Source organism: Coenobita brevimanus, chromosome 8 (assembly GCF_032717465.1).
Source record: "Coenobita brevimanus isolate Jiangsu-jjx chromosome 8, ASM3271746v2, whole genome shotgun sequence".
Taxonomy (NCBI): domain Eukaryota; kingdom Metazoa; phylum Arthropoda; class Malacostraca; order Decapoda; family Coenobitidae; genus Coenobita; species Coenobita brevimanus.
This window is the reverse complement of record NC_136961.1, coordinates 14,589,308-14,661,396: the sequence shown is the minus strand read 5'-3', so window position 1 is coordinate 14,661,396 and position 72,089 is coordinate 14,589,308. Positions and strand designations below refer to the sequence as shown.

General features: G+C 40.8%; 1 protein-coding gene across 1 annotated transcript; it reads right to left on the bottom strand.

Moving 5' to 3' along the window:
- Positions 1–53,509: 53,509 nt before the first annotated feature.
- LOC145406691 (organic cation transporter protein-like) lies at positions 53,510–64,533 on the bottom strand. Its single transcript, XM_080277795.1, has 6 exons — positions 64,411–64,533; positions 59,232–59,333; positions 58,430–58,581; positions 56,086–56,345; positions 55,189–55,373; positions 53,510–53,677 (listed from the first exon to the last, which is right to left on the bottom strand). Exons 1-6 carry the CDS (start codon positions 64,531–64,533, stop codon positions 53,510–53,512), a joined length of 990 nt encoding a protein of 329 aa, XP_080133921.1.
- Between the last annotated feature and the right edge of the window lie 7,556 nt (positions 64,534–72,089).

Below are 72,089 nucleotides of genomic sequence, written 5' to 3'. Positions count from 1 at the left end.
GTCATGATAGTCCTTTAACTTTTGGATAAGATCCAGATCATTCTTCGGGGCTTGTGGCGGAATAGGAAATGTGATCCAGCTTTTTAAGTAGATTAGGACTCCAAAAAGGGTATGGGTCTTCAGGTCCTTTTTCTCACGAGGAGTCAGAATAATTGGATTTCGATAAAGCCACATTTTGATGGGACAGATAACTTTGGCCATCCACCTTGCATGATGCCTGCCTGCAGGGCGTTTGAATGTACAACTTCAAATTTTTTGACCAAGAAAGATCAAAGAAACTTTTAAAAACTCTCTATTATCAGCTCGAAAATTTCCAGAGGACAGATGTTCTTTGGCAAAGGCAATTAGTTCTTTTCTGAAAGGTTCAACTTGCTCCTTCATCTCATCATCATCCTGTGATGTAGAGAATGGTTGGATCAATGTATTGTAGTCCCACATAGAGTGGAGCCTCTTGAACAAGAGTGGCTCAGGTGCAGAAGATGAGCCAGGGACTGCTGCAAACACTCCTTCATACACGACTTCAATACAATGATGCCTATAGGCAAAGTAGACGAGTGGTCGACCAAGTTTCTGTTCTAGAAGAACACATGCTCCCACGTTTGTTCCTTTATTTCATGCTGTAGCATCCGATGACATTCTGATGATTAACTTATATATGTTCCATTATGAAAGAAGATTATACACTGCAGCTGATTGAGCTTCCCCTATTCCACTTGGTTGTTTAAGAACACCAAGCAGTTTAGAAACACCTGATTCAATTGAAGAGAGACGGACAGGGAGTCTGTCTACCTTTTCATTCTTGTAAAATAGTTCAAGGATCAACTTCCCTGATCTAGCACAACTTTCTGTGATGCAGCATATTCTTCTTCAGCTTCCGTTTCCTGTTTTCCAATTATATTTGCATCTCAGGAGCTCTTTTTTCTGCCTTGTCAGTCACCATATCTACAAAGACCATTGATCCCGGTTTCCTTTGTTAGATCAAGAACTGCCGGTCTTCATTTTTTATTAAGGTCAAAGCATCAGCATGGGCAATATCAAAGAGGTTCTCCATTTCCTCCTGAAAGGTTTTCTCTTTCTATAACTGAAAATTGCTTTTCTTCCCAGCATTCTTCTTAATCGCTTTCCACTTCAAATGTAGAGCTTGAATTCTGTGAAGAATGTGGTCTTTTCACTGAATAGGGATTCTGGCTCTCTTCCAGAAGAGACGCAATTCTTCAAAAACAGCTTCTGACCTAGGTTTGATCTCCTTCTTCAAGACTCAATGATGGTGGAGGAACACGTGGAAGACCTGGCCACGGGAAGGCAGCTTGGCTCCAGTGATCGTTTCCTCTGACTTTTTCATTAAGAAAAATAAGCGTTTATTTGACACTGTGGCAATTTTTAAGCAATCTGAAAGAAAAATAATCATTAGTCATTAAATAACTGATAAATAATGTTTCTTGTAATTATACACTATCAATCTATCTATCTATCTATCTATATACCTAGGCTGCTTCCCCCAAGGAAAGGGAGGTAGCCGAGACAGGACGCACACTCCCCATTTACTCATCCATTCAAACACATTCATTCGCATCTTAACCCCAAAGGGGAGAAGGGACAGAACCTCACCGCACCACACCGCCAAAGGTCAGCTGCGCAGTGCAATCAGTGACATCCGCAGCAGGGCCCGACAGCAGAGCTGGTTTACTCCTGCCACATCATGATAAACCCATCCCCTTACCCGCACCTGACCTGACTAGCTGATCAGACCAAATGCGGGAGAATATCCCCTAAGGGCTGCGTCATCATTAATTCATTCACAATTTCTCTCCATTTATTTCTGTCACGCACAGCCACTCTTCCATGCCCAACTGACATCCCTCTCACATCCAGCACTTTCTTCACACTGTCCATCCATCCTATTTGTGATCTCCATCTCAGCCTTACACCTCTCACATCAGATCTAGTTATCTTTTTCACCAATCGCTCCTTACCCATTCTCTCCATATGCTCAAACCATCGCAACGCCCTCTGCTCAACTCTACGAGCCATCTCCCGAACAACTCCAGTTCTCCTTCGCACTTCATCATTTCGCACTCGATCCATACGCGTCGCTCCACACGTACTCCTCAGACATCTCATCTCCATTACATTCAAACTTTTCCTCTCTGCTACACCCATATTCCATGTTTCAGCCCCATATAATGCAGTCGGTACCATAACACCCTCATACAACCTTCTCTTTACATCCATTCTAAGCGAACGACATTTAACACTTTTTTCATTCCTCCCAGCACCTTACCTACTTCATTCATTCTAAACTTCACTTCTGCATCTATTCTTCCATCCACAGCAACATGTAACCCGAAATATTTGAAACACTCTCCCTCCTCACGCAACTCACCATTCAAAACTATATTCATCCCCCTGTCATCTACCAACCTCGTACACTTCATCACTTTACTCTTATTCTCATTTACTTTCAATTTCCTCCTTTCACACACCCTTCCAAACTCCTCTACCAACTGTCTTAATCTCTCCTCTGAATCAGCCACCAGTGCAGTATCATCTGCAAACAGCTGCTGCTTCAGATTCCACTCTCCACCATCAACATTCACCAGACTCAGACCTCCACCTAAAACTCTTGCATTCACCTCCCTTACAACACCATCCATATAAATATTAAACAACCAAGGCGACATCACACATCCCTGTCGCAGCCCCACTCTCACGGGAAACCAATCACTCACAGCATTTCCCACTCTTACACACGCTCTACTATTTACATAAAAACTTTTCAAACCTTTTAGTAACCTACCATCAAGTCCATACAATCTTAAAACAGTCCACAAAGCCTCCCTATCAATTCTATCATACTGTCTATCTATCTATTGCCAGACGCCTCAATCCCGTTTGGGGTGGCCACAAACAAATCGCCTTCACGTCGCCCTGTCCCCCGCCATTTCACTGCCCTGCTCCGAACTCACACACCCCTCTCCCATATACCTCTCCACTCCTTCCTCTCATCTTTCCCTTCTTCTATTCCTTCATCTTACTTGGATCCTAATTCTGGCCACTACCAAGTAGTAGTCAGAAATTCCACTCCCCCAACTTCTATCAGCTCTTGCATCCATTACACATCTTCGCATCCTTTCATCCACACACACATAATCAATCATTGCCTTCCTTTCATTCAGTTCACCACCTACCCTTCTCATCACTCGCCATGCATACCTGTGGATCAATATATGCCTGAAGAGGGTATTGGCCATCACCAACCCCCTCCCAGCACAAATGTCCACTAACGCAGTGCCATTCTCTTCTATCTCAGCAGGCACACCCCACTCACCAACTATTCCATCCACCTTCACATTCCCTACTTTACCATTCATATCACCAATCAAAAACACTCTCTCATTCGTTCCAAACTTTTCCATGCACACCTCCACATTTGTCCAGAACTCTTCTCTCACTCTGCTAGCACGACCTTGCTTTGGCGCATACACCCCCACAATCGCCCACATTAAAGTAGTCCAACATTCAACTTTACCCACACAATCCTTGACCCAACTGATCCATACTGTCTTATGCTCTTCCATCTTTTACTCACAACTATACATATTCCTTCCTTTGCCGTCTCATTCTCACCTACTCCTGCACATATACCCCATCCATATTCCCATTCTCTCACACTTTCTCCTCTCCATTTTGTTTCAGTTATTCTCACTCTCAAGCACCTGGACAATCTCTCTCTCTTTCACCTCATCATTCACTCCTCTTACATTCCATGTAGCCATTACCAAGTCCTTTGTCCGGTCTTGGGTATCATCGTTTGGTCAGTCCTTGTCCGAGGCTTCTTGTTTGTTTTTTTAGTTAGTTGTTTTCCAGGGAGGGGCACTAACCCTCCGCCAACCCTTTTAGTCGTCTTTTACGACAAGCAGGGATACTAGGGGAGTATTCTTGAAAAACCCTCCTACCCCCAGGGGTAAAAAGATAGCAACACATTATCAAGCTCGACGCTGAATGTTGAGCCAATGGGGGATTTCATACACTTTCTCTAAATCCATGAATGCCCAAAACACATTCTTGCCTTTCGCTAAATACTTTTCACACACTTGTCTCACAGCGAACACCTGATCCACACATCCCCTCCCTCTCCTAAAGGCACACTGCTCATCACCAATCACTCCCTCTGTACCTTCTCTAACTCTCATAATTAACTCTATACCATACACCTTACCTACAACACTCAACAGACTTATACCCCTAAAGCTAGTACATTCATAATTATCACCCTTACCTTTATGCAACTGGACCACACAAGCACTTGCCCAGTCAATTGGCACCATACCATTCACAAAGCACACATTCAACAATCTTACTAACCAGTCAACAATAGTTACTCCACCACCCTTCAGGCATTCCACAGCACACCCATCCATACCCGCAGCTTTCCCTGTTTTCATCTCCTTTACTGCCTTCTCCACTTCCTCCTTCGTGATCAAAGAATCATTCAACTCTCTCAACACATTTATTCCTTGCACCCTTCCATCTGCCACAATCTCAGCCACCCTTTCCTCCTCTACATTTAATAATCTTTCAAAATACTCTGCCCATATCTTCCTTACTGCATCCATCTCAATTAATATCCTTCCATCCTCTGCTTTTACTCGCTCTTCCTTCCCAGACTCTCCCTTTCGCACCCTTTTAACCTTCCAGAACATTTTCTTATTCCGTTGAAAATTCTCAGTCAGCCTCCTACCCCACCTCTCATCTGCTGCCACTTTAGCATCACGCACAGCCCTTCTCGCCCTATTCCTCTTTTCCTTATACCTCTCATATGACACCTCATCCTTCCTCTGCAGCCACACTTCATATGCACGTCTCTTCTCAGCCACAGCCGTACTTACTTCCTCACACCACCATTCACTTCCTTTTCTTACACCACCACCCACACGTCTCACACCACACTCCTCTTCTGCATGCCCCACCACAGCACTCTTAAACAACTGCCATTCCTCCTCCACACTGCATTTTCCTGACTTTTCACTGTGTTCCACTCAACTTTCAACTTCTTCTGATACTCAATCATTTTCTTTCATTTATCTAACTCATTCACTTTCAAAACCTCTCTGACAAACCTAACTCTCCTAGCTCTCACCCATTACCTACTCTCGACTTTCCCTCCACCAAGTAGTGGTCAGACATACCTCCACCCTGTCCTCTAAAAACTCTCACATCAAACAATCTTCCTATTAGATTCCTAGACACAACCACATAGTCCATCAATTCTCTATCAACAATTCTTCCATCCAAGATTATGGCTTTACTAAATCATACAAGACTTAACTATACCAACAAGTATATAGCTGCTCACCCTAACCCAAGAGGACAACAGACTTGATGGATGTAAGAAGGGGATCCGAGGCAGGGTGAGGCACCTAGGGTGTGCCTCCTGCACCACCCGCCATACCATCCGACACAGCACCTTCCTCACCAATCTTCTCACCAATACTTTCGACACTTTCACTAGCTAATGCACTTACTTCGTTCATAAACCCTTCAAAGTCTATTTCTGACACCTCAGACATCGCATCATCCTTTTGATTCTCCCCAGGAAATGGCTCTTCTGATATTGAAGAGAGTGATTCCTTACTTTCTTGAGGCTGTAGATAACGGCTGATGAGGGTTTGCTTCCTTCTGTTAACCTCCTCACTTCCTCCACTCGCAACTGACAGTGTTCGATGTCCTTGAATTCTTCCTTGAATTTATCTAGGGCACACAGTACCTGGCTGATCTCCATCATTGACAAGTTTCCACTCTCCATCACTGGTGGTGCTGGCTGTTCTCCTGCAGTCTTCTGCTCTCAGTCCTCCTGCTCTCAACCCCGGATCTCGGCCACTCTTTGTTGAAGTCTCACCTATCACGAGTTCAATTCGCGTACTATCAAAAAATACACTAAAATTCGATAAAAAATAGGTCCTCACGTACAATGAGATTCATGTACTGTGAACTCGTGTACTATGCATACCTACTGTGTGTGTGTATATATATATATATATGTGTGTGTGTGTGTGTGTGTGTGTGTGTGTATATGTATATTTATATGCATGAGGTGCTACCCAAAAATTCCAGTAATTTGAATGGAGGGAGCCAACCGTTTGCAGTTTTGCCTTTTGCCGTTAGGAGGAGTCAGCAGCACCTATTGTGCATCAGTGTGGCCCCGACCGTGTCTGTGAGCGGACGTGTTATTGAGCTATGCTTACTATTCTAACATGGTGTGTAGGTGGTTTGGCTGTTTTGCAATGACGAACCAATGGTGCAGCAATGTCAAGTCCATGTTGATCGTTTTCTTCGATATCCAAAAGATTGTTCACAAGGAATTCGACCCACCTGGTCAATCTGTCAGAGGAAAGTTTTACTGTGAAGCTTTGCAGAGTCCGAGGGAGAACATCTGCTGCAAATGTTCAGAACAGTGGAAGAACAAGGACTGGATCCTGCATCATGACACCCCTACCAACACATCAATTATTATCCGGCAGTTCCTGGCTTCCACTAAGACGGTATAATTCCCCACCCACCCTATTCTCCTGACCTTGTCCCCTATGCCTTTTTCCTGTTTTCGAAGCTGAAATTGCAACTGAAAGAGCGTCGATTTGACTCGATTGAGATCCAGACAGAATAGCAGGAGCTGACCATCACACCTGTAGCCTTCCAGGGATGCATGGACTTGTGGAAAAAACATTGGGACCAGTGTATACTGTACATGCCGAAGGGGACTACTTCGAAGACGACAGTGAAAACTAGGAGGTAAGGAAACTTATTTTCCTACAATATTCAAATTACTGGAACTTTTGGGAAGCACCTCGTGTGTATATTATATATATATATATATATATATATATATATATATATATATATCATCATCATCATCATCATCATCATCATCCGGACCTCCTTTCCCACCCAAGGGCAGGGTGAGGAGTAGCAATGTCCAGACAGCCCAAAATTGCCCATTGCAATGGGCCATGCTTCCAATCACTCATCATTCAAGCCCCCGGAATCCTAGCTCTATCGGATACGCCAAAAACATTCAGCACGTTTTGTAGCTTCACATATCGTATCCGACAGAGTCAATCCAGACGCTGCCACGTTAGAAAGGGGTGCCAAAAATCCCTGATCATGCATATCTCCTCACAAAATTCATCCAGCCAGCTCGACCTCCTGTCGGTTCCCTAGCCTCACTGACTTCCAAACCTCTCTTCCTCACACATTCATCCACCATATCTCTCCACCTTCTCCTTGGCCTACCTCGCCTCCTCCCTCCTTCAAATTAGCTCAGATATACCTTCTTCACCACTCTATTGTTATCCATTCTCTCCACATGACCATACCATCTCAGTACGCTCTCTTCAGTTCTGGTGTCCACCGACTTCCTCACTTCGCATCTTTCACGAATCACATTATTTCGTATCCTATCCACCCTCTGTACTCTACATACATTCCTCAGCTGTACCATCTCCACTGCTCTTACTCATGACTTTTCATTTTCACGCCACATCATAGTCTCACATCCATATGTTAAAGTAGGCACTTTATATATATATATATATATATATATATATATATATATATATATATAGATATATATATATATATATATATATATATATATATATATATATATATATATATATATATATATATATATATATATATATATACTGTATATATATTTATTCATATGAGGAAGAAGGAACCAAAGGAAACGAGCCCGCAAAACCGTTCCTTCCAAGAGAAAAACAAAATACAAGAGAGAGACAAATTCAAGATCAGATCATTTCGAGATGCCTGGACACATTGCGTTTGAAAGACTGGAGATCATAGGCAGCAGGAAATACAGACAAAGGGAGACAGTACCAGAGCTGACCTGTTGCATAAATGAAGAACTGGGAGTAACGGTTAACTCTTGCATTAGAGAGTTGGACAGAAAAGGGATGAGAGTTTGCTGCTACGCACCCGTCGTAAAGGTGGAGGAATGCATGAAGACAGTTCAGAGGAGCAGTGACCATTGAAGTAGCGATAGGAAAGAGATAAAGATGCAACAGTGCGGCGAAGAGACACAGGTTGAAGGGAGTCAGTAAGAGAAGGAGAGTTAATGAGATGAAAAGCCTTTGACTCCACCCTATTGAGAGGAGCTGTATGTAGGGAGCCTCCCCACACATGAGACTTGTACTCCACGCAGGGGCAAATAAAACCCCTGTATAGAGTCAACAATTATGCAGAGGTAAAGAAGGAACGGAGACGGCTTAGCACACCCAATCTCTTGGAAGCAGATTTTACAAGAGATGTAATATGATCTTTCCAAGATAAGTCCCGAGTAAATGAAACCCCAAGCATGTTCAAGGATGATGCAGGATTAAGCTGAATATTATTAAACATCAGTGTGTATACCTGTGGAAGATTTTGTCGGGTTGATAGGTGTAAGAACTGAGTCTTAGATACATTAAAAACAACCAGATTATTTTTACCCCAGTCAGAGATACGAGCCAAGTCAGTCATTAGGTGTGCCATAGCCTCATCAGTATTTGATGAAGTAACTGCTGAGATGGACGTTGCGGGAATCAAATGAAAAGGTGAAGGGTGGAGTCATCAGTGTCTGAGTGGATAGGGTTAGATGTACAGCTTAGAAGGACGTTGATGAATAAAAGGAAAAGAGTTTGTGATAGGACAGAGCCCTGAGGAACACCATTGTCAATAGATCTAGGAGAAGAACGATGACCGTCTACAACAGCGGGTATAGAACGTCCAGAAAGGAAACTAGAGATGAAGGCACAGATAGAAGGAGAGAAACCATAAGAGGACAGTTCGGAAATTAAAGATTTATGCCAGACTTGATCGAAAGCCTTTGAGATGTCAAATGCAATGGCAAAGCTTTCGCCAAAGTCCCGAAAGGAGGATGACCAGGAGTCTGAAATGTAGATGAGAAGATCGCCAGTGGAGCTTCCCTGACGGAACACGTACTGACGATCAGAAAGAGGGTTGTGATAGAAAAGATGCTTTAAAATCTTTCTATTAAGAATAGACTCGAAAACTATTGAGATACAGAATGTTAAGGCAATTGGACGATAGTTAGAGAGTTGGGAATGGTCACCCTTCTTTGGGACCGGCTGAATGAGAGCAAACTTCCAGCAACAAAGAAAGGTACAAGTTGATAGACAAAGGCGAAGGAGTTTGCCTAGGCAGGGTGTAAGCACAGAAGCACAGTTCTTGAGAACAACAGGAGGGACTCCATCAGGCCCATATGCCTTATTAGTACTGAGGCCAGCAATGGCAGAAAATACATCAGCTGAAGAAATTTTAATGTCAGCCATGAGGAAGTCAGAGGGGGGAAGTGATGGAGGAACAGCACCGGAATCGTCTAAAGTGGAATTGGAGGAGAAAGTCTGAGCGTAGAGATCTGCTTTATCAGTAGAAGAAATAGGTACAAAGCCATCAAAGTAGAAAAGAGGAGGGAAGGATGATCAGGTAAAGTTGTTAGAAAGGTTTTTGGCAAGGCGCCAGAAGGAGCGGATATGATTGTATATATATATATATATATATATATATATATATATATATATATATATATATATATATATATATATATATATATAATTTCATGTGGCACCCCACGGGATGCATAGGGCCTCGATGAACTCTCTCCTCCAATGTTTGTCTCTTGCCATCTCCTTCAGGTCCCACCAACACTCCTCTCCTACTTCTCTTTTCATTGTCCTCAACCAGGTTTCCCTCGGCCTACCTCTACCTCTTCTTCCTCTAGCAGTCCACTCTGGCACGTCCTGTATTAAACTGCCTTCTTTTCTGTATTTGTGCCCCAGCCACTTCCAGCGAGATAGTCTCACATATTCATTAACTGGTTCCACTCTCGTAATATCCCTTACTCTTTCATTTGTAACTCTGTCTTGCCACATTACCCCAAGAATCCTTCTTAGTATTTTATTCTCAAATCCTAATACTTTCTGATCTGTTGCAATTGTACTGTACCATGACTCATGCCCATAAATTAAAATTGGTGTAACCATGGACTTGTAAATTTTCGCTTTAGTATGTACTGTACCGAAAGCATATTATTATTCCAAACAGATTTCAACATTCCAACAGCTTGCCAAGCCTGTCTAATCCTCTCCTCAATTTCATTGTTTAATGATCCATTAGATGATACAATCGTTCCCAGATATTTAAAGTTTTCTACATTCTTCACCACATTATTTCCAATTACACAATCGATTTGGTTCTCCAGGTCCATATTAATAATTTCAGTCTTTCCACAATTTATTACGAATCCCACTTTTTCTCCTTCCTCCAGCAGACAATCAAGCACCCTCTGCATCTCGTAAATACTTCCGCAATTCAGTACAGTATCATCAGCATAGTCCAAATTCATTAGCTTCTTATTTTCTTTCCAGTTAATTCCTGCACATGTTCTCCTTACAACCTTTCTCATAACATAATCCATAACCAAAACAAACAGCAATAGCGAAAGAACTCCTCCTTGAATCACTCCTGACCTAACTTCAAATGGATCACTCAAAGAACCACCTACCGTTACCTTACAAAAAGTACCTTCATGCAGGCTTCTAATAATATTTACAAAATTTTCTGGTATACCATAGAATCTCATAATTTTCAACATTGCTCCACGTGAAACACTATCAAACGGCTTTTCAAAATCAACAAAACATATATTAAGTGGCATTTTCATCTCATTAGCTTGTTGCATTAGATGCCTTACAGTTAAAATCTGATCATTACAACCTTGACCCTTTCTAAATCCCACTTGTTCTTCTCTTAAAATTTTGTCAATTACTGGCTCTACTCTGTTCAACAAGATTTTGGAATAGACTTTTGCAACTTCAGGTGTCAAAGTTATCCCCCTCCAATTGCCACAGACACTTAAATCTTCCTTTTTTGGTATCTTTATAATAACTCCGTTTTTCCACTCTTCTGGAATTCCACCATTAACCCAAGCCACATTAAAAAGTTTCAAAAGCGCATTTATCAACTCATCATTTTCCACCTTAAGCATTTCAGGAAATATTCCATTCTCTCCTGGGGCCTTAAAATTCTTTAACTCCTTTATTGATTTAGCTACCTCTTCCAAGGTTATATCCCCTGTTTCTATCTGCAAATCTCTCTCGGCTGGCAAAATGTCCTCTTCAGCTGGAATTGATTAATTTAGAACAGATTCAAAATGCTTTATCCACCTTCCTCTTATATCGAAATCTTTAGTCATCAAATTACCATTTCTATCTCGTACAGGTATTTCCTTCCTTCTCTTTTCAGTCCCAGTTAACTCCTTTATGGCCTGATAAGCTGCTCTTGTGCTCTGACCTTCATTTTTACTTAATTTAAATTCTGTTTCTGTTGCCTTTTCATTATATAGCCTCCTCTTATGACGTCTAACTAGTCTTTTTACTTCAGAATGTGAACTCCAGTACTTTGCTCTAAGTACTTCAACTAACTGGCCATCAACATGTTGTTCTTCACTTCTTAACTTCGCCTCTTTCCTTTTCTGAATTGCATTCCATGTTTCATCTGACATCCACTTTTTCCTTCTCGTTTTTTTTCTATCTATCTATCTATCTATCTATTGCCAGACGCCTCAATCCCGTTTGGGGTGCCACAAACAAATCGCCTCCAAGTCGCCCTGTCCCCCGCCATTTCACTGCTCTGCTCCCAACTCACACCCCCCCTCTCTCATATACCTCTCCACCCCATCCCTCCATCTCATCCTCGGCCTCCCCCTCCCTCTTCCCCCCTCCACCTCACTCACATACACTCTCTTCGTCAGTCTTTCACCCTCCATCCTCTCCACATGGCCAAACCACCTCAGTGTGTTCCTCATAACGCTTCCTATCACATCCACATCCACACCACAACGCTCCTTTATATCCTCATTCGTCAGCCTGTCTCTCCATGTGACTCCACAGGCTCCTCTTAAATAACTCATTTCCACTGCACTCACTCTTGACTTGTGTCCTTCCAACAACGTCCAAGTTTCACTTCCGTACGTTAGAGTTGGTATCACAATACTGTCATGTAGAAACTTTTTCAATTCCATGCTCACTTCCCTGTTTCTTATCACTGCTTTCAAAGAACCAGCAACCTTTCTTCCCTGCTGTGCCCTTTAAAGCACTTCACCCTCCAAACCTCCATCCTTACTCATCACACTACCCAAGTACTTAAACGTACTCACATTTTCCAATTCCTCACCATCCAACCTCGCTGTACATTCACTGACTTCACCTCTCTCAAAGACCATCACATTACTCTTCCCTACATTCACCTTTAGATTCCGTTTCTTACACACTCTCCCAAACTCATCCACCAAGCCTTGCAGCTCCCCTTCGTCTTCACTCAACAACACAGTATTATCTGCAAACAACAGTACAGGGAGTTTCCAAACACTATCCTTTCTCACCAGGGCCACTCCAACATCCACTAACCTACCTTGTCCCTCTTTTATTACCCTATCCATGTACAGATTGAACAACCATGGAGACATGACACATCCCTGTTTCCTTTTTTCTTAATAGTAACCTTAGCACTCTCATGCAAAATCTCTTTTACCTCACTGCACATTTGTTTAATATCATTGTCATCAGATTCCATCAAAGTGTGCAGGACTAGAAACCTGTTCCTACATTCCCACTGAAACTTTTCTTTCGTGCTTTCATCACTTCTCAGCTCATCAAAATCATAATTATTACCTCCCGTACAACTACCACTAACGTGTCTCTTAAGTTTTATTTTAATCTTTAACACAACAAGTTGATGATCACTGCCTATATCTGCCCCCTTCTTTACGCAAACATCTTGCAAATAATTCCTATGCCTTCTGCTAATTGAAATGTGGTCAGTCTGGTTACAATATTTACCACTTGGTGAAATCCAAGTAGTCTTATGTATTTTTCTATGCTCAAAGATAGTTCCACCAATTATAAGGTCATCTGCCAAACAAAAACTTCCAAATCGCACCCCATTTTCGTTTCTTATACCAACACCCTCCTTACCCATACAATCTTCAAAGCCATCCCTAATACTGCCAACAATCGCATTAAAATCACCAATACAAACTAACACATCATGTTTTGCCACTCTGTTCACTACATCCTGCAGCTTCTCATAAAAGTCATCCTCCATTTCATCAGCAGCCTCATTTGTCGGAGCGCATCCTACAACCATACTGATATTACCATTTTCAGATTTAAAACGAGCATAAACAAGCGCTCATTAATTGGTTCAAACTCACATACTGCCTTACAAGCATCTCTACTCAGCAGTAAGCCTACTCCTTGGTAATGAATTCCATCACTCCTACCAGAAACCAACATAGTAATACCATCTTCCAAATTCATTTTATCAACTCCAAGCAACCTCCTTTCTGTAAGAGCACAAATATCCATCTTGTATACCTTGAACACTGATTGAGAGTTCGAACATTCCAGTTTCCTATTCTTAAGGTTCTTTTTGGATGTACAAACTTATTTCTACACCGTGGGATTCTTAGCACCCCTTGCCCACTTAAGGGCTGCACGGAACTGAGGGCCATTGCTTCGTAACCAGAGTTCATCAAGATTTCTTAGGCAGAATAATATTTTACCCTTGAGCCAATGCCATTGGCTCGCAGGAACCAGACAGTGGAGAGAGGAAATTAATTAAATGAAAGCAAAATACAGAGGGTTTGGACAGACAAAGTACAAGGGAAAGAAAGAGACCAAAAAGAATGTAGATAAAAGTGTCCCTTTTAGTCGCCTCTTATGACAAGCAGGGTATACTGGGGAAGTATTCTATCCCCCCTTGCCCAGGGGGTATATATATATATATATATATATATATATATATATATATATATATATATATATCATCAGCTGTTTGAGTATCCACTGCAGGACAGGCCAATCCCCACCGAAGTCGGGATGTTACAGCCAATGTATCACAACCAAGTGGCTTAGGCTGTCTGGTAGAGATTGTATGTAGAGTGAGAAGTGCTTGTAAGTGTAATTGTAGTGTTGGAATGGCTTTGGATGTGTGTGTAGTCTGTGAACCAAGTATAATCGGCCCACACAACCCGACTGGGTGCAAGTATGCCTTTTAGTATGTGACACTGGTTCAACCACAGCACCCCTTGTGTCTGCCAATGCAGTATGTGGCCGGGTGAACACTCCCAAAGTTTATTACCCTGGCCGGGCGCGAACCATGGTTTATCCATGTACGAATGCACACTCTACCACTCTACCACAGAGGCTCCATATATATATATATATATATATATATATATATATATATATATATATATATATATATATATATATATATATATATATATATAAATATATATATATATATATATATATATATATATATCTATATATATATATATATATATCTATATATATATATATATTGATCTCTCTCTCTCTCTCTCTCTCTCTCTAGATAAATAGATAGATAGACAGATATGTCTATATCTTTCTATATCTATACATATATCTATGTATGTATGTATGTGTGTATGTATCTCTCTCTCTCTCTCTCTCTAAATATATATATATATATATATATATATATATATATATATATATAATAATCATCGGCGACTGAGGTCCACTGCAGGGCAGGCCTATCCCTACTGAAGCAGGGACGATATAGCCAGTGTATCTCTATCCAGTGGCTTAGGCTGTCTGGTAGAGACTGTTAGTAGGGTAAGAAGTGCTTGTGAGTGTGATTGTAGTGTTGTAGTGGCTATGGATGTGTGTGTGTAGTCTGTGAACCAAGTGTAATCAACCCACCTTAAGCTGATTAGGTGCAAGCTTATTAGTATACGACACTGGTTCAACCACAGCACCCCTTATGTCTGCCAAAGTAATAAGTGGCTAGGTGAACGCTTTCCAAAGTTTTTACAACTCGGGCAGGAGGCGAATCAGCATCCACTAGCGTGCGAAACACACACTCTACCACTGTACCACAGAGGCTCCATATATATATATATATATATATATATATATATATATATATATATATATATATATATATATATATATATGCCCCTCCCCGGAAACAACTAATTAAAATACAAACAAGAAGCCTCAGACCGGGACTGACCAAAAGGTGATGACTAAGGACCGAACAATGGACTTGGTGCGAATATGTATATGGAATGTAAGCGGTGCAAATGATGAGGTGAAAGAAAGAAAGATTGTACAGGTGCCTGATGGTGCGAAAGTGGATTTATGTGATTTAACTGACACTAAATGGAGAGGTGAGAGTGTGAGTCAGTATGAGTATGGATGGGTTATATGTGTGAGAGTAGGTGAGAATGAGAGGGCAAAAAGGGAAGTGTGTATTGTTGTGAATAACAGATGGGAGGAGAATATAAAAGAGTATGGATCAGTTGGCTCAAGGAGTGTGTGGGTAAGAGTGAATGTTAGACTACAAATGTGGGCGATTGTGTGTGTGTATACGCCAATGCAAAATCGTGCAAACAGAGTGAGAGAAGAGTTCTGGACAAATGTGGAAGCGTGCTTGGAAAAGTTTGAAAGGAATGAGAGAGTGTTCTTGACTGGAGATATGAATGGAAATGTAGGGAATGTGAAGGTGGATCGAATAGATGGTGAGTGGGGTGTGCCTGCAGAGATGGATGAGAATGGCAGTGCTTTAGTGGACATTTGTGCCAGGAAGGGGTTTTGTGATAGCTAGTATCCTCTTCCGGCACAAAATGATCGATAGGTATACGTGGCGAATGATGAGAACGGTGGATGGCGAACTGAATGACAGAAGGCAATGACTGATTATGTGTGTGTGGATGAAAGGATAAGAAAGTATGTAATGGATGAAAGAGTATATAGAGGTTGGGGGAGTCAAAACAAAATGGAGAAGGGAAGGACAGGATGAAGTAGTTCTTACAAGGAACGGTGCACTCTTAACCCTTAATTAAGCAACAAAAAAGGGTAAGGTAAAGCTTGCAAGAAAACTAAATTAACTTTACTGTACACTATAACGTGCAAAACCAAAGAAGAAACCAGGGTTCGTTTTACAAAAGGGAGGATTCATATAGGCCTCAGAATACAAATATAAAACAAGTTATCTCTTACCTAACCAGAATACACTCAGTGGAAGCTAAGTACTCACAAAGCTCAAGGAAACGTGGAGGCTTCGAAGGTTAAATTCAGATATAAATCACACACTAGTGTAAATGGAGGAGTGAACCAAAAATGGGAAATGGTGTACAAACAGTGTGTTTTGTAATCAAAGTCACTTAGTGAGTACTGTTAGGAAAAAATGCAACACAATGTGACAAAAGTGTAACGTGACAGTAAATGGGTCAAAATGTGTACAAATGACAAAATGTGTACAGGGATGTGTGTACAAAATGAAACAAAAATGTGTACAGGGATGTGTGTACAAAATGAGACAAAAATGTGTACAGAGATGTGTGTACAAAATGAGACAAAAATGTGTCTTTACACACTTTCCTTGACCTTATAAAGCAGACTTACTCCTCCTTTCTCAGCTAATTAACCACTAGGCTGTCTTAAAAATAATCTCCGTCCATACAGAAACAATAGAGGCACCTGCCACCAAGGAGGGCCAATGACGAAGTTGCACAAATTACACAAGACCAGTGACGTGCCATTAAGAAGGCAGAGCAAATGTTATTTAGGCTTCTATTGGCAAATACTCCCTTTTAGCTACTCCCACGCTATAAGCTACACCCACAGTTCAAGGACAAGAGGGATTTTCTGTGAAATTTGTGAGAAAAACATCTGGTGTGTTATCAGTCCAGTTGACCACAATGTAAACTGCAGCTGGGGACGAGGGTTACCCTTTATTTGCAGCAAAACTGATAAGAGAAAAGATTTAATGTTCTTAACGGCTCGCTTCTCTCTGCTTTCATTATCATCTTATCTTCTATTTCACCCATTCGCTACTAGGGTATCTACGCCAATGACACCTCCCTTCCTGAGAGAAGAAATTTCCCAAGGGGAAATTTCTGGATACTGTAGAATCAAGTTCTGGACAGGTGATCTGTTAAAACATTACTAACACCTTTTACATGTGTTACATCAAGGGGAGTATGCTTGCAAAAATAGGGCCCAGGGGGTCAATCTAAGATTTTTGTCCTTAAATCAGGACAAAAATTTCAGAGGGTAGTGATCAGTGTCCAATACAACCTCACCTGACCCTGGACCAACATACACAGAGAAGTGTTGAAGGGCAAGTATGAGTGCAAGGAGTTCTTTCTCAATAGATGGATAATTTCTCTAGGCCTTATTGAACTTTTTGCTAAAATAGCACACAGGCATCTGGAAGCCTTGATCATTATCCTAAAGCAATACTGCACCAGCCTCTAAGCCACTGGCATCAACAGCTAAATTAAAGGGTTTATCAAAATTGGGAGCTTGAAGCACTGGGTGACTTGACGGGATGGCTTTGACTTTAGAATAGGCTTCCTCACATTCTGGCTTCCACTCATAATTGACTCCTTTTCTTAACAAATCAGTGAGGGGAGCTACAAGATCAGAGGAGTTCAGGATAAAACGTCTCTAGTACCCTACCATACCCAAGAATCGTTGGAACTCTTATTTTTGGGTTGGGGGTAATTGACTATGGTCTGAACTTTAACATCAGGTGGATTCACTTGGCCTGAACCGACCACATAACCTAGGTTCTGCACTCGAGCCCTCACAAATTCACATTAGCTAAATTAAGCACTAAATTAGCAGAGGACAGTCTCTAAAGCAAGGGATCTAGTTGGTTCAAGTGTTGTTCCCAGGTGTTGCTAAAAATAACATCATCATCAATGTAAGTAACACAATTCTCAACATCCTTGGAGAGATCATTCATCGGCCTTTGGAAGGTGGCAGGAGCATTCTTCATACCATAGGGCATGACCTTACATTTATAAGTCCTGCCACCGACCACAAAACAGGAAATTTCTTGGGCCCTTTCTGTGCATGGGACTTGTCAATATCCCTTCATTTAATATAATTTTGTGATAAATTTAGCACTGCCTATTGCATCCACACAATCATCTACTCTAGGAAGTGGGTAAGTATCGGTCTTGGTATGGGAGATGACTTTACGATAATCAATACAAAAGCGATGTGACCCATCAGGTTTTGGAACCACTATGACCGCAAAGCACCACTCACTTTAACAGGACTTGATTAACCCCTGGTGCAACATGTACTTCAGTTTCTCTCGAATGATGGTCTGCTTCTGAGGACTAGCCCGGTAGGGGGACTGCTTTACAGGGCTGGCATCTCCAGCGTCCACATCGTGCTGTGCCACTTCCACCCGTCCTGGGGTGTCCTGGAAGACATCAGGGAACTTCCTGAGAAGGGCAACAAGCTCAGCACACTGCTCCGCTGTCAAGTAGGAGAGTTTATCAGTCAGTGTACTCCAAGCTTCCTGGTTTTCTCCAACTGGTCATCTGGTCCAAAGTCAAAGGGCAGCCCTCGTCCTTTGCCAACTCGACAGCCGACACCACGCATGCAGCACTAGGGGGGTCTGCAAACTCGACAGCCGACAACATGCATGCAGCACTAAGGGGGTCCATGTCTCGCCTGTGGCACTCCTTCAACATATTTACATGGCACAATCTTCATTCCTTCCTCCGGTCTGGGGTTAAAATGGCATAATTTACTTCACCTACCCTCTTTTCCACAAGATAAGGGCCTGCAAAACTTGCCTGCAGAGGCTGACCATGAATGGGAAGCAAGACAAGAACTTGATCACCTGGGTGAAACACTCTGTGCCTAACTTTCTTAGAGTGGTCATACCACCTCTTCATCTTCTCTTGAGAGGACTCCAAGTGTGCCCTGGCTACTTCCATACTATAGGCCAGTCTTTCTTTAACCCGCCCCATCCCGACGTTTTCTGGGCAGTGGTACGCCCCAGTCCCGACATTTTTGGACCTTTTTTGGGGGGGCTCAAACATCCGCTTTTGGTGAGAAACATCGAAAATTCATAGAGAAATCGCTCACCTGAGGTTTAAAATACTCGATTTAGGTATGAGTACTTCCTTACCTGACTGGGTTTTCTAACAGGCTGGCACCAAAGAAAACGAGTTCTATGGGAGGGTAACTATTTTGTCCACTCATAAACAGTATTTATTTATTTACTTGGTATGAATTTATATTTAGTACAAGAGTATATTGGTTTTCAAACAGTAATATAGGCATTATAAGCATTGTTTCACTCACTAACTCATCACCATTCATGACCTTTTTCTTCCCACATTACCTAATCATCATTTCTGACTGTTTCTTCCTCTAATGCTATGTAAACTTTGTCCTCCACATTGTCATCGATTGAGGAATCACTCTGGCCCTGAATGTCTTTATTGGCCAGGTCACTGGTAACAGGTGAATTGCCGAGACAATGGCGTGCAGGGGGGGGGAGAGGTTATGCGATGTAAGGCATTGTCCCTGCTTGGCATCTTGTAGAGGAATAGAGGAAGGCGTCCCGTGTATACATGCCAAAAATCATTCGCGAAATCACTCGCGAAAATTGAAAATTGTGCAAATTAGGGACCTTGCAATGTTGCCGCGTTAATTCACGTTGTCGGGACATGAGTGCACATCATGTGTGGACGTTAATAATCACATCGCCGGGACGGCGCGGGTTGAATTTTGACACATAGTCTAGCAAGTTAATTTGTTCATCCTTGGCCCATTGTTCTTTAAGGAGTTTAAGAGGACCTCTTACTTCATGGCCAAAGATTAACTGATATGGGGAGTAGCCCAGGGACTCGCTCGGTGCCTCTCTCGTTGCAGAAAGTATGAAAGGCAAACACTTGTCCCATTCCTTTTCATCAATACATATTTTTCTGAGCATACTCTTCAAAGTTTGGTCATACCTTTCTAATGCACCCTGACTCTGAGGATGATATGCTGAGGAAGTGATCTGGGAGATTCCTAACTCCTTAAGGGTGTGTCTGAACAGTTTGGAATTAAAATTACTGCCTTGATCCGACTGCACTTCATTAGGGAGACCAAAATGGGTAAAGAAGGTTAGCATCTCCTTTACAACCAATTTAGCTGAAATATTTCTCAAGGGAATGGCTTCAGGATATCTAGTGGCCATGTCTAACATTGTGAGGATATACTGGAGGCCTGAGGAGGTTTTAGGCAAAGGGCCAACAATGTCCACATGGACACTAGTGAATGGGACCTCAAACACAGGTAGAGGAATCAAAGGATCCGCAGGGATGGGTTTATTGTTCTTACCGACTAGCTGACAGGTGTGACATGACCTACAGAACCGGGAGACATCTCGACGGATTCCAGGCCAGTAAAAATGCTGCCAGATGTGGAAGAGAGTCTTTCTCACCCCTAAGTGACCTGCTAAAGAAGAGTCATGAGCAATGGACATAATTTATTGCCTATAGGATCTTGGAACCACCACCTGATGTACAGTCTCCCACTCGTTATCATGAGCAACGTTAGGAGGTCTCCATCTTCTCATTAACACATTATTTGGCCTTAAATAATAATACTCTGTCAGTTCAGACTTACATTCATCTTCCCTAACTGCTGAGACAATTAAAGTGGCAGTCTCTGGATCAGATCTTTGCAAATCAGCTAACTTTGCACTTGCATCAGTCTGGGGAGAATCATCAACCCCTGAGTCATTTAACTGGGCAAAAAAGGTATCACCAAGCCTAATATCATCATCGGCATTGCCAGTGCCATTACTGTCAACATTCTCATGGCTGGCTTTTGCCGTCATAGCTCTAGTTACAGCACATGTTGGAAACAATTTAGGACATGTATCTTCCAACTCTTTAGTCCTCTCCTTACTCAAGGGAGGTTTTGACACCAGGCAACAGCACTCACCTGTCCTCCCACCAAGTCATTACCCAAAAGGAAAGTGACCCCTTGTACAGGAAGCTGGTCAACAACACTCACACGCACTGAACCAGGAACTAACTCTGACTGGAGCTTCACCTCAACTAGGGAACAGATACAAACTCAGCTATACCCTGCAGCAAGACACATTTATTAGGGTCAGCTACATCAACAATCCCCTTCAACATTAGTGACTGTGGAGCTCCTGTGTCTGTAAGTATAGTGACTTCCTTACCACCTTTTCCATCAACTGAAACTAACTCCTTACAAATAAAGTTAGCAAGTAAATGATCTGGGGAGGAGTCACTTTGAGTACTGCTTGGGAGAGGACACTCTGATGGAGTCTTATTACTCCTCTCACCTGAACCTGACGGCTGCACTGCCCCAGTCTCACTAGTGTCTAACAGTGGCTCTACAGGAGTCTGTCTATCCATCACTGACGGCTCCACTCTGGCCTTATCAACAATATGCATCTGCTGGGGTTGTGTCTGACTACAGCTAACAATATCTGTGGGTGGCTGCTCACTGTTGGTGTCAAAAGATCCCCAAGAGTTTACCAAAGAAACAGGTTTTACAGAGGAACTTTTCCCTCGTTTTTTCCAGCACCAATCATCCAAGTGCCCCGGTTTCTGGCAATACTGGCAAAACCTGACACTTTTTCTTGATCCTTTGGCAACACTGTCCTCATTTACTTTCGTAGAACTAACATGCTCTGGGGTTGCAGTGTTCCCACTAGTCTCACTTGACATTAACTTGCCTTAACCAGAAAAAGGGTTCACAAAAACTGGTTGGTTCACTCTCCTACCCTTAACAAATAACTGAGGCTTACGTTCATGTTTATGAATTATACTATAGTTATCTGCTACAACAGCAGCCTCTGCCAGGGTATCTAAATCTTTCTCCACTAGGTATGTAGCCACATCCCTATCTATCTTACCAGTGAAATTCTCCAAGATCATTAATTCTTTAAGTTTCCAGAAATCATCAACTTTCTTAGAATGCAACCATTGATCAAATAAGTCTGTGAGTACTCTACCATATTCCACATGAGTCTGATCTTTCTGTTTAAAGGTGGATCTAAATTTAAGCTTATATGCCTCTGATATGAGTTCATATGCTTTGAGAATGGCATCTTTTAAACAATCATAGCTGGCACTTTGATCAACAGATAAAGAAATATAAGCCTCTTGAGCCTTTCCTTTCAAAACACTCTGCAGCAGTACTGTCTAAGACTCTTTTGGCCACGAGAGACCACCTGCCACCTTTTCAAACGTATGGAAATACTTGGTGACATCTTGCTCATTAGAGGGAGGTACTAGCTTAATGTTCCTAGCAACATCAAAAGATTCCTTGACAGATGAATTACTAGCTCTAGGTAAACTATCAGGGTGCTTCTGTCTGAATTCGTGATCCATATCCTTTGGTCTCATTTGAGCCTGTAATTCTATTTCCTTCATTTTGGCATTCCATTCTTGTTCTCTCATTGTTGCTTGCACTTCTAGTTCCCTCAACTTAATTCTGGCTGACTCAAGTTGCACTTTGTCACCAGAATCACGAGCAGAAAAATCACTAGGGCCAGGTATCTCCGATGCCAAAGGCTCAGGGTCAACACCTTGTGCAGTATCAGATGGCTCAGAACTAGCTATGAAGGACTCACTTTGGTCAAACACGGTGTCCAATATTAACTCAAGTAACTCAGTCTTAGTGATCGAGGCAGGAAATTTCAACTGTAAGGCCTGGGCAAGCAATGTGAGCTCGTGTTTTGTGTGTTTTCACTCTGGTTGGGGATGGCTTAGAATCCAAAAATGCTTTCACATCACTGTCACTCATTTGGGCCATGATTACTGATTATAGTTAAGTAGGTAAGAGTAAACACTGTGTATGTGGCCAAGATTGCCAATACTATATCACAGAGCTATCATGGCAAGGAGGTCGCCAAATTGTTATGGGGGTGTATATTACGGTGCATTCATAACCCTTAATTAAGCACCAAAATAGGGTAAGGTAAAGCTTGCAAGAAAACTAACTTAACTTTACTGTACACTATAACATACACAACCAAAGAAGAAACCAGGGTTCGTTTTACAAAAGGAAGGATTCATATAGGCCTCAGAATACAAATATAAAACAAGTTAATTCTTACCTAACCAGAATACACTCAGTGGAAACGTGGAGACTTCAAGGGTTAAATCCAGATATAAATCACACACTAGTGTAAATGGAAGAGTGAACCAAAAATGGGAAATGGTGCACAAACAGTGTGTTTTGTAATCAAAGCCACGTAGTGAGTAGTGTTGGGGAAAATTGCAACACGATGTGACAAAAGTGTAACGCGACAGTAAATGTGTACAAATGTGTACAAATAACAAAATGTGTACAGGGATGTGTGTACAAAATGAAACAAAAATGTGTATAGAGATGTGTGTACAAAATGAGAAAAAAATGTGTACAGGGATGTGTGTACAAAATGAGACAAAAATGTGTACAGAGATGTGTGTACAAAATGAGACAAAAATGTGTCTTTACACACTTTCCTTGACCTTATAAAGCAGACTTACTCCTCCTTTCTCAGCTAATTAACCACTAGGCTGTCTTAAAAATAATCTCCGTCCATACAGAAACAATAGAGGCACCTGCCACCAAGGAGGGCCAATGACGAAGTTGCACAAATTACACAAGACCAGTGACGTGCCATTAAGAAGGCAGAGCAAATGTTATTTAGGCTTCTATTGGCAAATACTCTCTTTTAGTTCCTCCCACGCTATAAGCTACACCCACAGTTCAAGGACAAGAGGGATTTTCTGTGAAATTTGTGAGAAAAAAATCTGGTGTGTTATCAGTCCAGTTGACCACAATGTAAACTGCAGCTGGGGACGAGGGTTACCCTTTATTTGCAGCAAAACTGATAAGAGAAAAGATTTAATGTTCTTAACGGCTCGCTTCTCTCTCCTTTCAATATCATCTTATCTTCTATTTCACCCATTCGCTACTGGGGTACCTACGCCAGTGGCAGATATATATATATATATATATATATATATATATATATATATATATATATATATATATATATATATATATATATATATATATATATATATATATATATATATATATATATATATATATATATATATCTATATATCTATATATCTATATATATATATATATATATATATAGGTAGATAGATAGATAGATAGATATATACACACACACACACGAGGTGCTACCCAAAACTTCCAGTAATTTGAATATTGTAGGAAAATAAGTTTCCTTACCTCCTAGTTTTCACTGTCGTCTTCGAAGTAGTCCCCTTCGGCATGTACTGTATACACTGGTCCCAATGTTTTTTCCACAAGTCCATGCATCCCTGGAAGGCTACAGGCGTGATGGTCTTGAGCAGCTCCTACTATTCTGTCTGGACCTCAATCGAGTTAAATCGACGCTCTTTCAGTTGCAATTTCAGCTTGGAAAACAGGAAAAAGGCATAGGGGGCAAGGTCAGGAGAATAGAGTGGGTGGGGAATGACTACCATGTTAGTGGAAGCCAGGAACTGCCGGACAACAATTGATGTGTGGGCTGGGGTGTTGTCATGATGCAGGACCCAGTCCTTGTTCTTCCACTGTTGTTGACGTTTGCAGCAGATGTTCTCTCTCGGACTCTGCAAAACTTCACAGAAAAACTTTCCGCTTACAGATTGACTGGGTGGGATGAATTCCTTGTGAACAATCTCTTGGATATCGAAGAAAACGATCAACATGGACTTGACATTGCTGCATCACTGGTCCGGCACTGCAAAACTGCCAAACCACCTACACACCATGTTAGAATAGTAAGCATAGTTCAACAACACGTCCTCTCACAGACACGGTTGGGGCCACACTCCTCCTAGCGGCAAAAGGCAAAACTGCAAAAGGTTGGCTCCCTCCTTTCAAATTACTGGAACATTGGGTTGCACCTCGTGCATCATATATATATATATATATACACACACACAGTAGGTATGCATAGTACACGAGTTCACAGTACATGAATCTCATTGTACGCGAGGACCTATTTTTTATCGAATGTTAGTGTATTTTTTAATAGTACGCAAATTGAACTCGTGATAGGTGAGACTTCAACAAAGAGTGGCCGAGATCCGGGGCTGAGAGCAGGAGGACTGAGAGCAGAAGACTGCAGGAGAACAGCCAGCACCACCAGTGATGGAGAGTGGAAACTTGTCAATGATGGAGATCAGCCAGGTACTGTGTGCCCTAGATAAATTCAAAGAAGAATTCAAGGACATCGAACACTGTCAGCTGCGAGTGGAGGAAGTGAGGAGGTTAACAGAAGGAAGCAAACCCTCATCAGCCGTTATCTACAGCCTCAAGAAAGTAAGGAATCACTCCCTTCAACATCAGAAGAGCCATTTCCTGGGGAGAATCAAAAGGATGATGCGATGTCTGAGGTGTCAGAAATAGACTTTGAAGGGTTTATGAACGAAGTGAGTGCATTAACTAGTGAAAGTGTCGAAAGTATTGGTGAGAAGAATGGTGAGGAAGGTGGTGTGTTGGGTGGTGTGGCGGGTGGTGCAGGAGGTGCACGCTAGGTGCCTCACCCTGCCTCGGATCCCCTTCTTACATCCATCAAGCCTGTTGTCCTCTTGGGTTAAGGTGAGCAGCCATATACTTGTTGGTATAGTTAAGCCATATCCTTGTTGATTTAGTAAAGCCATAATCTTGTTGGTTTACTGTATCTTAGGTAATATGTCTCAGATACCGTAGTTTCCCTGTGCAGTACAATACTTAGGTTTGAAAGGAGTGTCAAGAGTTACAGATGAAAGCCATAATCTTGTTGGTTTACTTTATCTTAGGTAATACATCTTAGGTACTATAGTTTCCCTGTACAGTACAATACTCTTGTCTGAAAGGAGTCTTAAGGGTTACCAATGAAAGGGGGTGCTGCCCTTATGTAATTTTCCCCACAGGTTTATGCATTCACAGAACGCTAATTCCTAGTACACGACCTCCTCTGCCACCCATAAACTCACGTACTGTTTGTACCTTCGGTATATATATATATATATATATATATATATATATATATATATATATATATATATATATATATATATATATGTATATATATATATATATATATATATATATATACATATATATATATATATATATATATATATATATATATATATATATATATATATATATATATATATATATATGGAGCCTCTGTGGTACAGTGGTAAAGTGTGCGTTTTTGTACACTGAAGAATGAGGGTTCGCGCCCCACCAGGGTAAAAAACTTTGGGAGCGTTCTTCTGGCCACGAACTGCATTGGCGGACACAAAGAGTGCTGTGGTTGAACCAGTGTCACATACAATAAAGTACGCTTGCACCCAGTTGGCTTGCTTGGGCCAATTACACTTGGTTCGCAGACTACACACACATCAAAACCATTCCAACCCAACAGTTACACTTACAAGCACTTCTCACCCTACATACAATCTCTACTAGACAGCCTAAGCCACTTGGTACAGATACATTGGCTGTATCGTCCCCACTTCGGTAGGGATAGGCTTGTCCTGCAGTGGACACTCAAACGCCTGATGAGATGAGATGAGATGAGATATAAGTGATATACGTGAGCAGATGGAAAGAACACTTTAAGGAATTGTTGAACATAGAGAATAAAAGTAACGCAAGTATAAGTGGCTGGGGAATGGCTGGGAGGAGAGGGATGTGAGAAGAGAGGACAAAATCAGTAGGATGAAGTTGTGGAAGCAATGAAGAAAGTTAAAATGAGGAAAAGCCCCAGGAATTGATGGAGTGTATGATGAAATGCTGAAGCATGGACGAGAGATAGTAGTAGATTGGATGTGGAAGATGTGCAGATTAGCCAGGGAGGGAGGTAGAGTCCCGGAGGATTGGAAGTCAGGTGTAATTTTTCCCCTATACAAAGGAAAAGGGGAAAAAGAAGTGTGTGGTAATCATAGGGGCATTTGTCTTCTTGGTGTAATAGGAAAAGTATATGGTAGGATAGTTCTTGATAGAACTGGGGAAATAACAGAGAAATTTGTTGAAGAAGAACAGGGAGGTTTTAGGAAGGGAAGAGGTTGTGTAGATCAGATATTCATTCTTAGATCTTTAGTAGAAAAGTTTCTAGAGAAAGGAAAGAAGTTGTATGCGGACTTCATGGAGTTCGAGAAAGCATATGACTGGGTGGATAGATAAGGACTGTGGAAAGTATTAAGAATATATGGAGTTGATGGGAATGTGTTGAAGGCCGAGAGGAGTATGTATGAGGGTGCCAAGGGTGCAGTGCGTGTGGATGGTGAACTGAGTGAATTTTACTAATTGAAGGTTGAATTGAAACAACAATGTATCATGTCTCCATGGTTGTTCAATCTGTATGTAGATTGAGTTATAAAAGAGATACAAGGTAGGGCAGTGGATGTTGGAGCGGCCCCAGTGAGAGAGGGCAATGTTTGGAAACTCACTGTATTGTTGTTTGCAGATGATACTGTGTTGTTAAGTGAAGATGATGGGGAGCTGCAAAGCTTGGTGGATGAGTTTCAGAAGGTGTGCAAGAAACGGAATCAAATGGTCAATATAGAGAAGAGTAAAGTCATGGTCTTCAAGAGAAGTGAAATATACAGTGACGCTGGATGAGCAGGAAATGGAAAATGTGAGTCCGTTTAAGTACTTGGGTAGTGTGATTTGTAGGGATGGAAGTTTAGAGGGTGAAGTGATTGAAAGGGCACAACAGGGAATAAAGGTTGGTGGTTCCTTGAAAGCAGAGACAAGAAACGGAAGTAACGATGGAATTGAAAAGGCTACTACATTACAGTTTTGTAATACCAACATTAACGTATGGAAGTGAAGTTTGGACCTTGTTGGAGGGACAGAAGTCAAGAGCGAGGGCACTGAAAATAAGTTATTTGAGGGGAGCATGTGGAGTCGCATGGAAAGACAGACTTACAAATGAGAAAGTGATGGAGCATTGTGGTGTGGATGTGGATGTGATGGGAAGCGTTAGGAGAAACACATTGAGGTGGTTCAGCCATATGGAGAGGATGGAGAGTGAGAGACTGACGAGGAGAGTGTATGTGAGTGAGGTGGAGGGGAGGAGAAGGAGGGGGAAGCCAAGGATGAGATGGAGGGATGGAGTGGAGAGGTATATGAGAGAGGGGGGTGTAAGCCGGGACCAGGGCTATGACATGATGGGGGTCAGGGTGACATGGAGGCGATTTGCTTCTGGTTACCCATTATGGTATTAAGCCGTCTCGTTATATATATATATATATATATATATATATATATATATATATATATATATATATATATATATATATATTATATACATATATATATTATATATAAAATATATATATATACATATATTATATATATATATGTATATATATATATATATACATACATACAATATATATATACATATATATATATATATATATATATATATATACATATATATATATATATATATATATATATATATAAAATGCAAGAATGAAGGAACCAAAGGCCAAGAGCCCGCAAACCATTCATTTCAAGAAAAAACAAAAAAAATACAAAAGAGAGCCAAATTCAAGATCCGTTCATTTCGAGATCCTTGGACACACTGCGTTTGAAGGACTGGAGATCATAGGAAGTGGGAAATACATACAGAGGGAGATAGTTTCAAAGTTGACCTGTTGCATAAATGAAGGACTGGAAGTAACGGTTAACCCTTGCATTAGAAAGTTGGACAGAAAATGGATGAGAGGGTGTTGCTAGACGGGTGCTATGCACGCGTTGCAGAGGTGGAGGGATGTAAGCAGAACTTTAGAGAAGCAGTGACCATTGAAGTAGTGATAGAAAAGACATAAAGACGCAACAGTTTGGCGAAGAGACAGAGATTGAAGTAAGCCGGTAAGAGGAGGAGAGTTAATGAGACGAAAAGACTTTGACTCTACCAGATTGAGAAGAGCTGTATGTGAGCAGCCTCCCCACACATGAGAGTTGCACTCTACGCAAGAGCGAATAACACCCATGTATAAAGACAACAACTGTGCAGGGGTAAAGAAGGAACAGAGTTGGCTTAGCACAACCAATCACTTGGAAGCAGATTTTATAGGAGATGCAATATGATCTTTCCAAGATACTGTACAGTGGGTCCCGAGTGAATGAAACCCCAAGCATGTTCAAGGATGATGCAGCATTAACCTGAATATTATTAAAAATTAGTAGGTACTCCTGTTGAAGATTATGTCGGGTTGATAGGTGTAAAAACTGAGTTTCTGATGCATTAAAAACAAGATTATTTTTACCCCAGTCAGAGATACGAGCAAAGTCAGACATTAGGTGTGCCATAGCCTCATCTCTTGTTTGTTGAAATAACTGCTGAGATGGACGTTGCGAGAACCAAATGGAAAGGTGAAGGATGGGATCATCAGCATACGAGTGGATAGGGTTAGATATACAGCTTAGAAGGTCACTGATGGATAACAGAATGAGAGTTGGTGATAGGACAGAGCCCTGAGGAACACCACTGTTGATAGATCTAAGAGAAGAACGATGACCATCAAAAAAAGGGCCAGATAAGAAGCTGTAGATGGAGGCACAGATAGGAGGATAGAAATCGTAAGAGGGCAGTTTGGAAATTGAAGATTTATGCCAGACTTGATCGAAAGCCTTTGAGATGTCAAGTGCAATGGCAAAGCTTTCGCCAAAGTCCCGAAAGGAGGATTAGCAGGAGTCTGAAAGGTAGGTGAGAATATCGCCAGTGGAGCGTCCCTGACGGAACCCATACTTATGATCAGAAAGAAGGTTGTGATAGGAAAGATGCTTTAAAATTTTTCTGTTAAGAATTGACTCGAAATCTTTTGAGACACAGGATGTTAAAGCAATTGGATGAGAGTTAGAGGGTTGGGAATGGTCACCCTTCTTTGGGACTGACTGAATGAGAGCAAACTTCCAGCAAGAAGGAAAGGTACTAGCAGAAAGACAAAGACGAAACAATTTATCTGGGCAGCGTGTAAGCACAGAAGAAAAGTTTTTGAGAACAACGGGAGGGACTCCATCAGGCCCATATTCCTTGTTACAGTAGTATAAAGGCCAGTGATGGCAGAAAATACATCAGCTGAAGAAATTTTAATGTCAGCCATGAGGAACTCAGAGAGAGGAAGTGATATAGGAACAGCACTGGAATCATCTAAGGTGGAATTGGAGGAGAAAGTCTGAGCAAATAGATCTGCTTTATCAGTAGATGAAATAGCTACAGAGCCATTATAGTAGAAAAGAGGAGGGAAGGATGTTGAGGTAAAGTTGTTAGAAAGGTTCTTAGCATGGTGCCAAAAAGAGTGGGAAAAGTTCGAGCTGGAGAGTTGAGAGCATTTAGTGCGGATGAAATTATTTTTAGCAGAGCAAAGAACAGACTTTGGATGATTCCAGGCAGAAATATCAATAAGATGGGATTCAGGGATGGCTTGACTCTGGTACCTTTAATAGGCCCTGTCCTTGTTGCGGACAGCATTAAAGCAATCATGATTAAACCAAGGCTTCCTTGCATTAGTCAAAGGATATGAGAAGGGAATGTATGCTTCTATGCCCGAGAGACTAACCTCCGTAATGCACAAAGCATGCTCAGATGGTTCCCGGCCATGGAAGCAATAATCATTCCAGGGAAAATCAAAGAAGTTCTGCCTGAGGGCCTCACAATCCGCAGCTTCAAAGAGCCACAGTTGACGTTTCTTGGGGGATTTACAGGCCGTACTGGAGCGATAGGACAGGTTCAGGTAATAAGGTTGTGATTGATTCTGCATAAGCAGAAGGATTAGTTGTAAGGAGGAGGTCAAGTATGTTGGAGCTCTCTCCAAGGCAGTCAGGGATTTGGGTAGGCTGCCCTATAAGCTGCTTTAGGTCATTAATGGTAGAAAAGATGTAGGCTTGTTTACCAGGTGGATCAGTGAAAGGAGAAGAGAGCCAAAGGTGGTGGTGAACATTGAAGTCTCCTAGAATGAAGATTTCAGAGAAAGGAGAAATGGATAGAATATGTTCCATCATAGAAGTACGATAATCAAAGAATTTTTAATGTTCAGTAGAATTAGGAGACAAGTAAACAGCGCAGATATATTTAGTCAAAGAATGACAGCAAAGCCGATGCCAGAGAGTAGAGACTTCAGACGAATCAAGTTCAGGAACATGAGAGCAAGATAAGTAGCTGCATACATATACACAACAGCCACCTTTGGCTTTGAAATGAGTGTAGGGAAAGCAGGAGGAAAAAGAAAAGGGTTTGCTGTCAGTTACCTCAGACAGCTGAGTCTCTGTCAGGAAGAGAAGGTTAATTTTTGAGGAGGAGATGTGGTGTTCGACAGAGATAAAGTTACAGGAATGGCTGCAAATGTTGCAGAAATGAAGAAGAAGTGAGTCAGAATGTGGTTCCAGGCATCATGCTGAGCCGTCACTGGGAGAGGGGCGGATGGGGGCATTTCCCCCCCCCCTAAGGACTCCGAGGCCTGGTTATTCTGTGCCATTATAATTTTGAAAAGGAAGTGCAGTGTGTACCGTGCATGTAGAATGGTGTTGACAGTTAGAGAAACTTGTACTGGAGAGCATGCTGCCCTACTCTCTGTGTTACTGAAACACTGAAACCATTCAGCAAAGGTGGATGGTCAGAAACTATTCCCGAATGCTTATGAAATGGGAGCTCCAGCTCTCCCTGTCATGAGCTTTCCATCCACCTTGGGAGTACTGCCCTGTTCGACTGTTGGTATTTTATATGTGTGTGTATATATATATATATATATATATATATATATATGGAGCCACTATGATACAATGGTAAAGTGTGCGTTTTCGTAAACTGAAAAATGAGGGTTGCGCCCTGCCAGGGTAATAAACTTTGGGAGAGTTCTTCTGGGCACGTACTGCATTGGCAGACATAAAGGGTGCCGTGGTTGAACCAGTGTCGCATACTATAAAGCATGTTTGCACCCAGTCGGCTTGCGTGGGCCGATTACACTTGGTTCACAGACTACACACACATCCAAAGCCATTCCAACACTACTCCTTCCCCACCCTTGGGCGAGGTGAGGAGTAGTAATGTCCAAACAGCCTAAGTTTGCCCAATTCAAAGGGCCATATTTTTATTCACTCATCATTCAAGCCGACGGAATCCTCGCTCTTACAGATAGCCCAAAAAATTTCATCACGTTCTGAAGCTTCACATATACTTCTCTGAAAGAGTCAGTCAGCACGCTCCATCCAGGCTGGTCTCTTGTCAGTTCCTTAGCCTCACCAACTTCCATACCTCTTTTCCTCAAACACTCACCCACCCTATCCTTCCACCTTCATCTTGGCCTACCTCGCCTCCTCCCTCCTTCAATATCGCTCAGACATACTTTTTCACCATCCTATTATCATCAATTCTCTCCGCATAACCAAGCCACATCAGTACATTCTCTTTGATTCTGGTGTCCACAGATTTCCTCACACCGCAATTTTCTCGGATCACATTATTCCGTATCCATCCACTCTTTGTACACCAAATTCATTCCTCAGCAGTCCCATCTCCACTGCTCATACTCTTGACTATTAATTTTCTTGCCACACCATGGTCTTATATCCGTATGTTAAAGTTGGCACTAACACTTCTTTATGGAAGCCTCGTGCAGCTGCAACACTCAAGCCTCTGTTTTTTATCAAGGCCTTCATAGCACCAGCTACTTTCCTTTCTTGTGTCACTCTGCTTTCCATTTCTTTTGCACATTTTCCTCTTATTTCTGTCACCGCACCCAGGTATTTGAGCTCTCTCACCAATTCCAGTTTCTCTCCATTCACTGAAAAATCACACTACGAGTCACCTTGTCCCTCAATAACCATCACTTTACTGTTTTCTACATTTACTCTCAAGGTACGACGCTCACATACATCTATAAAACTCTGCCCTAGTCTACCAAGCTCTTGTCCGGTATTTTCCAGTAACACTGCATCATCAACATTCCATCCATCACGATTCGTTACCAACGCCATCCCTGTCGCCATTACTCGTGTTTTTACGTCTCTCATCACCGTACTTATATATACATTGAACAACAATGGGGACATCACACAACTTTGTTCCACGCTCACAATGATCATGAACCAATCACTTAAATGCTCATTTACCTTTACCCATGCCTCACTACCACACACACACACACACACACACACACACACACACACACACACACACACACACACACACACACAAACTCCTGACAGCACCTAGCAGCTTGCCATCTACACCTTACATGCGCAAAACCTTCCACAATCCTTATCTGTCTGCTTCATTGTATGCTTTTTCCAGATCCATATATGCCATAAACACCTTATGGTCCTTCTCACGCGCCTTCTCCACGGTCTGTCTTTGTGGAAATATTTGATCCACACATCCTCTACCACTCCTAAAGCCACCCTGTTCGTCAATAACTAGGACTCCTGATATTTATCTTACTTTCTTTATAATAATTCTTCCATATACCTTTCCTACCACACTGTATAGACTTATGCCACAATAATTTTTGCACTCATTTCTCTCCCCTATATTTTTGTACAAGGGTACAATCACTGCCTTTTTCCACTCTACTGGCACAGCTTCACTCATCCATGCCTTCTTACGTATCTCCAACAAGCATTTCATTCCACTCTCTCCACCGCACTTAATTATCTCTGCGTACGCCTCATAGACCCCAGCCGCTTTCCCATTTTTCAGCCACTTCACTCCGTTCTTCACCTTTGCAAGTGTCACGTTTCCTGGCACTGCATTCCATCTCGCTTCACAGCGTTCTTCATCTCTGCAAGTGTCACGTTTCCTGGCACTTCATTCCTTCTCTCTACACTCCTCAAACCAATCATGTTAGCAATAGCTTTGCTCTCTCCATCCCCATTGATCAGACTTTTTTTTTTTCTTTCTTTCTGGTCCTTACTTCATCTCCATGGGTAAATAATCTACCACCTACATCCTTCACACTTTCACACATCTTTCCACTGTCACTTTTACATTTCCGCTGCTCTTTCCAGAATTACTTCTTATTTCCAGAGTACTTATAATTCACTCTTCTTCCTTGATCATCATTTACCTCCTTTTTCCTCTTCACTAGTCACTTTACGTGGATCTTGCTCTCTGTATATGCAGTTCTTATTTCAACTGAACCCCTGTTCTGTAACCACTCTAGCCACTTCTTTCTCTTTTCCTCCACTGCTCTCTTAACCTTTTCACCCCACCATGCGGTACCTTTCTTCTTTATTGTTATTCTTGCCACACCACACACAGCTTTAGCATTCCTAATTATGCAACCCCTATGTACATTCCACAAACTGTCCTGAACCATTTAATTCCAATTCACTTATTCTAACTCCTCCCCTGCTTTAACCCTGTATTCATTTGCCACTTCTTTGATCCTCAGGTTCTCGACTTTCAGTCTTTCTCCCTGACAGCTCCTCTCTCTCTCTCTCTCTCTCTCTCTCTCTCTCTCTCTTTCTCTACCTCACTCTTCTCACCTTGATCTTGCATACCACAATCATATGATTTGACAAACATCCACATCTTTTTCTAACTGCCCTCGTATCAGCAACACCGCCTGTTATCGATTTCTCTACGAGCACTTAATCAGTGTGGCTCCTTGCAACATGATCTCCATTCCCTCCATACCATGTATACTTATGTGCATCTCTGTCTTTAAAATAAGAATTACAAATGCACTACCTCCTTTCCAGACACATGTCTCTCAGTCGCTTCCCATTATCATTCTCTCCTGATACTCCATTATTACCCATTATATCAGTCACAGGACCAGTGCTCACTCTACCATCCATATCGCTCATCACAATCACTTCATATCTCCTTGGCATTTCTCCTAGTACACCATCCACCTCATCCAAAAACCTGTCTTTCTCTCTCTCACTCTTGTCATCACACGGTGCATACGCTAGTCACTGTCATGTTCACCTTCTCCAACTTGAACTTGACATGCATACATCTCGAGCTGACACGTTTGTAATCTCTCATTCCACTCTGTCAGAATTCATTTATCAACAAACTCCCTTGTATCTTCCTCGCCCATTCATGTCCCTCCTTACACACTTTACACTCCCCCCCCCCCCACTCCTCCACTTCACACCCTTTCACCTTAGTTTCACACAACGCCGTAACGGCATATCTCACACTCTTGAACACATTCACCACTTCCATCCTCTTACTTTCCTCATTCACACCTCTCACAATCCACATGACCATGCGAATCTGCCCTTTTGGTTGCGGCACTGGGCCAATATTGGGCCCTCCGGGGCTCTCTGAAACGTTTGCAATAATTTAGTAATTTTATATAGATAAATCTGGGCGACACTTAACCGGGCCAGATATCACGGTCATATGACTACCACCAACCTTCGTAAACAGTTTCCTGTGTACAGGAAACCATTTGGCTTGTCACTCAGTGTAGAGACCATAAGGCAAAACTACATTCAGTGAGTGAATGATAGGTGCCCCCAACTACCACTATTATTATTATTATTATTATTATTATTATTATTATTATTATTATTATCGTTATTATTATTATTATTATTATTATTATTATTATTATTATTATTATAGTTAATATGATGTGAACCAGATCATTTACAATGTTGCGTGGTAACCTTATAACCATCCAACACGTGTTCCCTACGTGACAACAAGTGTGTTGGCAGAAGGTTAGTGCCCCTCCCGAGAAAACAACTAATTAAACATTTGAACAAGAAACCTCGGTCCAGGACTAACGAACAGGTGACGACTAAGAACCGAACAAAGGACATGGTACGGATTGCGACATAGAATGTGAGGGATGTGAATGATGAGGTGAAAGAGAGGTTGTCCAGGTGATTGAGGGTGCAAAAGTGGATGTATGTAGAATACCTGAGACAAAATGGAGGTGTGACACTGTGAGAGAATGGGATAAAGGATGAGGTGTATGTGCGGGAGTAGGTGAGAATGAGAAGGCAAAAGAAGGAGTTTGTATTGCTGTGTACAATAGATATATGAGAGTATGGATCCGTCGACTCAAGCATTGTGTCTGTAAGATTAAAAGTTAGAATACAAATGTGGGCGATTGTGTGTGTGTATGTGCCAACGCAAGATAATGTAAGTAGAGTGAAAGAAGAGTTCTGGACAAATGTGGAAGCATGCATGGAAAAATTTGAAAGGAATGAGAATGTGTTTTTAATTGGAGATATAAATGGAAAAAGTAGGGAATGTGAAGGTGGATTGAGTAGTTGGTGAGTGGAATGTGACTGCAGTAGTGGATAAGAATGACAGTGCTCTAGTGGAAGTTTGTGCAGGGAGGGGGTTGTCGATAGCCAATAACCCCTTTAGACATAAGATGATCAACAGGCATACATGGCGAGTGATGTGAAGAGTGGGTGGTGAACTGAATAAACGGAAGGCAATGACTGATTATGTGTGTGGGGATGACAGAATGGAAAGGTATGTAATGAATGCAAGAGCATACAAAGGTCTAGGGAGTGGACTTTCTGACCACTCCCTAGACCTTTCTTTGGTGGTGGTGAAAGTCAAGGTTCAAATGAAATTGGGGAATAGGAGAAGGGAAGGACAGGAGGAAGTAGTACATACAATTAGGGTAGGAAGGTTTAAGCGGATGGAAAAGAGACAGATTATGTGGGAAAAGAGTAGAAGCGTTTGGGTATATATGATTTGGAGCAGATGGGGAACGTGGAAAAATCTGTGCAACAAATGAGGTGGTGTGTGGGGTGAAGAGAACACAAAAGGGGGTGCAAGGAACAGCTTGGTAGAATTAAGAGGTGAGGCAGGCTGTGGAGCAGTAAAAAATAGCATATAGTGGGTGGATGAGAAACAGGGGGGTGGAGGAATTTAGGAAGCAGTAGATTGTTATGTATAGGGAAGAAGAGACAAGTAAAAAGATTAGTAAGACAGTAAAAAGAGAATAGATGAGAAAATTTGAAGGAATTTGAGTGTAAAGTGGAGGGAATGGAAGAAAATGCTCTGGAAAAAGGTAAAGAGACAGGGTGATAAAGATGGAAGTTGGGGAGTGGATGATAAAAAATAGTAGATTGATAGTGGAAAAAAGAAAAAGTGAGCAGATAGGGAAAACACTTCAAGGAATTGTTGAACATAAAGAATGAAAATAATGCGAGTATAAGTACCTGGGGAATGGCCTGTAGAAGGAGGAAGGTGAGAAGAAAGGAAAGAATCAGTAGGACGGAATAGTGGAAGCAATGAAGAATGTCAAAATGGGGAAAGTCTAAGGATCTGATGGAGTGTGTGGTGAAATAATAATGGTTATAGAAGATGTGCAGATAGGCCTTGGAGGAAGTCAGAGTCCCGGAGGATTGGAAATCAGATATAATTATTCCTCTCTACAAAGGAAAAAGGGAAAAAGTAGTGTGTGGTAATCATAGGGGCATTTGTCTTCTTAATGTAATAAGAAAATAAAATGGTAGGATACTTATTAACAGAGTTAGGGAGGTAACAGAGGAATTAGTTGGAGATGAACAGGAAGGTTATAGGAAAGGAAGAGGTTGTCTAGATTAGATACCGGTATTCATTCTTAGGTCTGTAGTAGAAAAGTTTCTAGAGAAGGAAAGAAGTTCTATGCGACCTTAATGGATTTGGAGAAAGCATATGAGAAAGTGGATATATAAGAGATGTGGAGAATTTTAAGAATGTGTGCAGTAAACGGGAAGTTGCTGAATGCCGTGAAGAGTATGTATGAGGGTGCCAAGGCTGCTGTGCATGTGGACAGTTAACTGAGTAAATTTTTTGGTTTGAATGTAGGATTGAAGCAGGGATGTGTAAAGTCTCCATGGTTGCTCAATCTGTATGTGGATGGGGTTATATAGGAGATACAAGATTGGGCAGTGATTGTTGGAGCAACCCTAATGGGAGAGGGCAGTGTTTGGAAACTCCCTGTACTGTTGTTTGCAGATGATACTGTATTGTGAAGTAAAGACGAAGGGGAACTGCAAGGCTTGGTGAATGGGTTTGGGAGAGTGTGTAGGAAATGGAATCAAAAGGTGAATGGAAGGAGGAGTAAAGTTAAGGTCTTTGAGAGAAATGAAGTTACGCAATGTATAGTTAGTCTGGATGAGGAGGAAATAGAAAGTGTGAGTGCATCTAAGTACTTGGGTAGTGTGATGAGTAAGGATGGAAGATGGCGAAGTGCTTGAAAGGATACATATGGGAAGAAAGGTTTCTGTTTTTTTTCTTTTTTTTTTTTTTAATCGGTGATCAGGGACATGGAAATGTGCAATTACTTGCACAAGTCGCTGCATGAGGGTATTGTGATCCCATCTCTATTATAAGGAAGTTAAGCTTGGACCTTGTTGGAAGGACACAAGTCGAGAGTGAGAGCAGTGGAAATTAGTTATCTGAGAGGTGTATGTGGAGTTATGTGGAAAGACAGACAGACAAACGAAAAAGTGAAGGACGGTTGTGGTGTGGATGTCGATGTGATAGAAAGCATTTGGAGAAATACACTGTGGTGGTTTGGCCACGTGGAGAGGATAGAGAGCGAGAGGCTAACGAGGAGAGTGTATGCGAATGAGATGGAGCTGGGGAGAGGGAGGGAAAGGCCAACGATGAGCTAGAGGATGGAGCTGAGAAGTATATGACAAGAGGCGATGTGAAATGGGAGCACGACAGTGAAATGGCTTTGCACTGGACGACATGGAGGCGCTTTGTTTGTAGCCACCTTTTACGAGATTGAGGTGTCTGGCAATAGCTAGACAGATAGACTATGACGAAAATGATGAAAATGATAATAATGATAATCATAATAATAATTATGATAATAATAATAATAATAATAATAATAATAATAATAATAATAATCTATTTCTCACGCGAGATGCCTCAATCCTGTAAGGGATGGCGACAGACAAACCGCCTCCATGTCGCCCTACCCAACGCCATTTCAGTGTCCTGGTCCTAGCTCACACCCCCTTCTCTCTAATACTTCTCCACTCAGTCCCCCCCTTCTCATCCTTGGCCTCCCCCTCCCTCTCCCCCTCTCCATCTCACTGTCATACACACGCCTTGTCAGTCTCTTGCTCTCTATCCTCTCCACGTGGCCAAACCACCTCAGTATATTCCTCCTAACGGTTTCCATCACATCCACATCCACACCACAGCGCTCCATCACTTCCTCATTTGTCAGTCTGTCTCTCCACGTAACTCCACTTGCTCCTTTCAAATAATTCATTTCAACTGCTCTAACTCTTGACTTGTGTCCTTCCAACAAGGTCCAAACTTCGCATCCATCCTGTCATGCAGCAAATTTTATACTTTAAGCTCAATTCCCTGATCCTTATAACTGCTTTCAAAGAACCAAAAGCCTCTCTTCTCCGTTGTACCCTTTCAATCACTTCACCCTCTAAACTTCCATCCCTGTTCACACAATCCAAGTACTTAAATGCATTCACATTGTCCATTTTTTCCTTATCCAGCCTCATTGTACATTCAGTGGCTTCATTTCTCCCGAACACCACCACTTTACTCTTACCTACATTCACCTTTAGATTTCGTTTCTTACACACTCTCCCAAACTCATTCATGAAGCCTTGCATGTCCCCTTTGTCATCACTTAACAATACAGTATCATCTTCAAACAACAGTACAGGGAGATTCCAAACACCACCCTCTCTCATTAGGTTCATTTAAATATCCACTGCCCTATCTTGTGCCTCTTTATTAAGCCCATCCATATACATATTGAACAACCATGGGGACATGGCACATCCCTGTTTCAATCCAACATACAAATAGAAGAAATCACTCACTTCACTATCCACACACACACAGCAGCCTTAGCCCCCTCGTACATACTCCTCACGGCATTCATCAAATTCCCATTTACTCAAACTATTCTTAATACTTTCCGCCTTCCACGTCTATCCACCCAGCCATGTGCTTTCTCCAAATCCATTAAGGCTGCTGACAACTTCTTTCCCTTCTCCAGAAACTTTTCCACTAAAGTCCATAGAATGAATATCTGATCTACAGAACTTCTACCCTTCCTCAAGCCTCCCTGTTCTTTTCCAACTAATTCCTCTGTTATTTCCCAAACTCTGTCAGTAAGTGCTCTACATTACACTTTTTCTATTACACAAAGAAGACAAATGCCCCCATGATTACCACACACTTCTTTTTCCCTTTTTTCTTTGTACAGGGGAATAATTATACCTGACTTACAACCCTCCGGGACTACATTCCTCCCAGTCCAATCTCCACATCATCCATATCTATTCCACTTCTATCTTTTCCCCATGCTCCAGCATTTCACCACACACTCCGTCACTTCCTGGGGCTTTCCCCATTTTGTCTTTCTTCATTACTTCCACTTCTTACACCCTACTGAATTTTTCCCTTCTTCTAACCTTCCTGCTTCTCCCAACCATTCCCTTGCCACTTATACTAGCATTACTTTCATTATCTCTGTTCAACAGTTCCTTAAAGTGTTCTGTCCATCGCTCACACTTTCTCCTTTCTCCACTACCAATCTACTATTTTCATCATTCACTCCCCGACTTACGTCTTTATCACCTTGTCTAACCCTCTTTACCTAGTTCCAGAACATTTTCTTACATTCCCTTAACTTCACACTCAGATTCCTTCCAAATTCCTCATCCACTCTCTTCTTAGTCTCTCTTACTAATCTTTTCACCTCTCTCTTCCTCTCAACATATAACACTCTCTTTCGTCTCAACTTCTTTCACGTCTTTTTCTCATCCACTCATTAAATGCTTTCTTATTTTGCACCACATCCTGTTTCACCTCTTCATTTCATCATGCTGTTCCTTGCACTCCCTTTCATCTTCTCTTCACCCCACACACCATATCACACGCTGCACAGATTTCTTCAGTGAATATCTTGCACACACCATCCACATCCCCCATCTGCTTCAGGTCATATTTACCCAATCGCTCCTGCACTTGTCTCTTTTATTATGCCTTTTTTCCCTCGTGTTGCAACCCTTCTATTCTCCTTGTATGTACTACTTCCTCCTGTCCTTCCCTTCTTCTCCATAACTTTATTTGAACCTTAACTTTCACCACCACCAAATGGTGCTCAGATAGTCCACCCCCTCAACCTCTGTACGTTCTTGCATCCGTGACACACCTTCTCATTCTATTATTCACACACACATAAGCAATCATTGCCTTCCGTTTAATCAGTTCACCACCCACCTTTATCATCACTTGCCATGTATACCTGTAGATCATCTTGTGTCTAAAGGGGGTATTGGCTATCAACAACACTCTCCCCGCACAAATGTTCACTAGAGCACTGCCATTCTCATCCATCTCTGCAGGCACAGTCCACTCACCAACTACTGCATCTACCTTCACATTCCCTACTTTTCCATTCATATCTCCAATTTAAAACACACTCTCATTCCTTTCAAACTTTTTTCATGCATGCTTCCACATTTGTCCAGAACTCTTCTTTCACTCTGCTTGCACTATCTGGCGTTGGCGCATACAAGCACACAATCGCCCACATTTGTTGTCCATTTCAATCTTACCCACACAGACGTTGTGCTGATGCATCCATGATTTTATATTCTCCTTCCACAATGATGATGATGATGACGGTTATTATTATTTTTATTATTATTATTATTATTATTATTATTGCTGCTGCTATTATTATTATTATTATTATTATTGCTGGTATTATTATTATTATTATTATTATTATTATTATTATAACAGCAATTAGAATAATAACAACAATATTAATAACAATGATAATAATAATAATAGTATTATTAAGTTGTAGTATTAACAAACATCGTTAAGGATGAGATGCTTGAAGGCCTCCACAGCCCAAGAGAATACGACATATAGCTCATCGGTACAGTCCAGCCACACTACCCCAGGATAACCTCACTACTTCACTCTCTGGCTTGAGTCACACCCACGGCAAAGACATGAACTGACACTATTTCCATCCTAAGAAGGCAATTTGCGTATCAACAAACCTGTGACGAAGTAGACAATGAACATACTCAAGTATTCCGTCACACTGTAGTAATGATCTAAAATGAACACAAGATATTAACACATCGGTAGAAATAGACAAGTGAGCAATGTAATGGACTTCGTGCTTCTGTTATTTATTTATTTAGCTACCATGGTGCCACGTAATGACTTGTACATTCTTTTTTTAATTCAAAATACTCTTACTGATAATCAGAATTACAGGTAAATTCAGAGATGCATACATAGACAGTTTCTGGGAAGGTGGTCTTTGTTGAAGATCGTATCCATAATTACGTGGACGCTCTCCAGTCTGGTACACCCAGTTATGCTGCTGTAATATATCCAAGTGTTGTCTCCTAATAAATAGATTTTAGTAACTACACCTTCTATTCTCATATATATATTCATCCATCCATCCACCATCCAATCCTACATTGCCCCATGAGGAGCGTAGGAGCCCGGGGCTAGGCAGTTGATCCCGACATTTAAGATGAGTGACCAGCCTCACTCATCCCTGAGTGGCATTACATGAGCAATCAACTCCAACCACCCCTTGGATATAAACCTTCACCGGCTCAATCCTATTGGAGCGCAATAATTACCCACTAAACCACAAGGCGCCAAAATTTGGTTATATGGTTACCACCCAACGTAGTAAATGGTTTTCTGGTGCACAGGAAACCATTTGGCTTGTCACTCAGTGTAGAGTCACCCACAGGCTGAAGGAAGTGGAAAGAATGAAGGAAAGAAAGACAGAAGAGGCAGTGTAAAGTCACCCGTAGGCAGAAGGACAAGGAAAGAATGAAGGAAACATATATATATATATATATATATATATATATATATATATATATATATATATATTTGAGGGGGGGACACCTGACGAAACACTTGTGATAAACAAGTAAGAACAACTGCTAACCTCTTCTGTCCGAAGACGTAGCCTAATTTTGTAAAATGTACGTTCTTCCTACGAACAGACGATTCTTAAAAAAAAAAAAAAAAAAAAAATCAGGGAGGTCCTCAAAATGGAAACTGGTTAACGAAGGCTACTTGGAAAGGCTATCCTACGTTGAACAAAATCGCCCGGAGACAGCAAGAATATAAATTGCGTCCAGCAAAAATATTTTACTAATACGTCACTGAACTGAAGGAGTCACTGGTAATCAAAATACAAGGACATATGCAGAGGTCAAGGGTTTATTATTGCGACAAATCCTTCAGTCAATAACCACATATATGTTTAAACCACAATATTCATGGTGCACAGGCAGACCTATTCGATGACGAGGTGTGGAAGAAACTTGTGCAAAAGTACTGGAAAACACTGATAAAAATGACACTGCTACTATAACACGTCCTAATGACAGTGCGATAATGATGATAAAGTGGGACTTCGACAAGTATGATTAGTCACAGAAATAAAGCATACAAGATATGCTTTCGGAATTAAAATTGTATTTATTGTAAAAAAAGTATGTTGAGACTCCAACACAGCAGTAGAATGATATTACACATTTCATGAGAAATAATATCTTAACTGAATCAATGGATCGACCCCTATCGCAGAGTTTTCTTTTGATTACTGTAAACTGGAGACACAGCTTACACTGACTTGCTTATACTATAAGAAAGCAGAGTATGTGGGAATAACAGCCATATTCATGATTTAAGTAGTCTATCTGCAACTTTCTTAAAATCTTAGGTTAATATTTAACGAGTAAATTAGAAATACACGATTGCATTTTGCTGATACAGGTGATTTACATAAAAATACAGTTCCATAAAAATCAACAAATTATATTTAAACAATTTACCTCTTACATAAGGACGACTCGGATTTGCGTAAGTATATCGTAATATATTAGAGAACATTTTCTCTTCAAGCAAAAAAACAAACAAACATGCAAGATGGCTACACAACTCCAATATGTCCCCTGAAATTCTGGAAAACTGCCAATATATGCTCTTTGCCACCGTCAAAATATGCTCGATAAATCAAGGAAACTGTCCTCCAATCTCACATATCTCATGTGATGGCATGTCTGCCTGCTTTTAGTATCATACAAAGCAACAATACTCTTATCGCTTTAGCTAGGAATAAAACTGCCATCCCTCCCTCTTCAGTGTTGAACTATAACAAGAGATTAACCCTAGAATGTGGTGTTAGTCACGAAGAAGTTTTATGGAGAACATGTTGAATTTGTTGTCTCATTTAGCCACTGAGATGCGGGAAATGAACTGCAGAAAGGAAAATCTCCACCTAATTAAAACGAAGGAATCATAGGAATACTGTGAAAAAGAACCTATTCAGTCCTCAAGACTGTCATTTTCCTAGACACACGAATACGATCCAGAGGGACTAAGAATATGACCGTCAGAGCAGAGGAACAACGAACATTATGTGGCTGCATATGTTGGTTCTGCATCTACCAGATGATACGTAAGCATTGAAGATGCTTTTATTATCTTCTGCAAATATGTAACACCACTGCCACTACCATCGCTTCCACAAAAAGCATTACCGTATCAGAAGCGCCACTTTCATTATTACCACGACAATCATTACTAACATCATTACTACCGCTACCACTACGATCATCATTTTCATTATCATCGCTACCACCAACACGGTATTCACCATCACTATCATACTATAATCACAGTATCACTAAATACGCGTGCGAAAGCACAAGGGGGTTGTGTGCTTGGGACTTTTTGCCGGTCTGTCTGTTAGCGGGGTATTGAAAACTATGGGATGAAATTGTACCAAATTTGACATAATATTTGAGGATTAGCAGAGGAGAAGGTGACTAAATTTAGGGCAAAAAGTTCATAGGGTAAGACCAACTCAGCTCAAAACAGTTTTGATCCAATTTTGGCTAAATTTGGTGTAAGGGTTATGGGACGGGACAGAGTAATGAGATTCAGTTCTGAGAACAATCGATCAGAGGTAAAGGTCACAGAGCAAGGTCAAAGGTTAGGCCCTTTAACTCAGTTAAATTTTTCAGAAGAAAAGGTCATAGATACGGTCGTAGGGTAAGGCCAACTTAAACACACAAACTGATTTGAACCAGACTTGGAGGATGGGTTAAAGGTCAGGTAAAGAAGAAGTGTTTTAAGTCAGAAAGCAATCAGTCACAGGTCAAATGCACAGGATAGGGTTAAAGCTTTGGCCATAATGCCCTTCACCACGATTCAGTACCGCATGTCCCCGTATGCTGCTCATCAGTAGTAGTAGTAGTAGTAGTTGTTCCCTAGGCAGTCTGGTCGGACAGCCCTGAGTCCCTTAGGAAGGCCATGGACGAGACCGGGCTTTCCCACGGAGCTCTCAATGAGTGTATGTTGTGTTGTTGGCGTAGGTGATGGTGTGCAATGCAGTCTTCCATAATGTGCATAATAGTATGGGGTGTTGCGTTGCATCCTGGACAGGCATCAGCAACGGAGTCATCCATCCTCTTTTGGTAGCTTAAGAGGGCTGGATGGTGCCCACATCTCAGCCTGGCCAGGTGGACCCTGTGTCATAAATGACTAAATGTCATAAAAGACTTTGTATTTACTTGTAGAGAAGTTATATATATTATGAGTATCTATGACTTGTGGACGTGCGGTTTTTATATCTTGGAGTAGCTTCCCATTTGTCATGTAGTGACAGGAGAGGTAGAGAATAGTATGGGACTATTTTTATTTGTCTTGGAAATATTAACAAGTCTCTCACACAGAGCGGAATATAGAGTCCAGTCCCGCTAGCTATATCTCTGTCTCTCTCTCTCAAATTGCCAAGCCCTTCTCCCTGTGACCTGTCTCTTCTAAGGCCTGTCTCCTTCTGCTCCTGCCTGTTCTGTGGCTAACCTCCGTCTCAGCTCTCATTCCTAAATTCTGGTGTAGCAGGGGTGTGTCACGTGTGTTCCTCGTGGATGGAAAGTTCTAGCAGCCTGTGTGTGAGTATGTGTGTATGTGTGTGTATGGTCACTAGGCGCTGTTGTGTGCCTATCAAGCATTCCTTGCGTTAAGAGTGTGTAAGCATGCTTAGCATTGCTCGATTCTCGCAGACACAATACCTTCTCATCATCTGACTCCCTGCTTCTATCTGTCTCTCTATCTATCTATTTATCTATCTATCTATTATGATTTGTAATTATAATATGTAGTCCTGACATCTGCTCGGCCGCGCGAAAATGGCGTACCATCGACAGTTAATAGTCCTAACATATTAATACATATTATATACACATTATAATGAACTTATAAACTAATTAAGTGAACTACATAATATTGTAAAAGTAACATAATTGTGTGAATATTGTATACATATAATATAGTAAATAGTGATTATTCAGTAATATTACATTTTAAACAAGTTGTATACATATTTGAATAAATGCAATGGTTGTTGTATAACGCTTTGTAAGACGTGCATGTACAACAGACGTACGCATATAATTGTGCAATGGTAATACTGCTAGGTTATACATTACATAGAGTTATCACTTTAGTAATGTCTAATATTTCACCTAACTTGTATGATGATACTGGTAATACAGAATTGTGCTATAATTGTATGACTTATATTGTGTTAATGCATAATTGTGTTGGCCTTATATAAGTGTCTTGGCCTTATAATTGTAGTTAAAGTTACATAAAAGTTACATCTTGTTAATGCAACTGTTTTGTCGTTACATAATTGTTACATATCGTTTGTAGTTACATAATTGTAGTTAAAGTTACATAAAAGTTACATCTTGTTAATGCAACTGTCACATAAATTGGTACATATTGTTTGTAGTATTGTTTGTAGTTACATAATTGTAGTTAAGGTTACATAAAAGTTACATCTTGTTAATGCAACTGTCACATAAATTGGTACATATTGTTTGTAGTTATATAATTGTAGCAAGTGTAACATAATGTAATCGTTTGTCGTTACATAATTATAATATGGAGTTACATAATTGTAATAATTGCAGTCCTAACATATGCTGCGGTCGATGATAGTGATGATGTGCCATGCCACTTGTTTGTGGAGACAACAATTTGCTTTTTTGTTTGTAGTTTATGTGGTATTTTGACATATTTCGTAGTAACACTTACACTTATTTTCATTTGTTTGTTATGTGATCTTACTCTATTTCTCTTTTTTCTTTCTTACTTTTCTTTCTTTCTTTCTTTTTTTTTTTTTTTTTTTTGTATGTATTGATTTTCTATAGTTTGTTTTTCTTCGCCTGTGTATGCTTTTTCCATGTTGTTCATGGTTGCATAATTACTGGCTAATTTCCTTGGGATACTTTTTTAAAGTTTAGTTTATATTGTACAGATATTATTGAAAATGATATTATATAGTCCCATATTTTGTTATTTTATATAAAAAATATATATATACTATATACAGTATTAACTATATACACTGACTTGTTGTTCACTTGTACCTATCGTGGGTAATATGTGTGTCAGCACTGAGTGGAAATCTTTGTCTTCACGATTGTGTTGAAGATGTTCATTCTTGCTAACATCATTTGTGTTGGCCATTTTTTTTTTCTCTAGTTTACCTTGTAACTTAATTTATATGTTTCCACTAGGTAGCTTTAATTAATAAATGTTAAATACAGTTCTTTTAATTGCTCACTGAGTAACTGTGATGGTATATTTTCTTTATCATTTTGTAGATATAATAATGTATAGTTGTATGTATGAAACACGTATTTTATGTAGGTATAAATGGTAACACTCGTTGGTAGTAAATAAATGTTATAATAAATGAATGAATATATACTGTGTAGAATATTTATTGTTGGTGATTATTTAGTGTTTGAGTTATGCAGATAACTGAAGTAAGTATGTGTATTTAAGTTGTAACTATACAGCACGTTTTATATGTTTGTGCAGAAGCTTATTGTCTATCACTGTGTATTGTATAAATGAAGTAACTATGTAACTCACTCATTTTTACCGTGGTGGGAATGGTGTGAGTGGTGTTGCACGTGGTGATAGCGTTGTTCTTCACGGGTTGATTGGCGTGTTGTGGGGTGTCAGACACACGGCTTGGCGTCGTCTCAGCACACGTATGGTGACGTCAACTTCCCACACTGGTAGCCGTGGTGAGTGAATGAGTAGTGATGAGTAACTTGAGTGAAGACGGGTGAGTAAGACGAGTTGTGAATATGGACTCGGTGTTTTGCTGTATGTCTTGACCTCTGGGTCAGCATAGGCGGGAGGGAGTGGTGGGGGCTTGTGTGCTTGTTGCTTCGGTGTTTCCTCTTCTTTACTTGCTTTGTTTTATATTCTTCTTGTTGCTGCTTGAAGTTACGTGAAGATTATAAAGTTGTTTTGTAGACTTGTAGACTATTTGCATTGTAGGCTGTATTTTGTCAGGATTCACTGTAGAACTGAAGCTAATCTTGTAGAGTCTCGCCCGCTTTTGTAGAAATTTGCTTTTAATTCGGAAACGATGTCCGTAGATTCGCTGGTTCGTCATAGAAATTGCAAGATCGTATCAATGTTTTGTTAAACTACTTGCAAGGCGTCGTGTTATCCCTTCACCTCTGCATCAGCATGATGATCGGGGAGACGGAGGGGGCTGAGTGGAGAGAATACTGTCAGGAGCTGGTTGTGAGAGGTATTCTTTTTGTTTTCAATCTTGATATTTTGTAGGAATTCAATGTTGATTCGTAGACGAGGTTCGTATACGTTCGCTGCTACCAAATGTCATAAATGACTTTGTGTCATAAAAGACTGTGTGGTTCCTTTATGGTTGAGTTATATATATATATATATATATATATATATATATATATATATATATATATATATATATATATATATATATATATATATATCTATGACTTGTGGACGAGTGGTTTTTATATCTTGGAGTAGCTTCCCATTTGTCATGTAGTGACAGGAGAGGTAAAGAATAGTATGGGACTATTTTTATTTATCTTGGAAATATTAACAAGTCTCTCACACAGAGCGGAATATAGAGTCCAGTCCCGCTAGTTATATCTCTGTCTCTCTCTCTCTGTCTCTCTCTCTCAAATTGCCAAGCCCTTCTCCCTGTGACCTGTCTCTTCTAAGGCCTGTCTCCTTCTGCTCCTGCCTGTTCTGTGGCTAACCTCCGTCTCAGCTCTCTTTCCTAAATTCTGGTGTAGCAGGGGTGTGTCACGTGTGTTCCTCGTGGATGGAAAGTTCTAGCAGCCTGTGTGTGAGTATGTGTGTATGTGTGTGTATGGTCACTAGGCGCTGTTGTGTGCCTATCAAGCATTCCTTGCGTTAAGAGTGTGTAAGCATGTTTAGCATTGCTCGATTCTCGCAGACACAATACCTTCTCATCATCTGACTCCCTGCTTCTATCTGTCTCTCTATCTATCTATCTATTATGATTTGTAATTATAATATGTAGTCCTGACACCTGTCCTCGTGAGGAAGATAGGATTCAGAAGGGTGGATGTCAGGAGGCCGTGCATGCAGCTGTGTGTTGTCTTTAAGTGACTGAATGGGGCGGCAAGTGATCTGAGTGTGGATATGCTTCTGGAAGCTGGTCTGAGGTGGGCAAGGGGGGAGAGATGACAGTATTTGTGTATGGTGTCGTGTGCTGGGTGTTGTTTTGATGTTCCTTGATGTGGGTGGATGTGCTGCCATGTAATATAGTGGATGTTGTGGGTTTGTGGAGGCTGCAGCAAGAAATTGGGTGCCTCTCATGTCTAGGTGATCCTTGACTTTGAAGACTTTGGTTTCTTGATGTAGGTGGTCTGTGAATGTAGTAGCTGTGCAGCCTGTGATTATTTTTAGGGCCTTGTTCTGTATGGTCTGTAGAGTGTTGTAGTGTGTTTTGGTGATGTTAGAAACCAGGCAGGGCTTGCATTATTCATCACTGAACGTATGTATTGTTTGTATACTGTGGTGGTGGTTTCTTTGTTGTGTCCGAATGTTGTATGGGCAAGTGACCTCAAAGCATTGAGTCTTGGTGTTATTTTATTTTTAATGTTTGTGATGTGTTGTTTAAGTGACATTGATGTATTGCATGTTACACCAAGGATTTTGTGTGTGTGTGTGTGTGTGTGTGTGTGTGTGTGTGTGTGTGTGTGTGTGTGTGTGTGTGTGTGTGTGTGTGTGTGTGTGTGTGTGTGTGTGTGTGTGTGTGTGTGTGTGTGTGTGTGTGTGTGTGTGTGTGTGTGTGTGTGTTGTGTCTGGTAGGGGAGTGTTGTTTACGGTGAGGTGTGGGATGTGACTGTGTTCTGCTGTCCAGTTTGTGAGAAGGATCACTGTAGATTTGGCTGGGGCTATTTTGAGCCTGTTTGTGGTGAAACATTCGTGTAGTGTGTTGAGGTAAGGTTGAATGATGTGTGCAGCTGTGTTTGCGTTTTGGTGCATACAGGTAAGTGTTATATCATCTGCATAGGAAGTTATGTTTATCTGTGGTGTGTAGGGTGAGGGTATGTCGTGCATGTATAGGTTAAAGAGTGTAGGGGACAAAACAGATCCTTGGGGGACGCCGTTTGTGAAGTTTCTGATGTTAGAAGACTTACCGGCAAATGTTACTTGAGCACATCTGCCTGCTAAGTAGTTTGCCAGCCATCTTTTTGTGGTATTGTGTATGTTTGTGTTGAGTATTTTGTTTGTGATGTTGTGGCGGGGGATGGCATCAAAAGCTTTTCTAATGTCTAGTGTGATTAGGAGTGTTCTGGGTGGTGGCCTAGCTGAATTCATGCCATCGAAAACTCTCTGTGTAAGGTCTGTAAGAAGGGTGTTTATGGAGTGTTGTGGCCTAAGCCATGTTGTGACTGGGCTAGGGGAATGTGAGGTGTGACTAGTTGTAGTACCAGTCGTTCAGTGACTTTGGAGGGGATGCAGAGGAGTGTGATGGGGCGGTGTGAGGAGGGTAATGTGGGGTCTTTGTTGGGTTTAGGGATAGTGATGATAATGCCATGCTGCCAGATGTTGGGTATTATGTTATGTGAGTAGCTGTAGTTTGATATGCTGGTGAGTGCTTGTATGCCTTGTGGTCCAAGGTGTTTAAGGTGAATGTTGTTTATGTTGTCTGGTCCACAGGCAGATGAGTGCTTGAGGTTGTTAATGATGTGCTTCGTCTGGTTGTAAGTGAAAGGTGCGTAGTCTGGGTCTGTGGGGAGCTGTCTCTTACGTCGGATGATACGTCGGTCTTCGGGATGGGGGTTTACATGGCTGACTTGTGAAAAGTGATTGATGAGAATGTTTGCTAGTTGTTTGTTTGAGTGTATGGTGTCTGTTGTTGTGATGGCAGCGTGTTATTGTGTGGTGTTGCTGTTGGCAAGTGTGATGCTGTTTAGTGTTTTGTAGAGTTTGCCGATGTTTGTTTTGTGGTCAAGTGTTTGGAGGTAATTTTTCCAGTTTAGTGTTTGCTGTTCTGATATTTTATTGTTTATTTGAGTGTTGAGTTCTTGTATTTGTTGTACGGTGTCTTGTGTGTGGGGTGTTGGGGAGTGTCGCAGTGTGTCCCGTTGTCTGATGAGGCCTTGAATTTCTGGTGTGAAGTTGGGGTTGTGTCTCTTTCTGTTGCCTCTAGGGATGTGTCTTCTGTCTGCGTTTTGTATAATTGTATTGAAAGTGTGTACAGCGGTGTTGATGTTTGTGATGGCTGTACTGTTTAGTGTTTCGAAATGTTGTTATGTTTCAGTTACAAAGGCCTCCCATTTGGCTCTCTTATAATTAGTATATGTGTGTTTGTGGCCAGCTGGGGTGATTCTAGTTTTGGTAGCGATAATGATTGGGAGGTGATCAGAACCTAGGGTTTTGACCACTCTCCATGATGTAGTTGGGGCGAGGTTTGGGGAGCAGAAGGTGATGTCTGGAGATGATGGGAGGAAGAGGGCTAGGTGTGGGATATGGATATGCTCCCTGGTACTTCTTTTTGTTTTCAGTGTTATTAGTACAACTTGTAGGGATTCTAATTCAAAGGATTATGGACAGCCCTAATTTGCAATTTTATCCATAACCCAGATACATGTGCTACAATGATGCGCAATCAAAGCTCAAATATAAATAGCCAGTTTCCATCAGAGGGTTAATTTTGTCAGTTTGTATTCTAGCCGTATTTAATGATTTTGCAGCATCCCCCCTTTATAGCCATTAATAATGCTTATCACACCCTAATTCTCTTTTATGCATTTATCCTATATATTTTTTGTATCAACATGTTTTCCTAAGTAACATACAAGAGAATAAAAAAAAATGTAATATGTAAAATAAATCACCGATGAAGAATTTCTACGAATCCCTCTGTGCCACCCAGTGTACGGCTATCAGCTCTGAAGACAACTAGGCTCAGTACTAAAGGAGAGAGTCTGCGAGAATGCATAGATATTCATTTAGGAGCACAAAAACAAGTGGCTTCTGTTCATATCGTATCTAATTCGCGGCTCTTCATATGGCGTTCATTTCGGTCAATGGGCCATAATTCTAGATGGCATAGCAGTCTTCGTTACACCTCTTTCTTGGCGATTTAACTACCTACTGCATCAACATACTCCCTCTCATTATATCGTCTTACTAATACCAGAAAGTGTGTGTTAGTGCCATGGAAGAGGATATTAAGGTGCAACATGCAAACTAAATCGTTTAGAAGCCCTACGGAGTTTAGAGTACAAATTAAATTATGACCCTAGTGCTGTGCCTCGACTGCAAAATGCTCAGGTGTTATACCCACATATTTGTAACGAAGTAAACCCTCTTCTCTTTTCTATAATATTTCCGGCAATTGCCTGCCATGGTCAGTATTTGAAAAACGTCATACAATACACCAAATTATCGTCAGAAAGAAGCTCCTCCGGTCTAGTACCTCACACCGCCGCAGCTGTATAAGAAATGCAGAGTTAGCTTAGTCATGGAGGGGTAAGAGTGTTGAAGATTTTTTGCATTATTATATCAATATGCAACACAAGGATGGAGTGCTATAGACAAGTAAATTCATATATAACAATCAAAACAGCATCGCACAGCGGTATGCAAGTAAAAGATTGTTGGGATTATATTATGCATATTATACACGAGTTCACTATCAAAATTTTAAAGAAAATTAATGAAACGCTGACGACTGGCAGATAACTTACCATTCCCCGGTGACACAGGAAGCAGCGTGCTGGACGGGAGAAAAAAAAACGCAATTAATTAGCATAAATGATGAGAAATTCATAGGAAATCACCAAAACAAAAACCAACAGACTGGCGGTGTTGCATGGGAGGGCGGCAATAAACTGCACCGGGAAGGGATATACTGCAATAATATGGTATAAATGAAACGCCTGCATCAAGCCTTGAGCACGGGCTCGCCATACAACCTCCATGACAGGGTTCATTGTGGGTTGAAATAAGACTACAGATAAACTAAGTCGACCCCATATGATCTTGACCTTTGATTCCTTGACTTTGCTGACCTAATCAATTCATCGTCCCTTCATACTGTATCACACACACACACACACACACACACACACACACACACACACACACACACACACACACACACACACACACACACGGATGTCTTCAGTATTTATGGAGAGAGAGAGAGAGAGAGAGAGAGAGAGAGAGACTATCTTTTTGCCTCAGTCTGGGTGGCAGGGGCGTGAGTGAGAGCCTCCAGATCGGCCACGGTGTCCATCAGGCGGGTGTTTTTCGTCTCCCACAGGGCAAGAAGAGAGACAACCCCCGCACCCTCAGCCGCGCCCATCACCACAGACATGGCCCACGGGTACGCCTCCTGGTTTTGAAGTGGGAGTCGTTACTGATTAGGGTACGGATAGTTCAACTCCTGGTTTACAAGGGGGGTCATTACTGAATAGAGGGACATGGGTACTGCAACTCGTTTAAAAGTGGATCGTTACTAAGTAGGGGCAGTTGATTCCCGGACAATATTAAAAGGGTTGTTACTGGATAGGGACAACTGAACGTTACTAAGTAAGGACAGTTGATTTCTGGACAATATAAAATAGGGTTTGAGTAGGGACGGTGATTCCTGGGCATTATAAAATTAGGGTTGTTCCTGGACGATATTAATGGGGTCGTTATTGGGTAGGGACAGTCGGTTCTTGATATTATTAAATGGGGTCATTGCTGAGTAGGGACTGTTCATTCCTGGACAACATGAAAAGTGGCTCATTATTGAGTCGGGACAGTTGATTCATGGACATTAAGCACCAGCCTCGTGGAAAGCTTAGATGGTGTCAGATGGCAGAAGATGCAGGTTAGTCAACAAAGAATATATGTTAGTTGCCTGAGGATACATGTCAGTTGACAGAGGATAAATTTAATTTTCTTGGTAGAAGATACCATACAGTGAATGGAACAGGGCAGTTAAAGAGCAAGGATACTTCCTGAATAGCAAACACTACATAGAAAGCTAAGAAGATACAAGTCACCGGACGGAAGTGGGATCGATCTTAGAGTTGGGACTGTTGCTTCTTGGACAATAAACATCGACCATTTGGAAAACTTAAGAAGACAAAGATCAGCGGGAAGAAGAGGGAACATTACTGAGTAGGGACAGAGAAAGGCTGACTCCTGTGTTAAATCTTGTATGAGTTGTTACTGCTTAGGGACAGAAACGTCTCAACTCCTGGGCAAAAACAGGTGAGGAATATGGGTCATTACTTAGCAGGCATAGATATGTTTGAATGCTTTCTTGTTAGGTTATTAAAAAGCCAAGGACACAGCATTGAATGTCTAAATTCAAGTCAGTAGGTGGCAGATCGGTCATACTGAATAGGGCCACGAATGCTTGGAGGTCTTTTATTTGAAGGGGTGCACTTGGAGAACTGAAGAAGGAAAACAAGAATTTCGGAAGCAGGGAATGAAATGCCTTAGGGCCAGTTCTACAGAGTATACAGACTCTGCATGACATAAGTGATTGGAAAGTTCGTTCTTGAGTAGGGACAAAAATTTCAAGACGAGCTACGTATCCAGATGGGTGATGTGGATATTATATTCTGCTGTCCAGTAGGTTCAAATGTATGGATAACTGATACAGAATCATTGTTACAAATTATGAGCAACTACTCTGCATTATGTCATGACCAGCAGGACACCAATCTGGAGGTGTGCTTGTATAAAATTACATTCCAACCAGCTATAGGTTCATCACTTCATCCCCACAAATTAGCTTGGTCTGTCTATTAATATTTCCTACTTCCGCATATGTTAATACACAGCCTCTATCTATTTTTTAGTGGTAGAGTTAACACTACTGAATAAGACTAAGTGAGGATTGCTTACTAATGCACTCAGTATGTATGGACTAACAACTGCTCCTGCACGGGAAGCTATCTGGGAGGCGCTCATACTCTGACTACGTATCTCGGTGGGAGCAAGTTCCAGGTTGTATAGGTAGATCAAATTAAAGGCACATGAAATAGACATCTTGCCCACCATCACAAGTACTAAAGTCAGCCATTTGAGGTCTGTGCGGCACAGGGGTATATGGGAACAAGTTGAAGCACGACAGTAAGAGCATAACTGTAATAACGACTCTTAGCCAACATATTTAACTTCAACTTTAGGTGTAGTGATGTTGCTTATTGTCAGCTTCTCTACCGTCAGAAACGGACTGATCACTATGGAGTCTTCACTGCTTAAGCAATATTTGAAAAAATTCATACAGGAGGGGATTATACAGATCTTTCATTAAAAGCAGCATGTTTATCATACGAGAATATCTGTAAAGGGTACACTGACTCCCTTCCAGTTCATATACAAAAATACAATTTTACTGCCATTAATCAGCATTGGCATTTACTTTTGACAAACATCTGAATCATTAATCACTAATTATAAATGAAGTTAAGTGCAAAATAAATTAGAAATTAAAAGGAAGAGTGACAAACTTGAACACTCTTTAGACATCCTACTTTGTGTACCTAAAAATACTGCAGCTTACTGGAGACCTTTGAGAACTCTATATAGTGTTAGATACGAACGCAATCCCTATTACAGATATGCAGGAACTACTGATGTCAGATATGGTCACACTCACTTCAGGAACCTGTGGTGTCTAGTATAAATACAAATATCTGCCTCATGAACTAGTGGTGTTAGAGATTTACAAAAATTACCATCATCTACACACTCGGTAACCATTGGTGCCAAAATTTACACCAACCCCTCGAAACATACCATCAGAAACCAGAGGTTGGGCTAAAAGAACGATGGCAGCGACGGAGAAGTTGAGAAAAAGTATTTTCTTCCTGCCCATGCAGCCTGCCGTCAGGGTCCCGAAGATTTTGGCCACTAACTCCACTGTCCCCGACATTGCCATGAAGATGAAGGGGTTAACTTCCAGGCTTGAGGTTCCCAAGGTCAGGCCATAGAAGGTCATGGACACAATGAAGTAATCAAGGCACATGATTATCGTAATAATGCGCATCTTGGGGGTCCTACAAAAAACAAATGAATAAATAAATAAATAAAAGGGGGAAAGCTGTAACGTTCAAAAATATAGGAAGAAATTATAACCACGTATTAAAGTTGTGCATACTATGAAGATGCAACAATTAGTGTGAAACTGTTTTATTTTCACAATAAACACTACTGCAACAAGTTCGTAAAATTTCTTATATTAATCTTAAATAACTTATGGCACTATGAAATCAGGATTCGAAAGCAAATCTTGTGTAACTGATCTGTATTGGAACAGAAAATTAAATAATTCATGACGCTATGAAATCAAGATTAGAAAGCAACTATAATAAATAGAGGAGCATAAACAGAGAAATAATGGTTAACAGCTCTAACATATGCAAATATACTGGCACAAAACTGTAACGTACTGTATGCAAACATGATGCCACAAATCTCCAATATTAACAAATAAGTATAATGACACAAATCTTAACGTGGACAAATATTATGACACATTTGTAAAATATAAAATACTTGTTTTACAAATGATAGTGTTGCAGTACTACAGTATATTTAAAGAAGCATATTATTCACTCGAATATCCACCAAGCCTTTTGCTTATAGTAAAGCTTGTAATGTCACCAAGGACAAAAGGTTTGTTATTATTATTATTATTATTGTGGTAGGTGGGGGCCCTCACCATCCACTCATTCAATGCAGTGCTGCTTTTGGGTGTCTGCCCTTTCCTCTCCTCCATCCTTCTCTCCTTCCATCCTCTTCTATCTATTTTTCCTTCATTCCTTCCTCGTCCATCCGCCTACGGGTGACTTTACGCTCCCTCTTCTGTCTTTCTTGCTTTCATTGTTTCCTCTTCCTTCTGCCTGAGGGTGACTCTACACTGAGTGACAAGCCAAATAATTTCCTGTACACCAGGAAACCATTTACTACGTGGGTGGTAGCCATATAAGCAAATTTTAGTGCCTGGTGGTTTAGTGGGTAATTATTGCCCTCCAATCGGATTGAGCCGGTGAAGGTTTATATCCAAGGGGTAGTTGGGGTTTATTGCTCACGGAGTGCCACACAGGGCTGAGTGAGGCTAGCCACTCTCATCTTAAATATCAGGACCAACTGTCTAGCCCCGGGCTTCTACGCTCCTCATGGGACAACGTAGGATTGGATGATGATTTGTTATTATTATTATATGGGTGACAGGTGAATTGACGACAACTGTAGCGATATTTAGAAAGAACATTTAGCCTACTTTTTTTTTTCCTTTTAGTAGTAATAGTAGTTATTGTGGCCTCAGGTTCACTTGAAACGTGAACTTGGTGGACTGCATGCTGAAGTTGTCCTTCTTCTGCAATCCACCATTCTCCTTTTGGGGGATAAGGATATGGTCTAGAGATTTTGTAAACCAGACAAGGTAGCCGCACAGTTAATCACAAGACTACACTAATACAGGTAAGTGTAATTTACAGTACATAATCTTGATCACTGAAGCAACAAATCACCATGCAAAACTACTAATCACGTACATGGGTACTGGAGTGCATCTTCCATGGATGTCTCCTGGTATATATGTCAATAATCTTGTCATAATCAAGATTTTTGTGTTTATAGACTTGCTATATATCAGAATCGTGGCATTATAGCAAGATTCATCCATGCAACTATTATTCACATCCTTTATTTATCTCAGAGCACAATTAGCCCTTTCCACACTGGCACTGGTCGCAATCACAGTTAGAATACGCAATATTGTCATCACATTTAGAACACTGCTCCATACCATCTGAAGACGGCTTTTCTAAAGTTTCAGATATCGATTGTACCTTGGATTTATCTATGAACCAGATAAATAGTTTCAGACCTAAGAAAAGGATCGTGGGTTGGGCAGATGATCTTCGTTTGCTCCCTGATTGTAGTCCCCACGTCTGGTGTAAGATGAACTACATTATTTCTGACCCTGGCTGTGATAATAAAGGCCGTTCTTCCAAGAAATCTGTCACTTAACTGCCTTGTTACGCAGCCAGTGACTAGTAAGAAAATTGTTTCACCGGCAGTACTGTTCAGGGGTACCTGTTCCATCATACCTCAAGTACGGTGTACTGTCTAGTACCTGGAACAGTCAAGAGTACATTTCCACGATGTTGCTCTCGTGAAGAGGTCCTCGAATTTCTGCTCTGAATTATTCCGAATGAACTGAAATTCCTCCTTAAGCACTAAGACCTTTGTAAATGCTTGGCTGCTCTCCATGTCTATGCCTTGGAGCTGAAGAGACAGTGGCTTTAGTGAATCAATGCAAATACTGGCAAATTTGAAAGACTACGCAGAACTTGGGTTCTGTAAGTTGCTTATGAAACTCATTGTCTTCGGTTATAGTCTTTGGGTCCCAGATATTATCTTTGTTGTTTAAGATCTATTCCACATTAAAAGGAAAATCATAAACAGTATCTAAATCTCCAAAATTCCTACGGAACTCTATTCATCTCATTTCACATAGGGACCAAACCTTCTTCATCATGGTGATTTTTTTTTTAATTTCTTACATGACTTTTCAAGATTGCCTTGACGTTGGGGCTGTTGATGAAAATCTTCCTAGTGCTTGCAGAACTATGTTGTAAGATTTGGCACCTTGAATGTTTTGGAAGGAATAAGATTTAACTCATACGATGCACAGTGGTTAATATGTGGCCTTCTTATAGTTAGTCTTCACCTGAAAATTCCTTACAGTCTCATTTTGTTTCTCAGCCATATTGCCTGCTCCATTAAGAGTTTGAGAACGACAGCATTCATTGTCAAGTTCAACCTTTTGAAGGCAGTCGTTGACGGGATCAGCAATGGTTTCGCCCTTTTAATTCTCACATTTCACATATTCAGTTTTTCAACATATTTTTATTATTCCGGACGTAGCAGATTACGTTGCCTAATTGCTCCCTGTTCACACTAAGTATCGCTTCATCTGCTGCCAACCCAGTAGAAGTCCCACTGCTGTGTTCCTCGATTTCCAGGGCAATTTTTCCCTGAAAAAAGTTTTGAATTCAGTCCACAAGGATATTTTCAGATGTTTTAATATGTATCTAACATTATTTTGACGAGTTTGTGTGTGACTTTGCAAGGCTCTATTCGTTTCATACATCACAAGAAGTAACATCCACAGATGTCCTTTATTGCATCTTCATAGTTAAGCACTTTCATCATGGTTTCGTCCTACGGCCAGTCCTTGTCGTCCCCAGCATTCAATTTTCCGTAATATAGACATCATGGCTGTTTTGTTCCGTTCTTCTGCTGTTGCAGTAGCACACCAGCTGAAAATTCTGTGTTCGATTTGACTTGAAGGCTCTTCAAAACTTACTACTAAATTCCTCTTTATATTGAAATAACTATATAACATTTATGTAAGATATTTTTTTATATAATTTTGTTAAATACACTGTCGAAAATAGGACGAGAATAAGGAGTAAACCCCCATGTTCCCACTCTGAGTATTTGCCTAATTCAACTGAGTATTAAACCACTAAGTCATACATATGATTCAAGCATAAGAGACGTATATTGGCAGCTTTCAAGAATTCTTATCAGGATCTAGTATTGTCACCGTCCATTATCTCAGCTTGGAACTCCCACGAGCTGGCCTTTGCTAATCATGAAAAAAAAAAAAAAAATAACACGTAAGGTAATGGAGTGAAACTACTGAAAGCACACGAACTCGATTGTAATTAATGGGGCATATATAGGGTAGTAATGTATACCTATTCGGATCTCCTTTCATTAATTTATATAAAATAATTTAATAGCCATATAAAGTATTATAAAGTAACTGCTCTGTTTCGCAAAAAAGGGGGACATCAAAGTCCTAAATAACTACCATCTAATTAGTCTTGTTCCTCTTGATACAAACTTTTCACAGAAGTCCTAACAAATCGAATTAGTCCAACCTTATGTGTAAAACAGCCAAGAGAACAAGTCGGATTTCGAAGTGTTTGCGTATTCAGATCATTAATACGATGATCGATAACACCTCAGAATATAAGAAAACTTCGTTCATAGCATTTATTGATTATGAAAAATCATTTGATTAAGTTGAAACAGCTGCAGTGATGACAGCAATCCGAGAACGAGGTGTAAGAGAAACTTATGCTAAAGTACTAAAATATGTTTATAGAGATGGCTCGGCCATAATATGATTCCGTAAGTACACCCAGAAAACACCAATAAACAAAGGTGTTAGACAAGGGGACACTATTTTATCCAAGTTATTCATTGCGTGCCTTAGAGGACGTTTTGAGAAATTTAGATTTGATGACAAAGGAATAAATGGAAAGCGACTGAACAATCTTATATATGCAAACGCCAAGTCCTCTTCGGTGAATCACGTGAGGACCAATAAGAAATGTGAGGCGACCTGCACAGAGACAGTCTGAAGGTAGACTTGAAAATGAATATGAGGAAAATTATGCATAACAGGCATGTTTGTTCCCGTCAAGTTAATACAGATGAAGAAATAGAACGTGGTGAAGAATACATATACCTTGGGCAGGCAGTTCAGGCTGATCCTGCAGGAAAAATGAAATCATGCGAACAGGAATGGGATGGAGGACTTTAGGCAAACTAAGTAACTGCATAAAAGATAAACAATTACTACCATGCAATTAGAGACGGTTATAAAATCAGTGTGTTCCTCCTGCTATAACTTCTGGATCAGAAACTTGCAATTTAACAAAATCATTGGAACATAAACTTAGTAGTGCTCAGAGAGGAATGGAAAGAATTATGTCAGGGGTCACATAGAGAGATATAATGAGAGCTTCATGGATATAGGAACAGACGAAAGTTGAGTCCTTAGTAGGACAGATAATAGATGGACAACCACAGTAAGTGAATGACAGCTCAGAGATGGAATGAGAGGAAGTGTAAGATAGACGACTAGAGGGCGAGATAAGATTCGGAGATCCGTTGCGATTAGATGGAACGACTTATAGCCAATAGGTCAGAGTGAAAAAAAGATGGGACAGGTCTTTGTCCTGCATTGGAGCGACTACTGCTGATGATGATGGTGATGAACGTAATTTCAGCTTCCTCCTAGGATTTCTTTATCGAGGGAACGTAACAATCTAAAAAACAAAGGATTAATTGGGTATTCATAATTAGAGGTGGCAAAATAAATGAAGCCAAGCGGAAACGATTTGGAGACTTGCTGCTGCCTCAGAGTTTCTTGGAAGCTAAGGAACCACAGTCAGAAACTCGCCCTTTATGAAGAACTTACCTAAGCATGTTACCTGTTCATCAGAGTTTTTTAAAATATAAGTAAAAGCACTATTACAATGCTAAATGAAAAATTCATTTAACGAGATCTTGGATCTTCACATACTCTTCACTCTCACGCATTTCATAATCTCTATCTCTTCCCTAAAGCTGTTTTCCCAAAGTCTCAGATATTTGATAGGAAAAAAATGTTGTACAGTAGTTATCTCTGGGAGACAAGGATAACGTTTTGCACGTATATCTCCCACTTTGTAAAATCTATCCCCTGTACTCGTAAGTACTGACAGGATTTGGTGCGAATCACTTTAAGATGTGCAGACACTGGAAACTGACTTAATACGTCACTACACATTCTCATGCCTGAGCAGAACTGTGATGAAGTTGATGATCTTTGCAGAAATGTTGAGACTCTTCCGCTTTGGCCTTTGTTCTCTAAGCTGCCTGAAAATATGGCAAACCGGTAATATGAACAGCTCTTGTTACATGACTCTTCATTCTTTGTGGTTTCATGTGCTCATTCATTACTTTTTTTCCTTCGCGTCACGTCTTTGCAGACTTCATGCTATTCATGTCGCATGCAGCCAGCAAAATGCCATGAGCATGTTGTAACAAGAGATGTGAAAACTCACTTTTTTGTGGTGTCTTGCCGACACAGATGCATTGTCACTGGTCTCGTGCTTGCCAACATCAGCTCACAGTGCCTGACGTATGATGAAGCATTTTTTTCCTTACATTTTAGCATCATATATGGAAGCAATAAGAATGTAGTATAACTATTGTAGTACTGAGCTGCCTACAACTGGAAATTGCGGTTCGCTCAGATTATTATTGCCCACCTAGCAAGACGATAATGTAATCACCTGCATCTGTGTGTGTGTGTAATTCACCGGGTCGGTCAGGATCACTTGATGGTCGTGATCGTCAGCATTTTACCCTCCCGGAAGGGAGCTGAGAGCTCATATAGTCCGATCTAAGGGCAAGGGTGTGACCTTCACACACCCACACACCCGTCCCCTTGCTCAACGGGGACAGTAACCACCCACTTCGTCAGTGAAACTTTTCGCAACCTGAGCGAGGCGCGAACTCCCGTCTACCAGATGGCAAGCTAGTGTGTGTGTGTGTGTGTGTGTGTGTGTGTGTGTGTGAGAGAGAGAGAGAGAGAGAGAGAGAGAGAGAGAGAGAGAGGGTGTGTGTCTGTCTATTACCAAAGTATCTCAAAATCAAGAGGGCAAATTGTATCCAAACTTTGTAGGCAGTATCCAGGGATGTGTAGCTTGAACTGATTAGATTTTGGCGAAGCTGGGACGTCATGCCTCCAATTGCCAGAGGACCTTACAACACATTTTTTTTCATATTTCAGTAATGGATTGAGATATTGACTTGAAATTTTGCAAATAGGTAGAAAAGACCCTCTTTTATCATGGCCTAAAAGGAAAAAAAAAACTATCATGAAATCACAAAATACTAACTCCCCATGTTTAAACTCCAACCGTTATATTTATAGCAAAGATTACCGATCTAATTTTTTTTAGCGATGATGCACAGTGCACATTCGTGGGCGAATGCTTTGCCTGTCCTTATTCATTTACTTCCTTGCAGGGGTAGCCGGCACTGCCCGGTTAAATTCCTATGACCGTGCATACTGGCATTGCCTGGGACCCTGGATGGCCATTCCGCTTGTGGTGGAAGACCGCCGCGGTCCCATTTTATCCAGTGAACCTATAATTCTCCGTGGACTCATTTCCCCATGAGCAATATTCCACATTTAACTATTCCTACCATGGACCTATTTTTCCACCACCCATCAACCCACCAACCCTCCCCACCCATCCCACCCAACCTGCCCACCCCACAAATCCATCCACCTAGCTGACCCACTTTACCTGATTCCGATATGACTATAGAAGTAAAAAACTACTCTTACTGGCTACCACGTTCCACCATGTTGATCTAATTATTTCTTATTAGTTCTAATCTTGCCATCACGAGCGTCACTTTAGCGACTGTACTGTACACTTTCTAAATTAGCTGTAAAAAGTTACACTTGTCAGAGATGTTTAGAGAAGACTATATGCATCCCCTCGATTTCCATAGAGAACAAACAGACAGACAGACAAACTTTCTGTCTATACGGATTAGTTCTAATCTTGGCTCAGCAGCGCCACTTTAGTAACAGTAACATATAAATTTAAATTTGTTGTAAAATGTTACACTGGTTATACTCATAGGTGTTTAGAGAAATCTATATGCACCTCCCTTGATATTTACAGGTACAGACAGGCAGACGAACAAACATTGTATTATCTCTCTCTCTCTCTCTCTCTCTCTCTGTATATATATATATATATATATATATGTATATATATATATATATATATATATATATATATATATATATATATATACACCAATGCTTACCCGCAAAACTATGGGGACTAACTAATTGCTTATCCATCACAAAATGTTTGCAGATACCATTAGATTTGTTTCCATACCGTTACTGAGCTCATAATGATCAATTTTATATATTGTCGCTGAGGAAGACGATGAATTATGAAATGAAGGAAAGGTGTGATGTAAGTCAATATGGAGGCAAAACATCTGTTGAAGTAACTTTAGATGCTCTTCCTTATTAATTTGTACAGTACATGTGAATAGCCAAGTGATGTGAAAATGACATAACTGGCATTTAAGAGAACGTTAGGCTGTTATATACTGTACATAATTAATCGCTGAGGAAGAAGTGCTACGAAGCCTAAGTCACCTAGAATACTGCCCACTTATTTGCAGTGCAACGGTACAGCTAAGCATATACGAACAGCGGCTGGGATTCACCTGTTGCTGGACGGAGCGCATGATGGTCAGTAGCTCATTATCAGGAGGGAGAGTGGCTTTGTTCCAAGCAGCTGCCCACTTCACTTCCTTCATTGCTGTCTGATGTTGCCCCACCACCGCCATCCAACGAGGAGACTCACCTATCACCCTGAATCAACCACAACACGCAAATTACCACACAATTATCTTAACCACTCATTCCGAGGACTTAGGTTCTGTGCAATTGCAGACAACTGTATCTACAACACTCCCTTTTCTCAATTAATTTCTGGGCAAAAATACACACAAATTTACACATAACTAGTCAGAAACATCAGTTGGTAGAAAATTCATTAATAAATGCTACATTTTACAAAGTCGGAATCGCCAAATATTACCTACCAAACCATGAGGGTAGTAGTTTTAGCCGGAACTGTATATGTGAACCAAATCTTTCCCTTTTATCGTGAAAAAATGGGAGATGGGTAAACTGGAAAAAAAACATTTAATGCTGTTTCAATATTACATTGACCGGAAAATTTCATTGCAACTTCATAAAATTGGCTTTGCTTCATTTTCCCCTGTAAATTATGGAATCACTGTAATACAAATACAAATGTTCCCGTAACATGTTGCATATCATTCTGTGGAATGTACAGAGTCAAAAGTCTGGAAAAGTATAGGAAAGACCCGTATGTCCACAAACTATCTTTGCAGCCTTGCGACATGCGTTGCTTGTAACATGTTAACCTTCTAAATCCGATGACTTCTTTATTTTATTCTTGCCATTTCCAGACAAATGCATTTACTTTAAAGAAAATTAATGCTCTCGTAGAAAAGAGGTTAATGAAAGGCGGAAACCACCTCTCCAGCTCCAAATGTGTCTACAAAGTTGAACAAAGTAGTCAAGTGTTAGCAAGAACCAAACAGAAAGGATTTTCAACAGACTGCAGGAGTTAAATAAAACCATCGTGAGGCAGCCGCAACATTTCGGAACACAGAATATGCATTTTTGAAATGGTTATTGGAAAACGTAATCCCTTTAATACGAGAATCCGTACCTAGACAGAATCAAACCTCTACCACTATCATCATTATCCACACCCATTTTCCTACTCTTGGATGAGGTGAGGTAGAGCCCAAAGACCCAGAAAAAAAAATTGTCTGCAAAATGAATAGGCCACATTCATTCATTCACCGTTCCAGTCCCCGGAGTCTTGACTAAACTAAATGAAAAGCATGTCATTGAACTGGAAAGGACGATGAAAGATGGACGAAAATGAAACAACACCTTCAATCCGATAACGAATTTTTCATATCAATGAAGCTATCATCGGACAATTTTATTCAACTGTGGTAATGATGGGATTACTTAAGCCAATTAAAAAAAATCTCTCCTAAGATGAATATAATATTCTGGTGGGAAAAAAAAAAAAAAAAAAAAAAAAAAAAAAAAAAAAGAGTTCCTACGTCCTCGATCTGAATGAAAAATGTTTTCTTGTGACATTTTAACGAAGAATTGGATGAAATGTTAGGTTAAATGCTCGTACACAAATTGTAAACTGTGTGTGTGTGTGTGTGTGTGTGTGTGTGAACATTACGATGCAGAAATTAGATACTGCGTGATCAAGGTAGAAATCAGCTGGATAAACAGAAAGAGAAAAAGACAGGAGGAAGCAGTCCTTAAAGAGAGGGTAGAAAGGCTATGAGATGATTAGAAAAAAAAAAAAAACAGAATATAAAACAGAAGTGGAGAAGCGATTGTGTAGATATAATTTGGAGCAGATGGGGGAGGTGGAAGGTGCGTGCAAGGTATTCAGAGAATAAATGCGTGTAGCATATAAAGTGGTGTGTGGGGTGCAAAGGGGGTACAAGGAACAGCATGGTAGAATGAAGTGAATTAGACAAGTTATGATACAAAAGAAGAAAGACTATAGTGAGTGGATGGGAAGCAGAGGCATGGAGAAAGTTGAGAGACGGAACAGAGAGTTATATGTAGAGAAGAGAAGAGAGTTGAAAAGATTTGCAAGGGAGAGTACGAAGAGAGTGGATGGGGATTTTGGAAGGAATTTATTTTTAAAGTGGAGGGAATGTAACAGAATGTTCTAGAAGAAGATTAAGAAAGTGATACAATGTAATAAAGAGGGTAGTAGGGGAGTGAAAGAAAAAAATGGAAGATTGCTGGTTGAGAAGGGAGAAGGAGTGAGAAAATGCTGATTTCGTGTGTGGCGTGTCGGGGAGAGCATGTACATATTGTCAGGCGCGAAAGAACTGATCTTGCTGGAGAGTCTCATGAGTATGTTGAGACTAATTTATTTGGGGGACATGTTATGTGATGGAGATGTGGCTGGAGCTAGGTCTGTGGCTAGGGTAAGGAGTGGTTGGAGGAAGTTCAGGGAGCTGTTTCCTCTTCTAACACAGAGAAGGCTCTCCCTCCGTGCTAAGGGATTTATCTATGCAACATGTGTTGGGAGTGTAATGCTGTATGGTTGTGAGACCTAGGCAGTAAAGGATGAGGATATTCAGAGGGTCAAACGTACAAAAATGACACTGATCAGATGGATGTGTAGTGCGTCCTTGAAGACGAGGCCTGGCGGGAGGGGCTAGGATTGCGACTGAAGATTTGAGAGAAAGGATGGGACTTGAATGTGTTGGTGTTGTGATGAGGAGGGGTAGATTGAGATTGTTTGGGCATGTTGTGAGGATGGAGGATACCAACTGGAAGAAGGCGAGATGTGAGAATGTCAGGGGCAGGATTGTGAGAGGCAAACCGAAAAAAAAAGACCTAAAACGAGGTCTTAGAGCATGACCTCATTGGTATGGGACAGAAAAAGTAGGCTAGCAAAGATTGAACAGCATAAAAAGCCACCATTAGGCGACCAAGGCTAATGCATGCAAGCATGTTGGAGTCTTTATAAACGATACCATACTTTGCCATTGCACTTGATACTTTCGATCGAGTCAAAAGGACCTCCTGCGGTTTCTATCTTTCTATCTGTGCCTTCATCTCTAGCGTCATTTTTGATCCTTCTATAGCTGCTGTTATAGACAGCCACCGTTCCTCTACTAGGGCTGTCAATAGCGGTATTCTTCAGGTCTCTATCCTTTCACCAACTTTCTTCCTTCTGTTCCATCAATGACCTTTTAAGCCGTACAGCTAACCCAGTCCATTCATACCCTGGTGACTCCACTCTTCACTTTTCCATCCACTTCCCGCAGCATCCGTCTCAGCAGTTACTTCAATAAACAAGGGATGAGGCTATGGCACACTTAATATCTGACTTGACTCAGATCTCTGATTGGGGTAAAACTAACCGTGATTTTAATGCATCAAAAACTCAGTTCTTACATCTTTCGACCCAACAAAATCTGCCACAGGTATATTCTCTAATTCCTACAATACCTAACTCAATTATGCATCATCTTTGAACATATTTGGGATTTCATTCTCTCGGGATTTATCTTGGAAAGATCACAATTACCTCTCTTGTAAAATCTGCTTCCAAGAGGTTAGGTGTCCTACGACGATTTTGTGCCTTCTTTACACCGGCACAGTTGTTGACTTTACACACAGCCTTTATTCGTCAGTGTAGAGCACAACCCTCATGTGTCGGAAAGCTATCCATAAACAGCTCTTTGGAGTCAATAGATTTCCGTCTTATTAACTCTCTTCCTCCTCTACCGGTTCCCTTCAACCTTTATCACTTTGCAGAACTGTTACATCTTTATCTCTTTTCCATCACTACTTCAGTGCTCACTGTTCCTCTGAACTGTCTACTTGCATCCCCTTCACCACTACGGCGGCGTGCAGCACCCGTTTAGCAGCAGCTCACATCCCCTTTCTGTCCAACTATCTAATGCAAGAGTTAACCGTTACCCCCAGTCCTTCATGTATGCAACAAGTCACGTCTGGAACACTCTAATTCTGTCTGTATTTCCTACATCCTGTGACTTCCAGTCTATTAAACGCAGCACGTCCAGGCATCTTGAAATTAAGTCACCTTGAATTTGGCTCTCTGTGATCTTGTTTTTGTTTTTTCTTGGAACAATTTGCAAGCTTCTGGCTTTCGATTCCTTCTTCATTATATATATATATATATATATATATATATATATATATATATATATATATATATATATATATATATATATATATATATATATCTGAGAAACACACAATACACACGTGTACATATGCGGAAAGTTTTTAACGCTTCAGCCGGGAATCGAACCTGAGACCTCTAGACAGAAGTCAGGCATTGCTACCACTACACCATGGTGCGATAAAAGCTAAGCCATCTGAATTCAACAACGAACCAGGTAAATCTATCTAGAGGTCTCGTTTTCGATTTCTGGCTGGAGCGTATATATATATATATATATATATATATATATGAGCAATTGTTTGACGATTCTCTCTCTCTTTCTCTCAAGTAGGCATGTTAAACGCAGTCTCTAACCCCTACAAGTTTGGAAAATCCCCTCTAATCTGAATAAAACTGCATGGAGATAGCATGGATAGAATAAAATATAGCTGATGTGAATGAAGTTCATTATGGAAATCGAGGCACGGTAGCAATAGACAGAAACAAGTGAAACAATACACATAGTACTGCCTATGAATAAAAGGTGGAGTCTAACCACAGGGCTGGCAGAAAGAGAAGCGGGATGGACATCGTAGTCTGCAACCAGTGCCAGTCCCGACCAGGTAAGCGCACATACTGAAGATAATGGTGCCCACAGACCACGATATAAACAACGACAGTCCCAGCTTTGATCTCGTCTTCACCTCCACCATCTCCAGCACTAGGAGGTAGAGAAAGAGTCATTAGTGACTGGAATCAACTCACTCACTATCAGAGATCCCTCAAGCTGGATAAAATCACCTGACAATAGCAAAATAAGATTAAACAAGTCAAAAGACACCTTTGATAGCCGCACCCACTTCATGTGTATCTACCATCCCAACACACCCCAATGGTGTCCTTTGTATATGGATACACTCCTCAGGCACACCCTAGATGCACACCACACGCATTCCAGACACAGCCCAGACACGCCCCAAAGCACACTAAACACATCACCAATACCACACACCACTAAATACCCCCTCATATGGTCTGGACCCCAGTGGGTGCTGCAAAAATCTGTGGGAGTGAAGTGCGACGCTTATAAAATTCTACAGTTGTAGCTTACCAGATTCATCATTCAAAAAGTTAGTGACTTAATGAGTTACTGAAAGACATGGACACACATTGGCTTTGACCTCCCCTGTGGGTGTGGCAGAAAAAAAGCTTCAAGTACAGTGCAAAGAAAATGAGGCAGTAAAGTAGAAATGAGTAGGATTAACCTCTCGACAACGAGGGATCCCCCAAGCTGGATAAAACCTTTTGACGATATTTACAGTTTCTCCTAATCTACGTAAAATTGTGCTTTTGGTGGCCAGAATAAAATAGGTATGGCGTTATTGTAGTGATGGAGCTAACCCTTTAATTGTTCCATTGACTTTTCTACCTTCTTCAAATGCCTGCCTACAAAATGGAATGGGGTAAACTCTAAAACGTATCTGGTTTGAAGTGAGTTTTTGAAGTGAAATAACTCTTTCATTGTTCGAGAAACGTGTTTTCTGCTAATTTTTTATACGTCATTCAAATGCACGTCTACAAAACGGAAAGGTGACAATTTCCCCAAATATCTGGTATGAGTGAGATGCTGAAGTGAAGGATCTATCGATTTCAAATACCCGTACAAAAAAATTGAGCGATACCCCAAATACTGTACAGATGATTTGGAGTGATCTGTTAAAGTGAGAACTAAATATTTGATTACGATGGTGTATTTTGTTAAAGTGAAGGGGAGCTGAATTTCACTCCTATGACGTGTTTTGCACTCTCCAAACGCCTGCCTACAAAATGGAACAGTTTCAGACCCAAAATATATCCAGTCTGAAGTGAGATGCAGGACATGACCCCGAGCAAGAAGCGAGCAACCAGGATTATGTGGATGGAGGGCAGCCAAGCAGACCCCACGGCAATTACCGTCTGAAGCACCGTTGAAATGACCACCATCGTCCCACGGCCATACCTGTGGCAAGAAAGTCAGCTGTTTAACTTTATCCGACATCATCATCAGCAGCAGCAACATCTTCATCATTACAACCACCTCCCTTATCTGACACACCATCGAAATAGTCACTGTCGTCCAACAGCATTAGGTACCAAGCTGTTAGAATTTTAATGACTCTTCACTGACATCAACATCATCATCCAGCAGTTATAACTGCCGGAGAGAGTCACCCGCTGTAATTTATATGACACAACGAGAAAATAAAAACCATCATGCAGCAGCCGTTTCTGGCAATGTAAGACAGCTATTGTAATATGTCTGGAGCACCAAAGGAAATCGACAGCACCATTCAGTAGCCATATCTGACAATCATCTATTGTACTTTTTCGCTTTTAAGTGTGCAATGTAGCAAGCGGTCAGAGAGCTTTATGATGCTATGGAAAAATTTCATCTTTATGGCCTTTGGATAAATCAGGATCCAGTGAAATGTAGTGTATTTGTCTGGCTACAGTGTAGGTTGGCTATATAAACTTCATGACTGGGTAAGAAAGTTAATGACGTCAAATCAAAATGAGTTCACATGTAGAACATAACTCAGGATAATTCAAGAATGACATTTGATGCACAGTTAGAAATGTTTTTATTGTGATTCTGAATTTCTTCCTGTGTTTAATACATTATATTTTAATATGATTATGGTCGTGTAGGTTTAGAGCATGATACAGCATGACAGTCACATGTGGCTACTAGCTACAGGGGTTGTTTTGATCACGTTCATGATGTTCCATCGCAACAAAACATATCTACAACAACCCAGTCTTGATTCCACGCCAACTGTACGGTGCAGGTAAATCCCCAGTCGAGTAAACGTGGGCAAATGGGCAAGCAAAGATGCATACTAGTGGCAAAATGAGTAAGCAGAATTGTACACAGATAAGCGACTAGGCAGTCAGAACAAACAACCTGAGACGTACAATTCTGGATGTAAATGTTGGTATATTACATTGCAGTCTATCAAGAAAAAGTGAGTAGCTACCTTCAAGGGCTAGCTATATGTTTTTGTTGCCCAAAAACTTTCAAAATATTATATGAGTTCCGTAAAAGCGTGAGTAAAACTGAGGCATCTTGTTTTTTGTAGCATTAGCATTAGTAGTAGTAGTAGTAGTAGTAGTAGAAATAATATTAGTAGTAATAGTAATAGTAGTAGTACAGTAGTAGTAAGTGAAGCGAGCATGCATAGAGGTGTGATGTTTACGTTCAGCTGCGAAATGAGTGGCCTGACACACGACCTGGCCCGGCCTGACCTCGATGGTTTTCAGAACCTAATAACTTTCCTACCATGTGAGACAGAGAAAAGATTCTTCGGCAGGCAACAGAAACATTCAATGAATTTGTTTTTAGCTATATATTTACTCATGAGACCAAATTATCCCATTGGAATCTTAGCTTTCCATGGGAATATACCGAGGGCTTCAATAAATATGCCCACTATGAAATCAAATTTAAAAAAGGTTTCCTGTTGTAACAGTATGTTTTCTTGCATGAATTCTAACAATTTAATATCGGATATTACGCTCATAATTTTAAATGAACGTTTTTTTCTATGTTCAGAGAGTGAAATCAGCATAGGTAAC

What these genes read in the sequence shown, in the direction of transcription:
- LOC145406691 (XM_080277795.1), bottom strand. Translation starts at nt 64,533, where the DNA reads ATGGCGGTGGTGGGGCAACATCAGACAGCAATGAAGGAAGTGAAGTGG. An exon ending in TGTACTCTTGACTGTTCCAG is followed by an intron (nt 56,346 to 58,429) that starts GTACTAGACAGT and finishes TGTTTTTTGTAG; the next exon opens with GACCCCCAAGATGCGCATTA. An exon ending in CCAACCTCTGGTTTCTGATG is followed by an intron (nt 55,374 to 56,085) that starts GTATGTTTCGAG and finishes TGTGCCGCACAG; the next exon opens with ACCTCAAATGGCTGACTTTA.